The following is a 70,374-nucleotide window of genomic DNA, read 5'->3' as shown; positions in this document are numbered from 1 at the left end:
TCCTTTTCTCACTGAATGTCTGTTTCCTCTGTGTTCCTGCTCTCCCTGTGACCCTTTATTCTCTGGTGTTCTTCTTCTCTCTGTGTTGCTGTTCGCAATGTTCATCTGTTCTCTCTCTGTTCTTGTTCTGTCTCTGTTCCTGTTTTCTATGTGTTCCTCATCTCTGTGTTTTCCTGTTCTCTCTGTGCTCCTATTCTCTCTGTGAACTTGTTCTCTCTGGCTTCCTGTTCTCTCTGTGTTCCTGTTCTCACTGTGCACCTGATCTTTCTGTGTTCCTGTTCTCTCTGTGCTCCTCTACTCATGTAACTGTTTTCTTTGTGTTCCTTTTCTGTCTGTGCTTCTGTTCTCCCTGTGAACATCCTCTCTGTGCTACTGCTATCTCTGTGCTCCTTTATCTCTCAGGGTTACTTTTTTTCTCTGTGTACCCCTCTCCCATCTTCCTGCTCTCTCTGTGCTACTGCTGTCACTGTGCCCCTGCACTCTCTGGCTTTTTGTTATCTCTCTCCTCCTGATCACTCTGTGCTCCTGTTCTCTCAGGGTTCAAATTTTCTCTGTTCCTGTTCTCTCTGTGCTCCTGTTTTCTCTGTGTTCCTCTTCTCTGTGTGTTCCTGTTCTCCCTGTACTCCAGTTCTCTCTGTGGCCTTGATCTCTCTGGGTTCCTCTTCTCTCTGTGCCCTTGTTTTCTCTGTTTTCTTGTTTTACCTGGGTTCTGGTTTGCACTTTGTCCCTGTTCTCACTGTGCGCCTGATCTCTCTGTGTTTCTGTGTTTTCTATGTTCCTCTTCTCTCTGGGTTCCTGTTCTCATTGTGCACCTGATCTTTCTGTGTTCTTTTTCTCTGTCTTCCTGTTATCTCTGCGTTCCTGTTCTTTCTGTGAACCTGTTCTCTCTGTGACCTTGTTCTCTCTGGCTTCCTGTTCTCTCTGTGCTCCAATTCTCAGGGTTCCTGTTTTCTCGGTGTTCCTTCTCTTTCTGTGCTCCTGCTCTCCCTGTGAACAATTCTCTGTGCTCCTGTTGTCTCTGTGCTCCTGTTATGTTCTCTCTGTGTTCCTCTTCTCTGTGCGTTACTGTTCTCCCTGTGCTCCTGTTGTCTCTGTGTCCTCTATCTCTCTGGGTTCCTCTTCTCTCCATGCCCTTCTTGTCTCTGTGTTCTTGTTCCACCTGTGTTCTGGTACCCTCTGTGTCCCTGCTCTCACTGTGCACCTGATCTCTGTGTGTTCCTGTGATCCCTGTGGTCCGGTTCTCTCTGTGCTCCTGTTCTCATGCTTCCTGTTTTCTCTGTGTTCCTGTTCTCTCTGTGCTCCTGTTCTTTCTGCGAACCTCTTCTCTCTATGTTCTCATTTTTTTTTTTTTCCTGTTGTCTCTGGGCTCCTGTTCTTTCTGTGACCTTGTTCTCTCTGGCTTCCTATTCTCACTGTGTTCCTGTTCTCACTGTGCATCTGATCACTCTGTGTTCCTGTTTTCTCTGTGTTCCTGTTCTCTCTGTGCTCATGTTCTCTGGTTCCTGTTTTCTCAGTGTATCTGTTCTCTCTGTTCTCCTGTTCTCTCTGTGAACCTCTTATCCATGTGTTCCTGTTCTCCCTGTGCTCCTGTTCTCTCTGTGACATTGTTCTCTCTGGCTTCCTGTTCTCCCTGTGTTCCTGTTCTCACTCTGCAACTGATCTTTCAGTGTTCATGTTCTCTCTGTGCTCCAGTTCTCAGGGTTCCTGTATTCTCTGTGTTCCTTCTCTCTCTGTGCTCCTGCTCTCCCTGTGAACAATTCTCTGTGCTCCTGTTGTCTCTGTTCTCCTGTTCTCTCAGGGTTCCTTTTTTTTCCTCTGTGTTGCCCTCTCTCAGTGTTCGTGCTCTCTGTGCTACTGCTGTCAGTGTGTCCCTGCTCTCCCTGTGTTCCTGTGACCTCTGTGCTCCTGTTCCCTCTGGCTCCTGTTCTCTCTTGGTTCATTTATTTCCTCTGTATTGCTCTTTCTCAGTGTTCCTGCTCTCTCTGTGCTGCTGCTGTCACTGTGCCCCTGTTCGCTCTGGGTTTCTGTGATCTCTGTGTTCCTTTTCTCTCTGTGCTCCTGTTCTCGCTGTCATCTTGTTCTCTCTGGCTTCCTGTTCTCTCTGTGTTCCTTTTCTCACTGTGCGTCTGTTTTCTATGTGTTCCTCGTCTCCCTGAGTCCCTGTTTTCTCTGGTGTTCTTCTCTCTGTGTTCCTGTTCTCACTGTTCATCTGTTCTCTCTGTGTTCTTGTTCTGTCTCTGTTCCTGTTTTCTGTGTTCCTCATCTCTGTCTTTTCCTGTTCTCTCTGTCTCTCTGTGCTCCTGTTCTCTCTGTGTTCCTGTTCTCACTGTGCACCTGTTCTTTATGTGTTCCTGTTCTCTCTGTGCTTATCTACTCAGGGTTCCTGTTGTCTATGTGTTCCTTTTCTCTCTGTGCCCCTTTTTTCTGTGTACGTGTTCTCTTTGCATTCCTGTTCTCTCTATGTTCCTGGTCTCTATGGGTTCCTGGTGTCCCTGTGCTCCTGTTTTCACTGTGCACCTGATCTCTCTGTGTTCCTGTGTTCTCTGGGTTCCTGCTCTCTCAGTGCCCTTGTTCTCTCTGTGAAGCTCTTCTCTCTATGTTCCCATTGTCTCTGTGTTCCCGTTGTCTCTGTGCTCCTGTTCTCTCTGTGATCTTGTTCTCTCTGGCTTCCTATTCTCTCTGTGTTCCTGTTGTCAATGTTCGCCCGATCTCTATGTGTTCCTGTTCTCTCCATGTTCCCCTTCTCATTGTGCATCCATTTCCTCTGCGTACCTGTTCTCTCTGTCTCCCTGTTTTCTGTGTTCCGGATCTCTCTGATCTCCTCTGTTCGCTGTGAACCTCTTATCTGTGTGTTCCTGTTTTCACTGTGCTCCTGTTCTCTCTGTGACCTTGTTCTCTCTGGCTTCCTGTTGTCTCTGTGTTCCTGTTCTCACTGTGCACCTGATGTTTCTGTGTTCCTGTTCTCTCTGTGCTGCAATTCTCAGGGTTCCTGTTTTCTCTGTGTTCCTTCTCTCTCTGTGCTCATGTTCGCCCTGTGAACAATTCTCTATGCTCCTGTTTTCTCTGTGCTCCTGTTCTCTCCGGGTTCCTTTTCTTCCTCTGTGTTGCCCACTCTCAGTGTTCCTGCTCTCTCTGTGCTACTGCTGTCACTGTACCCCTGCTCTCTCTGGTTTCCTTGATCTCTGTGCTCCTGTTCCCTCTGTGCTCCTGTTCTCTCTGAGTTTAAATTTTCTCTGTGTTCCTCTTCTCTGTGCATTCCTATTCTCTCTGTGTTCCTGTTGTCAATGTTCGCAAGATCTCTATGTGTTCCTGAACTCTGCATGTTCTCCTTCTCATTGTGCTTCCATTTCCTCTGCGATCCTGTTCTCTCTGTGATATTGTTTTCTGTGTTCCTGTTCTCTCTGTGCTCCTGTTCCCAGGGTTCTTGTTTTCTCTGTGTTCCTGTTCTCTCGGTTTGCCTGTTGTCACTGTACTCCTGTTCTCTCTGTGATCTTGTTCTCGCTGGCTTCCTATTCTCCTTGTGTTCCTGCTCTCACTGTGCCCCTCCTCCCTATGTGTTCCTGTTCTCTCTGTGACCTTGTTCTCTCTGGCTTCCTGTTGTCACTTTGTTCCTGTTCTCTCTCTGTTCCTGTTTTCTCTGTGTTGCTGCTTTCTCCGTGCTCCTGTTGTCTCTGTGGTCCTGTTCTTTCTGTGCTCCTGATCTCTCTGTGACCTTGTCTTCTCTGGCTTCCTGTTCTCTCTGTGCTTGTGTTATCTCAGTGATCCTATTCTCTCTATGACCTTGTTCTCTCTGGCTTCCTGTTATCTCTGTGTTCCTGTTTTCTCTGTGTTCCTGTTTTCTCTGGGCTCCTATTCTCCCTATAAATGTCTTCTCTCTGTGTTCCTTTACTCTCTGTGCTCCTGTGCTCCCTGTGAAACTCTTCTCTCTGTGTTCCTCCTCTCTCTGTGTTCCTTTTCTCTCTGTGCTCCTGTTCTTTCTGTGATCTTGTTTTCTCTGGCTTCCTGTTCTTTCTGTGTTCCTTTTCTCACTGAGTGTCTGTTCTCTGTGTGTTCCTCTTCTCCCTATGTCCCTGTTTTCTGTGGTGTTCTTCTTCTCTCCATGTTCCTGTTCTCACTGTTCATCTGTTCTCTCTGTGTTCTTGTTCTGTCTCTGTTCCTGTTTTCTCTGCGTTCCTCATGTCTGTGTTTTCCTGTTCTCTCTGTGCTCCTGTTCTCTCTGTGAACTTGTTCTCTCTGGCTTTCTGTTCTCCCTGTGTTCCTGTTCTCATTGTGCACTTGTTCTTTATGTGTTCCTGTTCTCTCTGTGCTCCTCTATTCAGGGTTCCTGTTGTCTCTGTGTTCCTTTTCTCTCTTTGCTCCTGTTCTCCGGTGAACATCCTCTCTGGGCTAATGCTGTCACGGTGCTCCCTTTCTCTCAGGGTTACTTTTTTTCTCTATGTACCCCTCCCTCAGTTTTCCAGCTCGCTCTGTGCTACTGCTCTCTCTGTGCCTTGCACTCTCTGGGTTTGTGTTCTCTCTGTGCCCTTGTTTTCTCTGTTTCCTTGTTTTACTTGGGTTCTGGTTAGCTCTTTATCCCTGTTCTCACTGTGAGCCTGATCTCTCTGTGTTTCTGTGTTCTCTGTCTTCCTCATCTCTCTGTGCTCCTGTTCTCCGGGTTCCTGTTTTCTCAGTTTTCCTGTTCTCACTGTGCACCTGATCTCTCTGTGTTCTTTTTCTCTGTGTTCCTGTGTTCTCTGTGCTCATGTTCTCTCTGTGACCTTCTTCTCTCTGGCTTCCTGTTCTCTGTGTTTTCCTGTTCACACTGTGCGCCTGATCTCTCTCTGTTCCTGTGTTCTCTGTGTTCCTGTTCTCTCTGTGCTCCTGTTCTCAGGTTCCTGTTTTCTCTGTGTTCCTGTTCTCTTTGTGCTCCTGTTCTCAGGATCCTGTTTTCCTTGTGTTCCTGTTCTCTCTGTTCACCTGTTCTCTCTGTGGACCACTTATCTGTGTGTTCCTGTTCTCCTGTTCTCTCTGTGACCTTGTTCTCTCTGGCTTCCTGTTCTCTGTGTGTTCATGCTCTCACTGCACTCCTGATGTTTCTGTGTTCCTGTTCTCTCTGTGCTCCAATTCTCAATGTTCCTGTTTTCTCTGTGTTCCTGTTGTCTCTGGGTTCCTTTTCTCTCTGTGCTCCTTTTTTCTGTGAACCTGTTCTCTTTGCATTCCTGTTCTCTCTATGTTCCTGGTCTCTGTGGGTTCCTGTTGTCCCTGTGCTCCTGTTCTCACTGTGCACCTGATCTCTCTGTGTTCCTGTATTCTCTGGGTTCCTGTTCTCTCTGTTCCCCTGTTCTCTCTGAGAAGCTCTTCTCTTTATGTTCCCATTGTCTCTGTGTTCCTGTTGTCTCTGTGCTCCTGTTCTCTCTGTGATCTTGTTCTCTCTAGCTTCCTATTCTCTCTCTGATCCTGTTGTCAATGTTCGCCTGATCTCAATGTGTTCCTGTTCTCTCCATGTTCTCCTTCTCATTTGCATCCATTTTCTCTGCGTTGCTGTTCTCTCTGTGCCCCTGTTTTCTCTGATCCTGTTCTCTCTGTATTCCTGATGTCTCTGTGACCTTGTTCTCTCTGGCTTCCTGTTCTCTCTGTGTTCATGCTCTCACTGTGCTCCTGATGTTTCTGTGTTCCTGTTCTCTCTGTGCTCCAATTCTCAAGGTTCCTGTTTTCTCTGTGTTCCTTCTCTCTCCGTGCTCCTCTTCTCAGGGTTCCTGTTTTCTCTGTGTTCCTTTTCTGTCTGTTCTCCTGTTCTCCCTGTGAACATCCTCTCTGTGCTACTGCTGTCTCTGTACTCCTTTTTCTCTCAGGATTACTGTTTTTCTCTGTGTACCCCTCTCTCATGTTCCTGATCACTCTGTGCTCCCGTTCTCTCAAGGTTCGAATTTTCTCTGTTCCTGTTCTCTCTGTGCTCCTGTTTTCTCTGTGTTCCTCTTCTCTGTGTGTTCCTGTTCTCCCTGTGCTCCAGTTCTCTCTGGGTTCACTCTGGGTTCCCCTTCTCTCTGTGCCCTTGTTTTCTCTGTTTTCTTGTCTTACATGGGTTCTGGTTCGCTCTTTGACCCTGTTCTCACTGTGCGCCTGATCTCTCTGTGTTGCTGTGTTTTCTGTGTTCCTCTTCTCTCTGTGCTCCTGTTCTCAGGGTTCCTGTTTTCTCTGTGTTCCTGTTCCCGTTGTGCACCTGATCTTTTTGTGTTCTTTTTCTCTGTGTTCCTGTTTTCTCTGTGTTCCTGTTCTCTCTGTGCTCTTGTTCTCAGGTTCCTGTTTTCTCTGTGTTCCAGATCTCTCTGTTCTCTTGTGTTCTCTGTGAACCTCTTACCTGTCTGTTCCTGTTCTCCCTGTGTTCCTGTTCTCTCTGTGACCTTTTTCTCTCTGACTTCCTGTTCTCTCTGTGTTCCTGTTCTCACTGTGCACCTGATGTTTCTGTGTTCCTGTTCTCTCTGTGCTCCAGTTCGCCCTGTGAACAATTCTCTGTGCTCCTGTTGTCTCTGTGCTCCTGTTCTCTCCAGGTTTCTTTTCTTCCTCTGTGTTGCCCTCTCTCAGTGTTCCTGCTCTCTGTGCTACTGCTGTCACTGTGCCCCTGCTCCCTCTGGTTTCCTGTTCCCTCTGTGCTCCTGTACTCTCAGGGTTTAAATTTTCTCTGTGTTCCCCTTCTCTGTGCATTCCTGTTCTCTCTGTGCTCCTGTTGTTCTGTGTCCTTGATATCTCTGGGTTCCTCTTCTTCCATTCCCTTCTTGTCTCTGTGTTCTTGTTCTACCTGGGTTCTGGTACCCTCTGTGTCCCTGTTCTCACTGTGTGCCTGATCTCTGTGTGTTTCTGTGTTCCCTGTGGTCCGGTTCTCTCTGTGCTCCTGTTCTCATGCTTCCTGTTTTCTCTGTGTTCCTGTTCTCTCTGTAATCCTGTTCTCTCTGTGAACCTCTTCTCTCTGTGTTCTCGTTCTTTTTTTTTTCCTGCAGTCTCTGTGCTCCTGTTCTTTCTGTGACCTTGTTCTCTCTGGCTTCCTATTCTCTCTGTGTTCCTGTTCTCACTGTGCGTCTGATCACTCTGTGTTCCTGTGTTCTCTGTGCTCCTGTTCTCAGGGTTTCTGTTCTCGCTGTGCTTCTGTTCTCTCTGTGATCCTCTACTCTCTGTGTTCCTGTTGTCCCTGTGCTCCTGTTCTCACTGTGCACCTGATCTCTCTGTGTTCCCGTATTCTCTGGGTTCCTGTTCTCTCTGTGCACTTGTTCTCTCTGTGAAGCTCTTCTCTTTATGTTCCCATTGTCTCTGTGTTCCTGTTGTCTCTGTGCTCCTGTTCTCTCTGTGATCTTGTTCTCTCTGGCTTCCTATTCTCTCTCTGTTCCTGTTGTCACTGTTTGCCTGATCTCTATGTGTTCCTGTTCTCTCCATGTTCCCCTTCTCATTTGCATCCATTTTCCCTGCGTTCCTGTTCTCTCTGTGCCCCTGTTTTCTGTGATCCTGTTCTCTCTGTATTCCTGATGTCTCTGTGACCTTGTTCTCTCTGGCTTCCTGTTGTCTCTGTGTTCCTGTTCTCTCTGAGCTCCTGTCCCCAGGGTTCTTGTTTTCTCTGTGTTCCTGTTCTCTCAGTTTTCCTGTTGTCTCTGTGCTCCTGTTCTCTCTGTGATCTTGTTCTCACTGGCTTCCTATTCTCCTTGTGTTCCTGTTCTCACTGTACCCCTGATCTCTATGTGTTCCTGTTCTCTCTGTGACCTTGTTCTCTCTGGCTTCCTGTTGTCACTGTGTTCCTGTTCTCTCTCTGTTGCTGTTTTCTCTGTGTTGCTGCTTTCTCCGTGCTTCTGTTGTCTCTGTGCTCCTGTTCTTTCTGTGCTCCTGATCTCTCTGTGACCTTATCCCCTCTGGCTTCCTGTTCTCTTTGGCTTCCTGATCTCTCTGTGCTTGTATAATCTCTATGCTCCTGATCTCTCTTTGACCATGTCCTCCCTGGCTTGCTATTCTCTTTGGCTTCCTGTTCTCTCTGTGCTTATGTTATCTCTGTGCTCCTGTTCTCTCTATGACCTTGTTCTCTTTGGCTTCCTGTTTTCTCTGGCTTCCTGGTATCTCTGTGTTCCTGTTTTCTCTGGTCTCCTATTTTACCTATAAACGTCTTCTCTCTGTGTTCCTTTTCTCTCTGTGCTCCTGTGATCCCTGTGAACCACTTCTCTCTGTGTTTCTTTTGTGTATTACCCTCTCTCAGTGTTCCTGCTCTCTCTGTGCTACTGCTGTCACTGTGCCCCTGTTCTCTCTGTGTTCCTGTTCTCTCTGTGTTCCTCTTCTCTGTGCGTTACTGTTCTCTCTGTGCTCCTGTTGTCTCTGTGTCCTTGATCCCTCTGGGTTCCTCTTCTCTCCATGCCCTTCTTGTCTCTGTGTTCTTGTTCTACCTGTGTTCTGGTACCCTCTGTGTCCCTGTTCGCACTGTGCGCCTGATCTCTGTGTGTTCCTGTGTTCCCTGTGGTCTGGGTCTCTATATGCTCCTGTTCTCATGCTTCCTGTTTTCTCTGGTTCCTTTTCTCTCTGTGCTCCTGTTCTCTCTGCGAACCTCGTCTCTCTATGCTCTCGTTCTCTTTTTTTCCTGTTGTCTCTGTGCTCTTCTTCTTTCTGTGACCTTGTTCTCTCGGGCTTCCTATTCTCTCTGTGTTCCTGTTCTCACTGTGCATCTGATCACTCTGTATTCCTGTGTTTTCTGTGTTCCTGTTCTCTCTGTGCTCCTGTTCTCAGGGTTTCTGTTCTCTCTGTGCCCCTGTTGTCTTTGTGATCCTCTTCTCTCTGTGTTCCTGTTGTCTATGTGTTCCTTTTCTCTCTGTGCTCCTTTTTTCTGTGTACCTGTTCTCTTTGCATTCCTGTTCTCTCGATGTTCCTGCTCTCTGTGGGTTCATGTTGTCCCTGTGCTCCTGTTTTCACTGTGCGTCTGTTCTCTCTGTGTTCCTGTATTCTCTGGTTTCATGTTCTCTCTGTGCGCCGATTCTCTTTGTGAAGCCCTTCTCTCTTGGTTCCCATTGTCTCTGTGTTCCTGTTTTCTCTGTGCTCCTGTTCTCTCTGTGATCTTGTTCTCTCTGGCTTCCATTTCTCTCTGTGTTCCTGTTGTCAATGTTCGCCTGATCTCTATGTGTTCCTGTTCTCTCCATGTTCCCCTTCTCATTGAGCATCCAATTTCCCTGCGTTCCTGTTCTCTCTGTGTCTCTGTTTTCTGTGTTCCTGTTCTCTCTGTGTTCCTGATGTCTCTGTGATGTTGTTCCCTCTGGCTTCCTGTTCTCTTTGTGTTCCTGTTCTCTCAGAGAGAACCCTTGTTCTCAGGGTTCCTGTTTTCTCTGTGTTCCTGTTCTCACTGTACACCTGATCTCTATGTGTTCCTGTTTTCTCTGTGACCTTGTTCTCTCTGGCTTCCTGCTGTCACTGTGTTCCTGTTCTCTCTCTGTTCCTGTTTTCCCTGTGTTGCTGCTTTCTCCATGCTCCTGTTCTCCCTGTGCTCCTGTTCTTTCTGTGGCCTTGATCTCTCTGTGTTTCTCTTCTCTCTGTGCCCTTGTTTTCTCTGTTTCCTTGTTTTACTTGGGTTCTGGTTCGCTATTCGTCCCTGTTCTCACTGTGCGCCTGATCTCTCTGAGTTCCTGTGTTCTCTGTGTTCCTCTTCTCTCTTTGCACCTGTTCTCTCAGGGTTACTTTTTTTCCTCTTTGTTGCCCTCTCTGTGTGCCCCTGCTCTCTCTGGGTTCCTGAGATCTCTGTGCTCCTGTTCCCTCTGCGCTCCTGTTCTCTCAGGGTTCCTTTTTTGCCTCTGTGTTGCCCTTTCTCAGTGCTCCTGCTCTCTGTGCTTCTGCTGTCACTGTGCCCATGCTCACTCTGTGCTCCTGTTCCCTCTGTGCTCCTGTTATCTCAGGGTGTAAATTTTCTCTCTGTTCCTGTTCTCTCTGTGTTCCTCTTCTCTGTGCGTTACTGTTCTCCCTGTGCTACTGTTATCTCTGTGTCCTTGATATCTCTGGGTTCCTCTTCTCTCCACGCCCTTCTCGTCTCTGTGTTCTTGTTCCAACTGTGTTCTGGTACCCTCTGTGTCCCTGTTCTCACTGTGCACCTGATCTCTGTGTGTTCCTGTGATCCCTGTGGTCCGGTTCTCTCTGTGCTCCTGTTCTCATGCTTCCTGTTTTCTCTGTGTTCCTGTTCTCTCTGTGCACCTGATCTTTCTGGGTTCTTTTTCTCTGTGTTCCTGTGTTCTCTGTGCTCATGTTCTCTCTGTGACCTTCTTCTCTCTGGCTTCCTATTCTCTGTGTGTTCCTGTTCTCACTGTGCTTCTGATCCCTCTGTGTTCCTGTGTTCCTTGTGTTCCTGTTCTCTCTGTGCTCCTGTTCTCAGGTTCCTGTTTTCTCTATGTTCCTGTTCTCTCTGTTCTCATGTTCTCTCTGTGAACCTCTTATCCATGTGTTCCTGTTCTCCCTGTGCTCCTGTTCTCTCTGTGACCTTGTTCTCTCTGGTTTCCTGTTCTCTCTGTGTTCCTGTTCACACTGTGCACCTGATCTTTCTGTGTTTCTGTTCTCTCTGTGCTACAATTCTCAGGGTTCCTGTTTTCTCTGTCTTCCTTCTGTCTCCGTGCTCCTCTACTCAGGGTTTCTGTTTTCTCTGTGTTCCTTTTCTGTCTGTGCTCCTGGTCTCCCTGTGAACATCCTCCCTGTGCTACTGCTGTCTCTGTGCTTCTTTTTCTCTCAGGGTTATTTTTATTCTCTTTGTACCCCTCTCTCATGTTCCTGCTCTCTCTGTGCTACTGCTGTCGCTGTGCCCCTAAACTCTTTGGGTTTTTGTTATCTCTGTCCTCCTGATCACTCTGTGCTTCTGTCTCTCAGGGTTCAAATTTTCTCTGTTCGTGTTCTCTCTGTGCTCCTGTTCTCTCTGTGTTCCTCTACTCTATGTGTTCCTGTTCTCCCTGTGCTCCAGTTCTCTCTGTGGCCTTGATCTCTCTGGGCTCCTCTTCTCTCTGTGGCCTTGTTTTCTCTATTTCCTTGTTTTACTTGGGTGCTGGTTCGCTCTTTGTCACTGTTCTCCCTGTGCACCTGATCTCTCTGTGTTCCTGTGTTCTCTGTGTTCCTCTTCCCTCTGTGCTCCTGTTCTCAGGGTTCCTGTTTTCTCATTGTTCCTGTTCTCACTGTGCACCTGATCTTTCAGGGTTCTTTTTCTCTGTGTTCCTGTGTTCTCTGTGCTCATGTTCTCTCTGTGACCTTCTTCTCTCTGGCTTCCTATTCTCTGCGTGTTCCTGTTCTCACTGTGCACCTGATTCCTCTGTGTTCCGGTGTTCTTTGTGTTCCTGTTCTCTCTGTGCTCCTGTTCTCAGGTTCCGGTTTTCTCTGTATTCCTGTTCTCTCTGTTCTCCTGTTCTCACTGTGAAGATCTTATCCATGTGTTCCTGTTCTCTCTGTGACCTTGTTCTCTCTGGCTTCCTATTCTCTCTGTGTTCCTGTTGTCAATGTTCTCCTGATCTCTATGTGTTCCTGTTGTCTACATGTTCTCATTTTCATTGTGCATCCATTTTCTCTGCACTCCTGTTCTCTCTGTGTCCCTGTTTTCTGTATTCCTCTTCCCTCTGTGTTCCTGTGATCTCTGTGTTCCTTTTTTCTTTGTGCTCCTGTTCTCTCTGTCATCTTGTTCGCTCCGGCTTCCTGTTCTCTCTGTGTTCCTTTTCTCACTGTGCGTCTGTTCTCTATGTGTTCCTCTTCTCCCTGTGTCCCTGTTTTCTCTGATGTTCTTCTTCTCTCTGTGTTCCTGTTCTCACTGTTCATCTGTTCTCTCTGTGTTCTTAATCTGTCTCTGTTCCTGTTTTCTGTGTTCCTCATCTCTGTCTTTTCCTGTTCTCTCTGTGCTCCTGTTCTCTCTGTGTTCCTGTTCTCACTGTGCACCTGTTCTTTATGTGTTCCTGTTCTCTCTGTGCTCATCTACTCAGGGTTCCTGTTGTCTCTGTGTTCCTTTTCCCTCTGTGTTCCTGTTCTCCCTGTGAACATTCTCTCTGTGCTAATGCTGTCTCTGTGCTCCCTTTAACTCAGGGTTACTTTTTTTCTCTGTGTACCCCTCCCTCAGTATTCCAGCTCTCTCTGTGCTACTGCTGTCACTGTGCCCCTGCACTCTCTGGCTTTTTGTTATCTCTGTCCTCCTGATCACTCTGTGCTTCTGTTCTCTCAGGGTTCAAATTTTCTCTGTTCCTGTTCTCTCTGTACTCCTGTTCTCTCTATGTTCCTCTTCTCTGTGTGTTCCTGTTCTCCCTGTGCTCCAGTTCTCTCTGTGGCCTTGATCTCTCTGGGTTCCTCTTCTCTCTCTGCCCTTATTTTCTCTGTTTCCTTATTTTACTTGGGTTCTGGATCATTCTTTGTCCCTGTGCTCACTGTGCGCCTGCTCCCTCTGTGTTCCTGTGTTCTCTGTGTTCCTCTTCTCTCTGTGCTCCTGTTCTCAGGGTTCCTGTTTTCTCACTGTTCCTGTTCTCACTGTGCACCTGATCTTTCAGGGCTCTTTTTCTCTGTGTTCCTGTGTTCTCTGTGCTCATGTTCTCTCTGTGACCTTCTTCTCTCTGGCTTCCTATTCTCTGCGTGTTCCTGTTCTCACTGTGCACCTGATTCCTCTGTGTTCCAGTGTTCTTTGTGTTCCTGTTCTCTCTGTGCTCCTGTTCTCAGGTTCCGGTTTTCTCTGTATTCCTGTTCTCTCTGTTCTCCTGTTCTCACTGTGAAGATCTTATCCATGTGTTCCTGTTCTCTCTGTGACCTTGTTCTCTCTGGCTTCCTATTCTCTCTGTGTTCCTGTTGTCAATGTTCTCCTGATCTCTATGTGTTCCTGTTGTCTACATGTTCTCATTTTCATTGTGCATCCATTTTCTCTGCACTCCTGTTCTCTCTGTGTCCCTGTTTTCTGTATTCCTCTTCTCTCTGTGTTCCTGTGATCTCTGTGTTCCTTTTTTCTTTGTGCTCCTGTTCTCTCTGTCATCTTGTTCGCTCCAGCTTCCTGTTCTCTCTGTGTTCCTTTTCTCACTGTGCGTCTGTTCTCTATGTGTTCCTCTTCTCCCTGTGTCCCTGTTTTCTCTGATGTTCTTCTTCTCTCTGTGTTCCTGTTCTCACTGTTCATCTGTTCTCTCTGTGTTCTTAATCTGTCTCTGTTCCTGTTTTCTGTGTTCCTCATCTCTGTCTTTTCCTGTTCTCTCTGTGCTCCTGTTGTCTCTGTGGTCCTGTTCTTTCTGTGCTCCTGATCTCTCTGTGACCTTGCCTTCTCTGGATTCCTGTTCTCTTTGGCTTCCTTTTCCCTCTGTGCTTGTGTTATCTCTGTGCTCCTGTTCTCTCTGTGCTCCTGTTCTCTCTTTGACCTTGTTCTCTCTGGCTTCCTGTGCTTTTTGGCTTCCTGTTCTCTCTGTGCTTGTGTTATCTCTGTGCACCTATTCTTTATGTGCTCCTGTTCTCCCTGTGAACATCCTCTCTGTGCTACTGCTGTCTCTGTGCTCCCTTTCTCTCAGAGTTACTTTTTTTCTCTGTGTACCCCTCTCTCAGTATTCCTGCTCTCTCTGTGCTACTGCTGTCACTGTGTCCCTGCACTCTCTGGGTTTTTGTTATCTCTGTCCTCCTGATTACTCTGTGCTCCTGTTCTCTCAGCGTTCAAATTTTCTCTCTTCCTGTTCTCTCTGTGCTCCTGTTCTCACTGTGTTCCAGTTCTCTTTGTGGCCTTGATCTCTCTGGGTTCCTCTTCTCTCTGTGCCCTTGTTTTCTCTGTTTCCTTGTGTTACTTGGGTTCTGGTTCGCTCTTTGTCCCTGTTCTCACTTTGCGCCTGATCTCGCTGTGTTCCTGTGTTCTCTGTGTTCCTCTTCTTTCTGTGCTCCTGTTTCAGGGTTCCTGTTTTCTCAGTGTTCCTGTTCTCACTGTCAACCTGATCTTTCTGTGTTCTTTTTCTCTGTGTTCCTGTGTTCTCTGTTCTCATGTTCTCTCTGTGACCTTCTTCTCTCTGGCTTCCTATTCTGTGTGTTCCTGTTCTCACTGTGCGCCTGATCTCTCTGTGTTCCTGTGTTCTCTGTGTTCCCGTTCTCTCTGTGCTCCTGTTCTCAGGTTCCTGTTTTCTCTGTATTCCTGTTCTCTCTGTGAAACACTTATCCGCGTGCTCCTGTTCTCCCTGTGCTCTGGTTCTCTCTGTGTTTCTGTTCTCACTGTGCACCTGATCTTTTTGTGTTCTTGTTCTCTCTGTGATCCAGTTCTCAGGATTCCTGTTTTCTCTGTGTTCCTTCTCTCTCTGTGCTCCTATTATGCCTGTGATCAATTCTCTGTGCTCCTGCTGTCTCTGTTCTGCTGTTCTCTCAGGGTTCCTTTTTTTCCTCTGTGTTGCCCTCTCTCTGTGTTCCTGCTCTCTGTGCTACTTCTTTCTCTGTGCCCCTGCTCTCTCTGGGTTCCTGTGATCTCTGTGCTCCTGTTCCCTCTGTGCTCCTGTTCTCTCTGGGATCCTTTTTTTTTCCTCTGTGTTGCCCTTTCTCAGTGCTACTGCTGTCACTGTGCTCCTGCTCTCTCTGGGTTCCTGTTCCCTCTGTGCTCAAGTTCTCTCAAAGTTTAAATTTTCTCTGTGTCCTTGATCTCTCTGGGTTCCTCTTCTCTCCATGCCCTTCTTGTCTCTGTGTTCTTGTTCTACCTGTGTTCTGGTACCCTCTGTGTCCCTGTTCTCACTGTACGCCTGATCTCTGTGTGTCCCTGTGTTCCCTGTGTTCCTGATCGCCCTGTGCTCCTGTTCTCTTTGTGAACCTCTTCTCTCTATGTTCCTGATCTCCTTTTTTTTCTTATTGTCTCTGTGCTCCTGTTCTTTCTGTGACCTTGTTCTCTCTGGCCTCCTATTCTCTCTGTGTTCCTGTTCTCACAGTGTGTCTGATCACTCTGTGTTCCTGTGTTCTCTGTGTTCCTGTTCTCTCTGTGCTCCTGTACTCAGGGTTTCTCTTCTCTCTGTGCTCCTGTTCTCTCTGTGATCCTCTTCTCTCTGTGTTCCTGTTGTTTCTGTGTTCCTTTTCTCTCTGTGCTCCTTTTTTCTGTGTACCTGTTCTCTTTGCATTCCTGTTCTCTCGATGTTCCTTGTCTCTGTGGTTTCCGGTTGTCCCTGTGCTCCTGTTCTCACTGTATGCCTGATCTCTCTGTGTTCCTGTTATCTCTGGGTTCCTGTTTTCTCTGTGCCCCTGTTCTCTCTGTGAAGCTCTTCTCTGAATGTTCCCATGGTCGCTGTGTTCCTGTTTTCTCTGTGCTCCTGTTCTCTCTGTGATCTTGTTCTCTCTGGCTTCCTATTCTCTCTCTGTTCCTGTTGTCAATGTTCTCCTGATCTCTATGTGTTCCTGTTGTCTCCATGTTCCATTTCTCATGGTGCAACCATCTTCTCTGTGTTCCTGTTCTCTCTGTGTCCCTGTTTTCTGTGTTCCTGTTCTCTCTGTGTTCCTGTTCTCTCTGTGCTCCTCTTCTCAGGGTTCTTGTTTTCTCTGTGTTCCTGTTCTCTTGGTTTTCCTGTTGCCTCTGTGCTCCTGTTCCCTCAGTGACCTTGTTCTCGCTGGCTTCCTATTCTCCTTGTGTTCCAGTTCTCACTGCACCCCTGATCTCTATGTGTTCCTGTTCTCTCTGTGACCTTGTTCTCTCTGGCTTCCTGTTGTCACTGTGTTCCTGTTCTCTCTCCATTCCTATTTTCTCTGTGTTGCTGCTTTCTCTGTACTTCTGTTGTCTCTGTGGTCCTGTTCTTTCTGTGCTCCTGATCTCTCTGTGACCTTGCCTTCTCTGGATTCCTGTTCTCTTTGGCTTCCTTTTCCCTCTGTGCTTGTGTTATCTCTGTGCTCCTGTTCTCTCTGTGCTCCTGTTCTCTCTTTGACCTTGTTCTCTCTGGCTTCCTGTGCTTTTTGGCTTCCTGTTCTCTCTGTGCTTGTGTTATCTCTGTGCACCTATTCTTTATGTGCTCCTGTTCTCCCTGTGAACATCCTCTCTGTGCTACTGCTGTCTCTGTGCTCCCTTTCTCTCAGAGTTACTTTTTTTCTCTGTGTACCCCTCTCTCAGTATTCCTGCTCTCTCTGTGCTACTGCTGTCACTGTGTCCCTGCACTCTCTGGGTTTTTGTTATCTCTGTCCTCCTGATTACTCTGTGCTCCTGTTCTCTCAGCGTTCAAATTTTCTCTGTTCCTGATCTCTCTGTGCTCCTGTTCTCTCTGTGTTCCTCTTCTCTGTGTGTTCCTGTTCTCCCTGTGCTCCAGTTCCTTCTGTGGCCTTGATCTCTCTGGGTTCCTCTTCTCTCTGTGCACTTGTTTTCTCTGTTTCCTTGTTTTACTTGGGTTCTGGTTCGCTCTTTGTCCCTGTTCTCACTTTGCACCTGATCTCTCTGTGTTCCTGTGTTCTCTGTGTTCCTCTTCTCTCTGTGCTCCTGTTATCAGGGTTGCTGTTTTCTCAGTGTTCCTGTTCTCACTGTGCACCTGATTTTCCTGTGTTCTTTTTCTCTGTGTTCCTGTGTTCTCTGTGCTCATGTTCTCTGCAACCTTCTTCTCTCTGGCTTCCTATTCTCTGTGTGATCCTGTTCTCACTGTGTGCCTGTTCTCTCTGCATTCCTGTGTTCTCTGTGTTCCTGTTCTCTCTGTGCTCCTGTTCTCAGGTTCCTGTTTGCTCTGTGTTCCTGTTCTCTCTGTTCTCCTGTTCTCTCTGTGAACCTCTTATCCATGTGTTCCTGTTCTCCCTCTGCTCCTGTTCTCTCTGTGGCCTTGTTCTCTCTGGCTGCCTGTTCTCTCTTGTGTTTCTGTTCTCTCTGTGCTCCAATTCTCAGTGTTCCTGCTCTCTCTGTGCTCCTATTCTCCCTGTGAACAGTTCTCTGTGCTCCTATTCTCTCTGTGCTCCTGTCGTCAATACTCGCCTGATCTCTATGTGTTCCTGTTCTCTCCGTGTTCCCCTTCTCATTGTGCATTCGTTTTCTCTGCCTTCCCGTTCTCTCTGTGTTCCTAATGGTCTCTGTGATCTTGTTCTCTCTGGCTTTCTGTTCTCTCTGTGTTCCTGTTCTCTCTGTGCTCCTGTTCTCAGGGTTCTTGTTTTCTCAGTGTTCCTGTTCTCGCGGTTTTCTTGTTGTCTCTGTGCTCCTGTTCTCTCAGTGATCTTGTTATCGCTGGCTTCCTATTCTCCTTGTGTTCCCATTCTCACTGCTACCCTGATCTCTATGTGTTACTGTTCTCCCTGTGACCTTGTTCTCTCTGGCTTCCTGTTGTCACTGTGTTCCTGTTCTCTCTCTGTTCCTATTTTCTCTGTGTTGCTGCTCTCTCCATGCTCCTGTTGTCTCTGTGGTCCTGTACTTTCTGTGCTCCTGATCTCTCTGTGACCTTGTGCTCTCTGGATTTCTGTACTCTTTGGCTTCCTGTTCACTCGGTGCTTGTGTTATCTCTGTGTTCCTGTTCTCTCTGTGCTCCTGTTCTCTCTTTGACCTTGTTCTCTCTGGCTTCCTGTTCTCTTTGGCTTCCTGTTCTGTCTGTGCTTGTGTTATCTCTGTGCTCCTGTTCTCTCTATGACCTTGTTCTCACTGGCTTCCTGTTATCTCTGTATTCCTGTTTTCTCTGCGTCCCTATTTTCTTCGGGCTCCTATTCTCCCAATAAACGTCTTCTGTCTGTGTTCCTTTTCTCTCTGTGCTCCTGTGCTCCCTGTGAACCTCTTCTCTCTGTGTTCCGCTTCTCTCTTTGTTCCTTTTCTCTCTGTGCTCCTGTTCTCTCTGTGATCTTGTTCTCTCTGGCTTCCCGTTCTCACTGTGTTCATTTTCTCACTATGCATCTGTTCTCTATGTGTTCCTCTTCTCCCTGTGTCCGTGTTTTCTCTGGTGTTATTCTTCCCTCTGTGTTCTTGTTCTGTCTCAGTTCCTGTTTTCTCTGTGTCCTTCATCTCGGTGTTTTCCTGTTCGCTCTGTGCTCCTGTTCTCTCTGTGAACTTGTTCACTCTGTCTTCCTGTTCTTTCTGTGTTCCTGTTCTCACTATGCACCTGATCTCTCTGTGTTCCTGTTGTCTCTGTGTTCCTGTTCTCTCTGTGCTCCTGTTCTCAGGTTCCTCTTTTCTCTGTGTTCCTGTTCTCTCTGTGAACCGCTTAACCGTGTGTTCCTGTTCTCCCTGTGCTGCTGTTCTCTCTGTGACCTTGTTCTCTCTGACTTCCTGTTCTCTCTGTGTTCCTGTTCTCACTGTACACCTGATCTTTCTGTGTTCCTGTTCTCTCTGTGCTCCAGTTCTCAGGGTTCCTGTTTTCTCTGTGTTCCTTCTCTCTCTGTGCTCCTGCTCTCCCTGTGAACAATTCTCTGTGCTCCTGTTGTCTCTGCGCATCTGTTCTCTCCGGGTTCCATTTTTTCCTCTGTGTTGCCCTTTCTCAGTGTTCCTACTCTATCTGCGCTACTGCTGTCACTGTGCCCCTGCTCTCTCTGGGTTTCTGTTCCCTCTGTGCTCCTGTTCTCTCAGGGTTTAAATTTTCTCTGTGTTCCTGTTCTCTCTGTGTTCCTCTTCTCTGTATGTTCCTGTTCTCTCTGTGCTCCTGTTGTCTCTGTGTCCTTGATCTCTCTGGGTTCCTCTTCTCTCCATGCCCTTCTTGTCTCTGTCTTCTTGTTCTACCTGTGTTCTGGTATCCTCTGTGTCCCTGTTCTCACTGTGCGCCTGATCTCTGTGTGTTCCTGTGTTCCCTGTGCTCCTGTTCTCTCTGTGAACCTCTTTTCTCTATGTTCTCGTTCTCTTTTTTTCCTGTTGTCTCTGTGCTCCTGTTCTTTCTGTGACCTTGTTCTTTCTGGCTTCCTATTCTCTCTGTGTTCCTGTTCTCACTGTGTGTCTGATCACTCTGTGTTCCTGTGTTTTCTGTGTTCCTGTTCTCTCTGTGCTCCTGTTCTCAGGGTTTCTGTTCTCTCTGTGCTCCTCTTCTCTCTGTGATCCTCTTCTCTCTGTGTTCCTCTTCTCTCTGTGTTCCTGTTCTCTCTGTGTTCCTTTTCTCTCTGTGCTCCTTTTTTCTGTGTACCTGTTCTCTTTGCCTTCCTGTTCTCTCTATGTTCCTGGTCTCTGTGGGTTCCTGTTGTCCCTGTGCTCCTGTTCTCACTGTGCACCTGATCTCTCTGTGTTCCTGTTCTCACTGTGTGTCTGATCACTCTGTGTTCCTGTGTTTTCTGTGTTCCTGTTCTCTCTGTGCTCCTGTTCTCAGGGTTTCTGTTCTCTCTGTGCTCCTCTTCTCTCTGTGATCCTCTTCTCTCTGTGTTCCTCTTCTCTCTGTGTTCCTGTTCTCTCTGTGTTCCTTTTCTCTCTGTGCTCCTTTTTTCTGTGTACCTGTTCTCTTTGCCTTCCTGTTCTCTCTATGTTCCTGGTCTCTGTGGGTTCCTGTTGTCCCTGTGCTCCTGTTCTCACTGTGCACCTGATCTCTCTGTGTTCCTGTGTTCTCTGGGTTCCTCCTCTCTCTGTGCCCCTGTTCTCTCTGTGAACCTCTTCTATCTATGTTCCCATTGTCTCTGTGTTCCTGTTGTCTCTGTGCTCCTGTTCTCTCTGTGATCTTGTTCTCTCTGGCTTCCTATTCTCTCTGTGTTCCTGTTGTCAATATTTGCCTGATGTCTATGTGTTTCTATTCTCTCCATGTTCCCCATCTCATTGTGCATCCATTTTCTCTGTCTTCCTGTTCTCTCTTTGTCCCTGTTTTCTGTGTTCCTGTTGTCTCCATGCTCCTGTTCTCTCTGTGATCTTGTTCTCGCTGGCTTCCTATTCTCCTTGTGTTCCTGTTCTCACTGTACCCCTGATCTCTATGTGTTCCTGTTCTCTCTGTGACCTTGTTCTCTTTGGCTTCCTGTTGTCACTGTGTTCCTGTTCTCTCTCTGTTCCTGTTTTCTCTGTGTTGCTGCTTTCTCCGTGCTTCTGTTGTCTCTGTGGTCCTGTTCTTTCTGTGCTCCTGATCTCTCTGTGATCTTGTTCTCGCTGTCTTTCTATTCTCCTTGTGTTCCTGTTCTCACTGTACCCCTGATCTCTAAATGTTCCTGATCTCTTTGTGACCTTGTCTTCTCTGGATTCCTGTTCTCTTTGGCTTCCTTTTCTCTCTGTGCTTGTGTTATCTCTGCGCTCCTGGTCTCTCTGTGCTCCTGTTCTCTCTTTGACCTTGTTCTCTCTGGCTTCCTGTGCTTTTTGGCTTCCTGTTCTCTCTGTGCTTGTGTTATCTCTGTGCTGCTGTCCTCTCTATGACCTTGTTCTCTCTCGCTTCCTGTTATCTCTGTATTCCTGTTTTCTCTGTGGTCCTATTTTATTTGGGCTCCTATTCTCCCAATAAACGTCTTCTCTCTGTGTTCATTTTCTCTCTGTGCTCCTGTGCTCCCTGTGAACATCTCTCTGTGTTCCGCTTCTCTCTTTGTTCCTTTTCTCTCTGTGCTCCTGCTCTCTCTGTGATCTTGTTCGCTCTGGCTTCCCGTTCTCACTGTGTTCCTTTTCTCACTGTGCGTCTGTTCTCTATGTGTCCCTCTTCTCCCTGTGTCCCTGTTTTCTCAGGTGTTCTTCTTCTCTCTGTGTTCTTGTTCTGTCTCTGTTCCTGTTTTCTCTGTGTTCCTCATCCTGTATTTTCCTGTTCTCTCTGGCTTCCTGTTCTCTCTGTGTTCCTGTTCTCACTCTGCACCTGTTCTTTATGTGTTCCTGTTCTCTCTGTGCTCCTCTACTCAGGGTTCCTGTTGTCTCTGTGTTCCTTTTCTCTCTGTGCTCCTGTTCTCCCTGTGAACATCCTCCCTGTGCTACTGCTGTCTCTGTGCTCCCTTTCTCTCAGGGTTACTTTTTTTCTCTTTGTACCCCTCTCTCAGTATTCCTGCTCACTCTGTGCTATTGCTGTCACTGTGCCACTGCATTCTCTGGGTTTTTGTTATCTCTGTGCTCCTGACCACTCTGTGCTCCTGTTCTCTCAGCTTTCAAATTTTCTCTGTTCCTGTTCTCTCTGTACTCCTGTTCTCTCTGTGTTCCTCTTCTCTGTGTGTTCCTGTTCTCCCTGTGCTCCAGTTCTCTCTGTGGCCTTGATCTCTCTGGTTTACTCTTCTCTCTGTTGCCCTTGTTTTCTCTGATTCCTTGTTTTACTTGGGTTCTGGTTCGCTCTTTGTCCCTGTTCTCACTGTGTGCCTGATCTCTCTGTGTCCCTGTGTTCTCTGTGTTCCTCTTCTCTCTCTGCTCCTGTTCTCAGGGTTCCTGTTTTCTCTGTGTTCCTGTTCTCACTGTGCACCTGATCTTTCTGTGTTCTCTTTCTCTATGTTCCTGTGTTCGCTGTGCTCATGTTCTCTCCATGACCTTCTTCTCTCTGGCTTCCTCTTCGCTGTGTGTTCCTGTTCTCTCTGTGCTCCTTTTCTCAGGTTCCTGTTTTCTCTGTGTTCCTGTTCTCTCTGTTCTCCTGGTCTCTCTGTGAACCTCTTATCCATGTGTTCCTGTTCTCCCTGTGCCCCTGTTCTCTCTGTGATCTTGTTCTCTCTGTGTTCCTATTCTCTCTGTGTTCCTGTTCTCACTGTGCACCTGATCTTTCTGTGTTCCTGTTCTCTCTGTGATCCAGTTCTCATGGTTCCTGTTTTGTCTGTGTTCCTTCTCTCTCTGTGCTGTTGCTCTTCCTGTGAACAATTCTCTGTGCTCCTGTTGTCTCTGTGCATCTGTTCTCTCCGGGTTCCTTTTTTCCCTCTGTGTTGCCCTTTCTCAGTGTTCCTGCTCTCTGTGCTACTGCTGTCACTGTGCCCCTGCTCTCTCTGGATTCCTGTGATCGATGTGCTCCTGTTCGCTCTGTGCTCCTGTTCTCTCTGGGTTCCTTTTTTCCCTCCGTGTTGCTCTTTCTCAGTGTTCCTACTCTATCTGTGCTACTGCTGTCACTGTACCCCTGCTCTCTCTGGGTTTCTGTTCCCTCTGTGATCCTGTTCTTCCAGGGTTTAAATTTTCTCTGTGTTCCTGTTCTCTCTGTGTTCCTCTTCTCTGTATGTTCCTGTTCTCTCTGTGCTCCTGTTGTCTCTGTGTCCTTGATCTCTCTGGGTTCCTCTTCTCTCCATGCCCTTCTTGTCTCTGTCTTCTTGTTCTACCTGTGTTCTGGTACCCTCTGTGTTCCTGTTCTCACTGTGAGCCTGATCTCTGTGTGTTCCTGTGTTCCCTGTGCTCCTGTTCTCTCTGTGAACCTCTTCTCTCTATGTTCTCATTCTCTTTTTTTTTCCCGTTGTCTCTGTGCTCCTGTTCTTTCTGTGACCTTGTTCTCTCTGGCTTCCTATTCTCTCTGTGTACCTGTTCTCACTGTGCGTCTGATCACTCTGTGTTCCTGTGTTCTCTGTGTTCCTGTTCTCTCTGTGCTCCTGTTCTCAGGGTTTCTGTTCTCTCTGTGCTCCTGTTCTCTCTGGATCCTCTTCTCTCTGTGTTCCTGTCCTCTCTGTGTTCCTTTTCTCTCTGTGTTACTTCTTTCTGTGTACCTGTTCTCTTTGCATTCCTGTTCTCTCTATGTTCCTGGTCTCTGTGGGTTCCTGTTGTCCCTGTACTCCTGTTCTCACTGTGCGCCTGATCTCTCTGTGTTCCTGTGTTCTCTGGGTTCCTGTTGTCTCTGTGCTCCTGTTCTCTCTGTGAACTTCTTCTCTTTTTGTTCCCATTGTCTCTGTGTTCCTGTTGTTTCTGTGCTCCTGTTCTCTCTGTGATCTTGTTCTCTCTGGCTTCCTATTCTCTCTGTGTTCCTGTTGTCAATGTTTGCCTGATCTCTATGGGTTCCTATTCTCTCCATGTTCCCCTTCTCATTGTGCATCCATTTTCTCTGCGTTCCTGTTCTCTCTGTGTCCCTGTTTTCTGTGTTCCTGTTCCCTCTGTATTCCTGATGTCTCTGTGAGCTTGCTCTCTCTGGCTTCCTGTTGTCTCTGTGTTCCTCTTCTCTCTGTGCTCCTGTTCTCAGGGTTCTTGTTTTCTCTGTGTTCCTGTTCTCTAGGTTTTCCTGTTGTCTCTGTGCTCCTGTTCTCTCTGTGATCTTGTTCTCGCTGGCTTCCTATTCTCCATGTGTTCCTGTTCTCACTGTACCCCTGATCTCTATGTGTTCCTGTTCTCTCTGTGACCTTGTTCTCTCTGGCTTCTGGTTGTCACTGTGTTCCTGTTCTCTCTCTGTTCCTGTTTTCTCTGTGCTGCTGCTTTCTCCATGTTTCTGTTGTCTCTGTGCTCCTGTTCCTTTTGTGCTCCTGATCTTTCTGTGACCTTGTCCTCACTGGCTTACGGTTCTCTTTGGCTTCCTGTTCTCTCTGTGCTTGTGTTATTTCTGTGTTCCTGTTCTCTCTATGTTTGTGCTATCTCTGTGCTCCTGTTCTCTCTATGGCCTTGTTCTCTCTGGCTTCCTGTTATCTCTGTGTTCCTTTTCCCTCTGTGCTCCTATGCTCCCTGTGAACCTCTTCTCCCTATGTTCCTCTTCTCTCTGTGTTCATTTTCTCTCTGTGCTCCTGTGATCCCTGTGAACCTCTTCTCTCTGTGTTCCTCTTCTCTCTGTTTTCCTTTTCTCTCTGTGCTCCTGTTCTCCCTGTGATCTTTTTCTCTCTGGTTTCTTGTTCTCTCTGTGTTCCTTTTCTCACTGTGCATCTGTTCTCTATGTGTTCCTCTTCTCCCTGTGTCCCTGTTTTCTCTGGTGTTCTTCTTCCCTCTGTGTTCCTGTTCTCACTGTTCATCTGTTCTCTCTGTGCTCCTGTTCTCTCTGTGAACTTGTTCTCTCTGGCTTCCTGTTCTCTCTGTGTTCCTGTTCTCACTGTGCACCTGTTCTTTATGTGTTCCTGTTCTCTCTGTGCTCCTCTATTCAGGGTTCCTGCTTTCTCTGTGTTCCTTTTCTGTCTGTGCTCCTGTTCTCCCTGTGGACATCCTCTCTATGCTACTGCTATCTCTGTGCTACTTTTCTCTCAGGGTTCCTTTTTTTCTCTGTGTACCCCTCTCTCAGTGTTCCTGCTCCCTCTGTGCTACTGCTGTCACTCTGCCCCTGCACTCTCTGGGGTTTTGTTATCTCTGTCCTCCTGATCACTCTGTGCTCTTGTTCTCTCTGTGTTCCTCTTCTCTCTGTGCTGCTGTTCTCATCGTTCCTGTTTTCTCAGTATTCCTGTTCTCACTGTGCACCTGATCTTTCTATGTTCTTTTGCTCTGTGTTCCTGTGTTCTCTGTGCTCATGTTCTCTCTGTGACCTTCTTCTCTCTGGCTTCCTATTTTCTGTGTGTTACTGTTCTCACTGTGCACCTGGTCTCTCTGTGTTCCTGTGTTCTCTGTGTTCCTGTTCTCTCTGTGCTCCTGTTCTCTCAGGGTTCCTTTTTTGCCTCTGCGTTGCCCTCGCTCAGTGTTCCTGCTCTCTGTGTTTTCCTGTTCTCACTGTGCCCCTGCTCTCTTTGGTTTCCTGTGATCTCTGTGCTCCTGTTCCCTCTGTGCTCCTGATATCTCAGGGTGTAAATTTTCTCTGTGTTCCTGTTCTCTCTGTGTTCCTCTTCTCTGTGCGTTCCTGTTCTCTCTGTGCTCCTGTTGTCTCTGTGTCCTTGATCTCTCTGGGTTACTCTTCTCTCCATTCCCTTCTTGTCTCTGTGTTCTTGTTCTACCTGTGTTCTGGTACCCTCTGTGTCCCTGTTCTCACTGTGTGCTTGATCTCTCTGTGTTCCTGTGTTCCCTGTGGTCCGGTTCTCTCTGTGCTCCTGTTCTCATTCTTCCTGTTTTCTCTCTGTTCCTTTTCTCTCTGTGCTCCTGTTCTCTCTGTGCACCTCTTCTCTCTATGTTCTCGTTCTCTTTTTTTCCTGTTGTCTCTGTGCTCCTGTTCTTTCTGTGACCTTGTTCTTTCTGGCTTCCTATTCTCTCTGTGTTCCTGTTCTCACTGTGTGTCTGATCACTCTGTGTTCCTGTTCTCTCTATGCTCCTGTTCTCTAGGTTTCTGTTCTCTCTGTGCTCCTGTTCTCTCAATTATCCTCTTCTCTGTGTGTTCCTGTTGTCCCTGTGTTCCTTTTCTCTCTGTGCTTCTTTTTTCTGTGTACCTGTTCTCTTTGCATTCCTGTTCTCTCTATGTTCCTGGTCTCTGTGGGTTTCCGTTCTCACTGTGCCCATGTTCTCTCTCGGTTCCTCTTCTCTTTGTGCTCATGTTCTCTCTGTGTTCCTGTTTTTTTCTACGATCATGTTCTCTCCGTGCTCCTGTTCTCCCTTTACTCCTGCTATCTCTAGATTAATGTTCTCTCTGGATTCCTACTTTCCCAATGCTGCTGCTGTCTCTGGTTTCCTGGTGAATCCAGTCTCGATCTGTCTGTGGGTATGTGCTTTCTCCATTCTCTGCTCTTTGCATGCTTATGTTATCAGCAGGTTGGGCTTCTCCATTGCTCCGGCTCCCACCCTGTTTCCTAGCAATTTCTCCTTTCACTGGGTTTCCATTCTCCCGGGTTCCTGCTCTCTCCCTATTCTTGCCAACGATAGATGGTCTCTGCAGTGCAAGGAGGCACACCCATCTAACAGATATCTGTAGGTAAATACCCATTTTTTTTAACAGCATTATTGAAACACTGTTTCCATAAACATTGTATTGTTGCAATGTAGCTGGGGTGTCCTTGATTACCAATCCATTGGAAAGGGTCCTTTAACCAAAAAAGTTTGAGAATCGCTGTGAAGTAAGATGGGCCCAATGGCCATGCTTATCTGCAATTATCCTGCAAGCGTGTCACTACAGTCTTTCAAATGCTTTAGTAGTTGAAAGACATAGCTAAGCATGTCTTACTGGTTGATTAACGCAAAACAGAAATCTGCTCAAGTCCTTTGTTAATTTAGGGCTTTGCTGTACTCCTTCTCGTTCACTGTCAGTGATTATACTAGGAAAATAAAGCATTTCACCACATCAATCATATGTGATTTCAAATCAAACAGAAAAAAGCTAAAAGGCACAGCACCCTTTTAATAGAAAGATTAATCTTTTAGGGTGTAGGCCCTTAGTTAGAACTGAAGCCTGAAATCTGAAAGTATTATGTAATACAATTTTTGTTACTGAAGAACAGTTAACCCTTATGTTTTGTATGTTTGCCAATGAGCAGTTATCTCCTAAAACAGTTGTAATTGCTAAAGGAAATGGTCTATAATGGCACTTGTATTCGCCGTAGACCAAATTGAGCATGCGTTATTTCAATTGGTATAAAAAAGTAAAATGCTCCTGTTCTTTATAACATATTACAACAATTAATGGCTAATGATGCATAGAAACAGTGTTGTATTTTCTGCAGAAGTTATTCATTGATAGACCGTTTAATAAGTGTCTTCTTTTATCTCATATGTGCTTAATAATATATGTGCTTGCTTTGACGGAATTTCCAACTTATTAGTCCTAATAAACACACTTAAACTCTGACACGTTACTTAGTGTTTATTTAAAATAGGCAGGGGCGGCAGAATGTCCAGGAAAGTTGTCTTCAAATCCCTTGGCATCTTCGGCGGATGATCGACGCAAATCCTGGAGGTTTGTTTAAAGCAAAGTTACGGCATGAGATCAGGGCATCCCCCGGGAAATTCTAATGGTCAAATGTTTAGAATCCTTTAATGCACAGCTACATTGCAATTGTCAAATTGACGTTGCTTCCAGTATATTCAGTGAGCCATTACAGCGATTACACCCTGGATCCCGAATCAGGTAAATACCGTTATTCTACCCAGAGCAGAAATGGGAGGAGTAACTGTATATTGCCAATAAAACCTATGGCTTTAGTTTAGGAATTCGAACTGCTGCCAATTATGCATTAATAAGAACTGCACCAGTTGTCCACACGCGAAAAAAGGTGACCTTTAAACTAAATAAACGTGCACTTAAGATTGTCCGATGGGAAGATAAATGGTACATATATAGCTATCATTTTGAGTAGCTTGCTTACACTTATCTGACACTATTTTTCTACAGAGCGTGCATCTACCTGGGTATTAGTATTGTCTTTCAAGTAACGGCCAGCCAACATCCATCTCCAGGTAATGGAAGAATGGTCAAAAAGTATGAAAATTCAGACTCAGATTGTATAGAGCCAATCTTCGGGTACTTGGTGCAGTGTATTATGGCCAATATTTCAGTTACAGTGTCATAACACTTTCTGCTTGAATGATTATTTCACGTTATATTAGCTCTTACTGTGGTTCTATTTATATGACTTGATGTTTTATAAGTCTTTATTCAGTGTAGTTTTAGTTTAGAATTAACTGGTGTTCTTGATAGGGCGTTGTAATGTTAAAAGTGCGATATCATTTTTGTTATCATTGCTCCAAATTAACAATTAGAACCCCAATGGGCAAGGGGACCGGGACCACCAAAAAAAAAAACCCGCCAAAGCAATTTTCATCTCAATTCAATCGTCAAGACACATAGCATGGCAAATTAAATGTAAATGTTGCAGTTCACAGCAACTGTTTCCCGCAACTTTGTTACCTGCCGGCAAGCATAACCCTGGACAACCAGAAGATTTGTCAGTTAACTTTAGTATTACACTTCCGTTATATTTTTGCCTTGGCTTTTACGTGCTTCCGTTGAAATCTATCAGCACGTTTTTGATTTCTGCCATTTCATTAGTCATCTCTGAAGATATAGTATACTCAAAAATACATTGAAGCAGAATGCACATTTAGGAAACCGCTGTCTAAAAGTATCGCAGCCTACAGTGACGACGGTGCTTTGTTAATAGTAGATTTTGCTGACAGATTATTGCCATTTTTCATTTAATGAGCCAGTTATGTAAAGTTTTTATATCATATCACACTTTCCAACGCAATGTTAATGCTAAATAAAAGCACAGTCAAGATGATCAAGATGGTCCAGTTCAGTCCGTATTTCTAATGCTGTCGGGATTAAAGATTCTGTTCTGATTTTAAAGGGACTGCGTATAATAATATCAGGGTTAAATTGTTTGAAGAGTCACGCAGACTCGAAACGTTAACTGTTCTCTCCACCGGCACTGTCAGATCTGCTGAGTCTTTCCAGCATTTTTTTTGTTTGTTTTTATTTTAAATTGTTTGCGAGATTACTTTTTTTTCACATAAGTTTATTCGGCTCGCAGGGAAACGTGTCAAACTGCCCTCTATTTGTGCTGCCTCAAAAAGATCACGCAATGAAAATGCGAGATTTACGGGTTAGGCGTAAGCGTGCTTTGCCACCCCCACCCCCCCGATTCTGCCTCAGGATCTGCTTCGGGATTCCGGAAAGGGCGGGTGTGTCTGCTTTTCACACACTCTCTCTGCTGCGATTAGCTTCCAGTATGAGGCGGAGCCTCGTTCTCTTCGGCTCTTCGTCGGTGACGATAATGGGAGCCACGTTAAAAAAAAAAGTTCATTTTCACAGGATGAATTCGCAATTGCTCCTATTCCTGCTGGTCGTGTTTCTTCTGGATGAAAGCACCTGCGCGGCTGAGAAAAAGCGAGGCCCGAAGGTAACAGCGAAGGTAGGTTTTGCTGGCGGGACAGGAAGGGGAGACCAGCAAGCAAACATAACATTGCTGTTCCACTCAGCCGAAACTGACACCGGCTGCATTGACTCCTCTTCTGCCCAATAGCGGAGCTCGCTGAAGGGGGCCCCCGTTCCAGGATCCAATCAGCATGGGCGGAAGGCGGCTCCTCAGGTGTCAGCCTGTTGATTCGACGTTACATTTTTACACTCGAGACACGAGTTTAGTTATCGAGGACAGGTGGCGACAGTAGTGCCGATTCCGTCCCTCCCAGGTTTTGAATACAATAATTGAAGTCAAACGCTTGGAACTTGGGGAATGAGGCATTTGGAAGAGGGGAAACTTGGAAATGGAAAGTGCCTCAACAGAAGCGGTGGATGACATAGACACTTGCCACGTAACACAGGCGTCAGACCAAACACCCTGCGACTTTTTTTTTAAAAAACTGACGTTTAAAGCATAGTAGTTAAAGCAAAGTAGGATTAATTTGGTTAAGGAGTTCGCCGCTGTGCTGAGATGGCTGTTGCTTTGAAACCCCAGCTCCTGTAATCTGTAAACGTGAAATTGACTGGTTTGGGCCGTTTTCAAAACAATACCACTTTAATTTTTTTTTTTAAAAAAAGAAACAGGCTCGAGAAATAGGAGCAGGAGTAGGCCATTCGGCCCTCTCAGCATTTGGCTAATCAAATTATATTCAACCATACCATTGCATCAAGTGTGTGATAAATACTGCAACCTTGAGTTTTCCTTTTCAAATATATACCAAGTCTGCACTTATTAGTTAAAAACAAAAAAACTGCGGATGCTGGAAATCCAAAACAAAAACAGAATTACCTGGAAAAACTCAGCAGGTCTGGCAGCATCGGCGGAGAAGAAAAGAGTTGACGTTTCGAGTCCTCATGACCCTTCGACAGAACTTGAGTTCGAGTCCAGGAAAGAGCTGAAATATAAGCTGGTTTAAGGTGTGTGTGTGGGGGGCGGAGAGTGTGCAGGACTTCTGCCAAAAGACGGGTTTGGAGATGAATGCTGGAAAGACCAAAGGCTTTCACTTCACCCACAAACGGAAGACGTTCCTGTATAATACAAAACCGAACTGGCAGCTGAAAGGAGGTCCGATCTCTTACATACCACCAGGAGAGACGGAGAAATACCTGGGTGCCAGAATCGACCCATGGGCAGGAGTCACCGAGGAGCAATGGGGATCCAGAATCGATTCGTGGATAGAGAACCTGAAGAAGGCAGCTCTTCGGCCTATCCAGAGGATTGAAATCCTCAAAACTCACATGATACCTCGAATATATTTCCACCTGATCCTCGCAGAGGTCTCACAGAATACTCTAGTCAAACTAGACCAATCTATCAAGAACGGTACAAAAGAAATACTACACCTTCCGCCACACACGACGGATGGTCTACTATACAGCAGTAACAGGAATGGAGGTCTGGGCATGCCGAGGCTCGAAGTGCAGATTCCGTCCGCCATAATCCGAAAGCTGGAGGCGCTAGAGAGCTCACCGGACGTGGTGATAGAGGCCTCTTTCGAATTCAGCGGAATTGACAACAAAAAAACAATCGAATCCCTGAGGAACCTCAAAGTACTCAGAGAGATCGAAGAAGCCCTCAAGGATAGTGGAGGTCCAAGAGGTGCTGATGCTGGAATTGAAGCGGACGAGATCGGTATCGCAATGGGATGGACGGATATCACCCAAACGTCCAGGCCCAAACCCATCAACAGATACGCGGCTTGGAGGGAGGTGGAATACCGGAAGTGGACCAAACTCCAATGCCAAGGAATCGGCATCGAGTATTCTCCGCCCCCCACACACACACCTTAAACCAGCTTATATTTCAGCTCTTTCCTGGACTCGAACTCAAGTTCTGTCGAAGGGTCATGAGGACTCGAAACGTCAACTCTTTTCTTCTCCGCCGATGCTGCCAGACCTGCTGAGTTTTTCCAGGTAATTCTGTTTTTGTTCTGCACTTATTAGTGTCTTATTTGACTCCAATGCGCGCTTCCAACCACATACTAACAACATCACTAGGAAAGCCTATTTTCACTTCCATAACATTGCTTGACTACATCAGCTTATCTGAATAACCTCATCCATGCCTTTGTTACTTTTAATCTTGGCTATTCCAACGCACTCGTGCCTGGTCTCCCATATTCTACCCACTGTAAACTTGAAGTAATCCAAAACTCCGTGGCCTGTACCCTAACTCACAGCCAGTCCCATTCACCTATCACCCCCGTGCTCAGTAGCCAACTCTAGTTCTTGATTAAGCAATGACTCGATTTTAAAATTCTTATCCTTGTTTACAAATTCTCCCATGGCTTTGCTCCTCCCTTTTTCTCTAATCTCCTCCAGCACAACAACCTTCTGAGATATCTGAGCCCCTCAAATTTTAACCTTTTAAGTATCTCTGATTCTAATCATTCCACCAATGTTTTTAGTACCATAGGTCTTCAGCACTGAACCTTTCCACCTCTATACCTCATTTTCCTTCTTTACACCACATCTTACAACCTACCTCTTTGTCTAAGCTTTTGGTCATCTTCACTAAAGAAGCTGGGGTTGTTCTCCTTAGAGAAGAGGAAGTTGAGAGGAGATTTGATAGAGGTGTTTAAAATCATGACGGTTCTAAATAGAGTACATAGAGAAGAATTGTTCCCATTGGTGGAAGGGTCGAGAACCAGAGGACACAGGGTTAAGGTGACTGGCAAAACAAAAAAAAATCATTGGTCACATCAGGAAAGCTTTTTTTTTAACGAAGCAAGTAGTTAGGAGCTGGAATGCACTGCCTGAGAAGGTGGTAGAGGCAGGGACAATCAGAGCTTTCAAAAGGGAATTGCACAATTGCCTGAAGAGAGAAAGGATGCAGGGCTAAGGGTAGGAGAGTGGGATTAGCTGAGTTCCTCTTGCAGAGAGCCCGCACAGAAACAACTGGCTGAATGGAATCCTTCTGTGATGGAACCATTTTACGATTCCGTGATAATATCTCCTTTTGTGCTTGGTGTCAAATTTTGTTTTGCTATGTCTCTGTGAGCCACTTTATGATGTTTTAATATTTTTAAGGTGTTATTTAAACACACGTTGTTATTAGGCAAGTTCTCACATCAGCAATTCTTGGTCTTCAGGGTGCTGCTGTGAGCAATCCAGGGCAATAGTCACAAAGGCATTATAGTTTCATGGCCACCATTACTGAGACTGGCTATATATTCTAGATTTTATTAATTGAATTTAAATTCCACCAGTTGTCACAGTGGGATTTGAACCCATGTCCCCAAATGGAGTGCAGCTGCGGAAATTGAATGAAGACTCGGACTTTGGTGAGAGGGGGAGTTCCATGAAGGAGGGAAGAAGGTGCTCGTTCCCTTTCTCTATCATTCTCACCATGTAGGAGATAGATCTTGCTCTACCACAGGGAAAGGAGCTAGCTGTTTGGTGGGTATCTAGAAAGTGGGTAAGTTCTATTTTATTTTAGAAATAAGAAATAGCAAAGGAAAGAAGTCCCTGGTGGGAGTAATCTATATGTCCCCAAACAGTAGGTAAGCAGTAGGGCACAGTATAAACCAGGAAATACTGGGAGCATGTAAGAAAGGCCCTGCAATAATCATGGGTGATTTTTGTATGCATATAGACTGGACTAATCAAATTGGCAAGGGTAGCCTCAAGGGAGAGTTCATAGAGTACTAGAGATTATTTCTTGGAGCAATATATTGTGGAACCAACCAGGGAGCAGGCTATTCTGGATTTGGTTTTGTGTAATGAGATGGGATTAATTAATTATCTCATAGTAAAGGATCCTCTAGGGAAGAGTGATCATAGCATGCTAGAATTTCAAGTTCAGTTTGAGAGCGAGAAACTTGAGTCCCACACTAGTGTTCTGGAGTTAAACAAAGGTAATTACATAGGCATGAGGGCAGATTTAGCCCTAGTGGACTGGGCAGGAAGACTACAAGGTGGGACAGCTGATGAACAGTGGCAGATATTTAAGGAGATATTCAAATCCTTCCAAGTAAAATATATTCCAAAGAGGAAGAACGATGGTAAGAGGGGGGAAAAGCAACCATGGCTAAGCAAGGAAGTTAAAGATAACATAAAGGCAAAAACTAAGACATACCAAATTGCAAAGGTCAGTGGCAGACTGGAAGATTGGGAAACTTTTAAAGATCAACAAAGGGTCACTAAAAAAAATAATAAAAGAGCAAAAGTTAATTATGAAAGAAAACTAGCACAAAATATAAAACTGATAGCAAAAGCTTCTTCAAGTATATAAAAGGAAAGGTAGTAGCTAAAGTGAATGTTGGTTCCTTGGAGGATGAGACAGGGGAGTTAATAATGGGGAACGCAGAAATGGCAGACATGGTTAATCAATATTTTGCCTCAGTTTTCACAGTGGAGTACTACTCCAATAGTAACAGGTTGGGCAGAGGGTGTAGAGAAGGAGGAGCTTAGAACAATCACCATCATTAGAGGAAAAGTACTGAGCAAACTATTGGGATTAAAGGGTGACAAGTCCCCAAGACCTGATGGCCTACATCCCAGGATCTTAAAGGAAGTAACAGCAGAGATAGTGGATGCATTGGCTATAATATTCCAAAGTTCCCTGGATTCTGGAAAAATGCTAAAAGGGAGGGAGGCAGAAAGTAGGAAGCTATAGACCAGTTAGTCTGTTGTTGGGAAATTGTTGGAATCCATTATTAAGGAAGTAGTAATGGGGCATTTGGAAAGTCAAAATGCAATCCATCAAAGTCAGCATGGTTTTATCAAGAGTAACTCGTGTTTGACAAATTTGCTGGAGTTCTTTGAAGAAAGTGGATAATGGGGATCCTGTAGATGTAGTATATCTGGACTTCCAGAAGGCCTTTGATAAGATGCCGCACAAAAGATTAATATACAAGATAAGATCACACGGAGTTAGGGGTAATATATTAGCTTGGATAGAGGATTGGCTAACCAACAGAAAGCAGAGAGTTGGGATAAATTTGTCTTTTTCTGGATGGCAAGCTGTAACTAGTGGGGAGCTACAGGGTTCGGTCCTTGGACCCCAACTATTTACAATCTATATTAATGACTTGGATTCAGGGATAGAAAGTACTATAGCTAAATTTGCAGATGTCACCAAAATAGGTGGGAAGGTAAGTTGCAATGAAGAAATAAGAAATTTACAAATGGATATGGACAGGTTAGGTGAATGGGCCAAAATTTGGCAGATGGAGTTTAACGTGGTTAAGTGTGAGGTTATCCATTTTGGTCAGAAAAATAAAAAGGCGACTTATTATTTAATTGGAGAGAAACTTCAGAATGTTTCAGTGCAGAGGGATCTGGGTGTCCTTGTGCATGAATCGTTGAAAGCTAGGATGCAGGTACAGCAGGTAATAAGAAAGACAAATGGAATTTTGGCATTTATTGCTAAAGGAATAGAGTATAAAAATAGGGAAGTGTTGTTGCAACTGTACAAGACATTGGTGAGACCGCACCTGGGGTACCGTGCACAGGTTTGGTCCCCTTACTTGAGGAAGGATGTAGTTGCATTGGAGGCGGTTCAGAGGAGGTTCATTAGAATGATTCCAGAGATGAGGGGCTTGTCTTATGAGGAGAGATTGAGCAGTTTAGGCTTATACTCGCTATAGTTTAGAAGGATGAGAGGACATCTAATTGATGTGTATATGATGCTAAAGGGGATAGGCAAAGTAGACTTGGAATGGATGTTTGCCCTTCTGGGACATTCTAAAATGAGAGGCCATAGTTTTAGGCTAAGGGCTGGTAGATTTAAATCAGAGATGAGGATCTCTGCGGAATTCACTACCTCAGAGTGCAGTGGATGCAGGTACGCTGAATAAGTTTAAGGAGGAGATAGATAGATTTTTAATTAGTAACGGGCTGAAAGGTTATGGGACGAGGGTTGGAAATTGGAGTTGAGGCTGAAATAAGATCAGCCATGATCGTATTGAATGGCGGGGCAGGCTTGAGGGGCTGAATTGCCTACTCCTGCTCCTGGTTCTTATGTTCTTATGTCCTAAGGTTTAAAATGGTACATAATTTGGCAGTAAAGTTAATAAAAAATATAAAAAAGCAACATAAATAAGTGATTAATATAATTAAGTCATTATTTAAAACACATTAAGGGTGGCAGGATAGGAGATGTGCCAAGGCTGCAGCATGTGGGAGCTGCTGGCAACATTGTGATCCAGGAGTAAGTGCTTGCAGCTTGAGGAACTTCAGCTCAGAGTCATTAACTTGAGGCTGAGCTGCAGACTCTGCGACATATCACTGAGGGGGCAAGTTACCTGGATGCTTTGTACTAGGAGGCAGTCACACCACTTAGGATAGGGTCTTCTGCTTTGGCCAGCGTTCAGGGACAGGAGGGTCACTGTGAGTGAGGCAGGTAAGGGTACCCAGAGGGCAGGAGTGTACGAGTGTCAGCCTCTGCAATTGTCCACTAGGTTTAAGGTTCTCTCAGCTTGTTTGGATGACAGTGGGGGCTGCCGGGGGGACGAGCAAACTGACCATGGCACTGTGGTACAGGTAGTGGAGGGAGCAAAAAGGAACGTAGTGGTAATAGGGGAAGTTTAGTGAGGGGGATTGACACTGTTCTCTGTAGCAAATAGCGAGAGTTGAGATGGCAGTGTTGCCTGCCCAGTGCCAGGATTGGGATATCTGCACAGAGCTTGAGAGGAACTTGCAGTGAGAGGGGGAAGATTCAGTTGTCATGGGCCATGTAGGTGCCAATGACATAGGTAGAACTAGGAAAGAGGTTCTGCATAGAGAGTATGAGGAGCTAGGCACTAAATTTAGGGGAGCCGATGGCATAGTGTAATCCAGAGACCCAGAGTAATGCTCTGGGGACCTGGTTTCAAATCCTGCCACAGCAGATGGTGGAATTTGAATTAAATGAATCTGTAAAATCTGGAATTAAAAGTCTAATGATGACCATGGAACCATTGTCGATTGTTGTAAAACCAACAATCCTCTAGGGAAGGAAATCTGCCGTCCTTACCTGGTCTGACCTAAAAGTGACCGCAGACCCACAAGAATGTGGTTGACTCTTAAATGCCCTCTGAAATGGCCTAGCAAGCCACTCAGTTGTAACAAACCGCTACAGAGTCACAAAAAAGGAATGAAACTGGATGGACCACCTGGCATTGACCTAGGCACCAGAAACGATAATGACAATCGCAGCCCTGTCAATCCTGCAAAGTCTTCCTTACTAACATCTGGGAGCTAGTGCTAAAATTGGGAGAGCTGTCTCACAGACGAGTCAAGCAACAGCCTGACATAGTCATTCTCACGGAATAATACCTTACAAATCCCTGGGTATGGCCTGTCCCATCAGCAGTGGCAGCAGCACAGTGGTCTGCAGTCAGGTGGGAGTCCTCAATATTGATTCTGAACCCCAGGATGTCTCATGCCATCAGGTCAAACAAGGGCAAGGAAACCTCCTATTGATTACCATGTACTGCCCTCCCTCAGCTGATGAATGAGTGCTTCTCCATGTTGAACACCACTTGGAGGAAGCACTGAGGGTGGCAAGAATGTACTCTGGGTGGAGGACTTCAATGTCGATCACCAAGAGTGGCTCAGTAGCACCACTACTGGCCGGGCTGGCCGAATCCTAAACGACATAGCTGGTAGACTGGGCCTGCGGCAAGTGGTGAGGGGATCAACAAGAGAGAAAAACATACTTGACCTCATCCTCACAAACCTTCCTGCCATAGATGCATCTGTCCATGATAGTATCGGCACAAGTGACCACCACACAGTCATTGTGGAGACAATGTCCCACCTTCACATTGATGGTACCCTCCATCATGTTGTGTGGCACTACCATTGTGCTAAATGGGATAGATTTTGATCTGATCTAGCAACTCAAGTCTGGGCATCCATCAGGCACTGTGGACCATCAGCAGCAGCAGAATTGTACTCGAACACAATCTGTAACCTCATGGCCTGGCATATCCCCCACTCTGCCATTACTATCAAGCCAGGGGATCAATCCTACTTCAATGAAGAGTGCAGGAGGGCATGCCAGGAGCAGCACCTGGCATACTTAAACATGAGGTGTCAACCTGGTGAAGCTATAACACAGGACTACTTGCGTGCCAAACAGCATAAGCAGAAAGTGATAGACAGCTAAGTGATCCCACAACCAACAAATTAGATCAAAGCTCTGCAGTCCTGCCACATCCAGTCCTGAATGGTGGTGGACAATTAAACAACTCACTGGAGGAAGAGGCTCCACAAATATCCCCATCCTCAATGATGGAGGAGCCCAGCACATCAGTGCAAAAGGTAAGGCTGAAGCATTTGCTACAATCTTCAGCCAGAAGTGCCGAGTGGATGATCCATCTCAGCCTCCTCCGGAGGTCCCCAGCATCACAGATGCCAGTCATCAGCCAATTCGACTCACTCCACGTGATATCAAGAAATGGCAGAAGGCATTAGCTACTGCAAAGGCTATGGACCCTAACAATATTCTGACAATAGCATTGAAGACTTGTGCTCCAGAACTTGATGTGCCCCTAGACAAGCTGTTCTAGTACAGCTGAAACGCTGGCATTTACCCGGCTATGTGGAAAGTTTCCCAGATGTGTCCTGTACACAAAAAGCAGGACAAATCCAACCTGGCCAATTACCGCCCATCAGTCTACTCTCAATCATTAGTAAACTAATGGAAGGGGTCATCAACAGTGCTATCAGTCAGCACTTGCTTGGCAATAACCTTCTCATTGACACCCAGTTTGGGTACTGCCAGCGCCACTCAGCTCCTAAGCTCATTACAGCCTTGGTTCAAACATAGATAAAAGAGCTGAACTCCCGAGGTGAGGTGAGAGTGACTGCCCTTGACATCAAGGCAGCATTTGACCGACTGTGGCATTGAGGAGCCCTAGCAAAACTGGAGTCAATGGGAATCAGGGGGAAAACTCACCACTAGTTGGAGTCATACCTAGCACAAAGGAAGAAGGTTGTGGTTGTTGGAGGTCAGTCATCTCACTGCAGAAGTTCCTCAGGGTAGTGTCCTAGGCCAAACCATCTTCAGCTGCTTCACCAATGACATTCCTTCCATCATAAGGTCAGAAATGGCGATGTGCAATCATCAATGAACAATGTTCAGCACCATTCATGACTCCTCAGACGCTGAAGCAGTCTATGTCCAAATGCAGGATGACCTAGACAATATCCAAGCTTGGGCTGACAACTAGTGTCAGGCAATAACCAGCTCCAACAAGAGACATCCTAACCATTGCTCCCTTATGTTCAATGGCATTACTATCACTGAATTCCCCACTATCAACATCCTGGGGGTTACCATTGACCAGAAACTGAACTGGACCAGCCATATAAATACTGTGGCTACAAGAGCACGTCAGAGGCTAGGAATCGTGCAACAAGTAACTCACCTCCTGCCTCTCCAAAGCCTGTCCACCATCTACAATGCACAAGTCAGGAGTGTGATGGAATACTCCCCACTTGCCTGGATGAGTGCAGTTCTTTCAACACTCAAGAAGCTTGACACCATCCAGGACAAAGCAGTCCATATGATTGGCACCACTTCCACCACATTCATTCCCCCACCACCGACGCACAGTAGCAGCAGTGTGCACCATCTACAAGATGCACTGCAGGAATTCACCAAGGCTCCTTCGAGAGCAACTTCCAAACATACGACCACTACTGTCTAGAAGGACAAGGGCAGCAGATAGATGGAAGTCTCCGTCCAAGTCACTCACCATCCCGACTTAGAAATATATTGTGTTTCCTTCACTGTCGCTGGGTGAAAATCCTGGAGCTCCCTCCCTAACAGCACTGTGGATGTATCTACACCACATGGACTGCACCAGATCAAGATTGCAGCTCACCACCACCTTCTCAAGGGCAATTAGGGATGGGCAATAAATGCTGACCTAGCCAGCAAAGCCCACATCCCATGAATGAATAAAAAAAAGGGTACAACATGTAACCAAGAAGGCAAATGGAATGCTATCCTTTATTAAGTGAGGAATTGAACATAAAAGTAAGGGTAAAAACAAAAAAACTGTGGATGCTGGAAATCCAAAACAAAAACAGAATTACCTGGAAAAACTCAGCTGGTCTGGCAGCATCAGCGGAGAAGAAAAGAGTTGACGTTTCGAGTCCTCATGACCCTTCGACAGAACTTGAGTGAGTCCAAGAAAGGGGTGAAATATAAGCTGATTTAAGGTGTGTGTGTGTGTGGGGTGGGGGGGGGGGCGGTATTTCACCCCTTTCTTGGACTCACTCAAGTTCTGTCGAAGGGTCATGAGGACTCGAAACGTCAACTCTTTTCTTCTCTGCCGATGCTGCCAGACCTGCTGAGTTTTTCCAGGTAATTCTGTTTTTATAAAAGTAAGGATGTTATGCATCATTTATACAGGGCACTGATGAGACTGCACCTCGAATACTGTGTGCAGCTTTGGTCTCCTTATTTAAGAAAAGGTGTAAATGCGTTGGAGGCAGCTCAGAGAAGGTTTACTAGATTGATACCTGGAATGAGTGGGTTGACTTATGAGGAAAGGTTGGACAGACTGGGCTTGTTTCCACTGGAGCTTAGAAGAGTGAGGGAGTGACTTGATTGAAGTATAAAAGATCCTGAACAGTCTTGACAAGATGGACGTGGAACGGATGTTTCCTCTTGTGGGTGAGTCCTGAACTAGGGGGCACTGTTTTAAAATTAGAGGTCGCCCTTATAGGACAGGGATGAGGAGAATTTTTTTCTCTGAGGGTTGTGCGTCTTTGGAACTCTGCCTCAGAAGGCGGGGTCACTGAATATTTTTGAGGCAGAGGTGGATAGATTCTTGTTCAGCATGGGAATCAAACGTTATTGGTGGTTGGTGGGAATATAGAACTTGCATCACAAACAGATCAGCCAGGATCTTATTGAATGGTGGAGCAGGCCCAAGAGGCCTAATGGTCTACTTCTGCTCCTATTTCAAATGTTTGTATGTTTCATATGTAAAGCATGAAGCCGGGCTTCTGGATTACAAGCTCAGTGACATTACCACTATACCAGCATCTCCCTGTCTGGTGAGTGTACTCTGAATCATCTTTTGGAAGCTGGAAATTGAGTGAGCATTTTAGCTATTTTTGTAAGGTCTGAGACTGGAATAGCAAAATTCCAACTGAACAGTTAATTCAGTGAGTTTCTACAAAATCTAAATATAGGCATGGGCAATGTTATGGAGCAACTAATGGATCACAGATGATATTCTGTTTGACTTTGGCTGTGACTGTAGCTTACTATCATTCCTTATCCACCACAGCCTTGATTTGGCCTCTTGGACTTAATTTTTTGTTAACCACTCCAGCCTCCTGCAATGACTCTCTTCAGCAGTATTTGTTCATGGTGTGACTGTTTCATGCTTCAGTTCATTCTTGTTGCAATGCAGGCATTGCAATGTCTCCACCAGCTTGTCTCTGACCAGGCAGCGTCTCTGATGTATCCTAGTGGTCCATCCATGATCATATTCATAACTTAAATGCTGCCAATAGGAAATAGCTGGAAGCATTAAGTCAACTTCCAAAAATACACAGACAATATTCAGACTTCTTCAGCTCCTCTGCAGTTCCAAAGCATGTTGTTAACACTACAGCCACCTGCCTGACATAAAGGATGCATAAGCCAAAATGATCCTTTTCAGTAACAGTCACTGGCTTTAATTCTTCAAGATCCTGAGGCTGAGTAATGAGTTGCTGGACCAGCAGTTACTTGTTTAGCCCCATCCCAAACATAACCTCAGTTTGTTCAATCAACTTTGATTTGCAATTGCAATCTTTGGCCATTGTGTACCTCTTTGCTGTACGTTTCTAAAGTTTGTTTCCTAACCAATTTGCTGTCTTGTTTTTCCACTTCCAGCTACATTGTGTAAAGTTTTTCTTAACTGAAAAACATTATTTATTTTTTTTTAAACTTACTGCCCTCTTAGCCACGGTTCATCTCTCCATCACTCACCTACCTGCCTGCTTCCATCCAGCTACCTGGTCTTTACCTCAAGGAACATTCCAAACCTGCGCTCTAGCCCCAGTACTGCCTATAACATTTCTACTATAAGTTATGCCTCTTTTTTATTCATTCACAGGATAGGGGCAACGCTGGCTAAGCCAGTATTTATTGCCCATCCCTAATTGCCCTTAAGAAGGTGGTGGTGAGCTGCCTTCTTGAACCGCTGCAGTCCATGTAGTGTAGGTACACCCACAGTGCTGTTAGGGAAGGAGTTCCAGGATTTGACCCAGTGACAGTGAAGGAACGGCGATATATTTCCAAGTCAGGACAGTGAGTGGCTTGGAGGGGAACATCACCAACTGGAAGTTCCCCTCCAATGTGTCTGCTGCCCTTGTCCTTCAAAATGGTAATGGTCATGGGTTTGGAAGATGCTGTCTAAGGAACCTTGCTGATTTGCTGCAGTGTATCTTGCTGCAGTGCTGCTACTGTGCTTCAGTGCTGGGGGAGCTGAATGGCACCCCATTCACAAACAATCAAACAGCCTGCTTTGTCCTGGTTGGTGTCTAGCTTCTTGAGTGTTGTTGGAGCTCCACTCATCCAGGCAAGTGGGAAGTATTCCATCACACTCCTGACTTGTGCCTTGTAGATGGTGGACAAGCTTTGGAGAGTCTAGAGGTGAGTTACTCTCCACAGAATTTCCAGCCTCTGACCTGCTCACAGTATTTATATAGCCAGTCCAGTTCAGTTTCTGGTCAATGGTAACGCCCAGGATGTTGATAGTGGGGGACTCGCTAGATCTGATACATTCGTTGTGCTCTATCACTTGCTGCTTATGCTGTTTAGCATGCCCTCCTTCACCAGGTTGACACATAATTTTTATATATGCATACTCCTGGCATGCCCTCCTACGCTTTTCTTTGAACCAGGGTTGATCCCCTGGCTTGGTGGTAATTGGTAGAGTGGGGGATATGCTGGACCATGAAGTTACAGATTGCTGTTGAGCACAATTCTGCTGCTGCTGATGGCCCACAGCACCTCATGGTTGCCCAGTCTTGAGTTGCTAGATCTATTCGAAGTCTATCCCATTTAGCACACTGTTGGTGCCACACAACACGGTGGAGGGTATCCTCAATGTGAAGATGTTTCTTCATGAGATTAAAGTCATAACTGTGTCCCATCTCAGAAATATTATCCCAGTCAATTGTTTCAGTTCCAGCCTGAACTCTGCCTTCTGCCTTGTTATGTCCCTGTACATCTCTCCTTCACATATTATTCATTATTATTATTCTGGCTATGCTCCCTGTTTTCTCTGCTATTTAGAAATCTCTTTCACTCCTTATGGCACATACTCTTCCCTTCATGCATTCAGCTGGCTTCACTTTAAATACAATCTCAGGAACTCCCCCCATCTCTGCAAATTGCTCCAGCACCAGTTGGACTCCATCTGCCAGTTTGCTACCTCTTTTCTGCTTTTCATTTTCTCCATCCACTCTTATCAGTCTGCTTCTGTGCACCAATAGTGCAGGGAGTGAATGTTTCAGATGTTGGTTGGTGTATGGCCTGCTTTGTCCTGGATAATGTTGAGCTTCCTGAGAGTTGTTGGAGCTGCACTCATCCAGGCAAGTGAGAGTATTCCATCACAATCCTGGCTAGTGCCTAGTGGATGATGGACAGGCTTTGGGGAGTCAAGAGATGAGTTACCCACTGCTGAATTCCCAGCCTCTGACCTGCTCTTGCAGCCACACTTGTAGCCAGAGTATTTATGTGGCTGGTGCAGTTAATTTTCTGGTCTATGGTAACCCCCAGGACATTGATGGTGGGGGATTTAATGATGCTAATGCCACTGAATGTAAAGGGGAAATGGTTGGATTCTCTCGTGTTGGAAATGGTCATTGCCTGGTACTTGTATGGCAGGACTGTTACTTGACATTTATCATAATAATAATGATGTTTTTTTCATTAACTATATTCGCAGGCCAAAGTTTGAATTGCGTTGGAAAATTCATATGTAAACTAAGTGTTCTAATTAAAAACCTGGAAACACGTGACAATCATATAGTAAAAAAATAGACAAACAAATTCAACAGGTAACAGAGAAATGATGGACTGGATGTTAAGGGAAGGAACATCGAATTAAAATTATATTAACATTACAAAACAATAAACATTCCTTACATTACAAGCACTGAAGCACATATAGATTTCATAAGTACTTCATTGAGGACAAGAACCATGTAAGAAATAGGACTACATCAGTACTTTTCCATCCTACGTCTTTTGCAGTTGAGTTTAGTCAAACCTCCTGAGTTGCCTTGATTGCTCTGGACATGGTGGTAGTAACCAGTTCTGAAATTGGGTAGATTGCATAAGGGATTTTCTGAATTTAGTATAAATATTAACTCTTCTTGTTTGTAGGGTTTTGAGCTTTGTGACATGAAGGGCACTGTCATATGACAGGTACTGAGAGCCTAAGATCAATATCAGTGAATGCTTCTGTATCCTTTTCATATGAATGGTTTACAGATGTGTGAGGCCAGGGTGCCACACAGGCACAGCATATTCAACCACCAACAGGTAATGGACAGGGAGTCTGAAAGGGATGAGGGATCTGAGAGTAAAGATCCATTTATTTGTTTCTTTTATTCAGCATACTGTCCACTTGGCCATCCCACTTCCAAGTTGGCTTGAATGTGCACATCCAAGATTTTCAAAGCTTTCACCTCTGCGAGGGTGTAATTACCTCTGGGTGCTGCACTTTAGGAAGGATGTGAAACCTTTGAGAGGGTGCAGAAATGATTCACGAGAATGGTTCCAGGCATGAGGAACTTTAGTTATGAAGATAGGTGGGAGAAGTTAGGACTGTTTTCCTTTGAGAAAAGAAGGTTGAGAAGAGATTTGATAGAGGTATTCAAAATCATGAGGGGTCTAGACAGAGTAGATAGGGAAAAATTATTCCTACTCATGAAAGGCTTGAGAAGGAGAGTGCACAGGTTTAAAGTAATTAGTAAAAGAAGCAAAAGTGATAGGAAGAGAAACTGTTTTATGCAGTGAGTAGTCAGGGTTTGGAATGCACTGCCTGAGAGTGTGGTGGAACCAGGTTCCATTGAAACATTCAAAAGGGAATTAGACTTATCTGAAAAGGAAGAGTATGCAGGGTTATGGGGAAGAAGGCAGGGGAATGGTACTAAGTGAATTGCTCATTTGGAGAGTCAATGAAGACACGATGGGGCCAAATGGCCTCCTTCTGTGCTGTAACAATTCTGTGATTCTGTGAACTTTATGTCAAGGGGCATGTGCTATTATTTACTAGTCTGCTCACATGGCCTTACAATTAATAGCATTTAACTGCCTATTGTTTTCCTCAGACAATTCATTGAGAGCTTTGAGCTTCCTGAACCCCGCTAGCTGCATCCCAAGGTCTAGGCTTCACAACTGCCATATTATCCATATATTTCCAGTATTTGAGGCCAGAAGAAGATGATAGAGCATCGTGATTGCAGATTAGTAAAAGAATTGGCCCCTAGCCAAGTGCCAAGGCACATCTGCTGTTAATTGAACACTTCCAAATAGGCAACCATGACACATCGAGTGCAGTCAGTGAAGAAGTCAGCAATCCATTGGACAAGAATATCATTTACGTTTAATGTTAACAATTTATTAGCCACAACCCTGTCAAATGCCTTTGAAAAATCTGTTGTAATAATGGTTGAGGTTGTTCCCAACTTATTAGCCCTCTTACAAAGGAAGTTCAATGTCAACCAGATAATGAGTTGTTGATCTTCCAGCCCGGCTCCCAAACTGATGACAGTCAAGTAGAGGATCAATATCTAATAGTAACCATTTAGTCACGAACTGCTCTGCAATCTTAGAGAAATGACCTGTCAAGACTATGGCGCATAGTTTGTCCAGTGTTTCTTCTTGTTTCTTTGGCACTGGAACACTGATTGTTTGCTTCCATTTACGGGGAACTACTCCCTCTGCGAAGGAAGCATTTAAGACATTGCATAATGGAGCACTAAACACATAGGCAAAGACTCAGATAAGCTTGGCTCTTGGAACTCTGTCTAGACTATCCAAGTTCAACTCAAGAATTCTCAGAAGATTTCCCATGGTTGGACCACAGAAAGTTTCCTTGCCAGCAAAGATGCTGATAGCTGTCAAAAGTCCAGTGATGTCATTTCACCAGCAAAGTTTGTCATTTATTAATGAGATTAGTGATGGAGAGTTGCTAGGAGTGACCTCCATTAGGAACTGCAATGATATGAGAGAATTGGGAGGATGACATCATCAAGTTAATGTTGATAACACAAGATGATGGATTATCCTTCTTCAGTTGCATTACTCAGTCACAAAAGAAGTTTGCTTTCTCATTTGCAATGGCATGTTGGACCTTGTTCTGGTACTCCTTCCACTGCAGGGAGTCCCTGCTGTGGAAAATGTCTTGCTGCATGTGGGCATGGACTGCTTCATTATCCGTGGAGCTACAAATGGGGTTGAACATTGTAAAGTCATCAACAAAGATCCCCATTTCTGATCTTATAATGGAGGGAAGATCATTGAAGCAGCTGAAGATGTTTGGGGTTGGGACACTACCTGGAGGGACTCCTGCAGTGATATCCTGGGACTGAGATGATTGTCTTACAACAAACACAACCATCTACCTCCGTGCGAGGTATGACTCAGACCAGTGATGAGCCTTACCCCTGATCCCAGTGACCTCAATTTGACTAGGGCCCTTTAATACCACACTTGGTCAAATGTTGTCTTGATGTTAAGGGCAGTCATTGTCACTTCACTCTGGAATTCAGCTCTTTTCTCCATGTTTCGACCAAGCCTATCATGAGGCCTGAAGCCAAGTGATCCTGGCAGAACCCAAACTGCGCATCAATGAACAGGTTAATGCTGTGTAAGATCCTCTTGATAGCACTGTTGATGACCCCTTCTATCACTTTGCTGATGATTGGAAGTAGGCTTATGAGGTAATTGACTGGATTGGATTTGTCCTGCCATTTCTGGACAGGACATACCTGGGCAATTTTTCACATTGTCAAGTGTTGAGGCTGTACTTGAACAGCTTTGCTAGGAGCATTAGTCTTTGGGACCGGTAACCTCAGCTGTATACGTGCCATCAGCCGTTTCTTGATATTGCATGGAGTGAATTGAATTAGCTGAAGACTGGCATCTATAACGATAGGGACATCAGGAGGACGCTGACAGGGATCATCTACTCAGCACTTCTGACTAATAATGGTTGAAAATGCTTCAGCTTGCCTGATATGCTGAGCTCTGTCATTGTTCAGGATGGGGGTGCTTGTTGAGCACTCTCCTCTCGTTAGACGTTTTATTTCCCACCACCATATTTGACTGGATGTGGCAGGACTGCAGAGCTCTTATCTGATCCGTTGGTTGTGGGATCGCTATTCTCTATCTGTAGCTGCTGCTTCCACAGTTCAGCATGTTTGTAGTCTGTGTTGCAGCTCCACTGCATTGATACCTTATTTTGAGGTATGCCTGGTGCTGCTCCTGGCATGCTCTCCTACACCCCTCATTGAACTAGGTTTGTTCTACTGGTTTAATGGTAATGATGAAGGGCATCGCGACTCGAAACGTTAACTTTGTTAATTTCCACAATGCTGCCTAACCTGCTGAGTATTTCCAGCATTTTCTGTTTTTATTCCAGGTTTCCAGCATCTGCAGTATTTTGCTTTTGTGTTGATGATGCTGGTGGAGTGAGGGATATGCTGGGTCATGAAGCTACAGATTACATAACAGAGTATAATTCTGCTGCAACTGATGGTCCATAGTGTCTCATGGATGCCCTTTTTGATTTGCTAGTCTGAGCTGGATCCATCCCGTTTAGCATGGCAGTAGTTCTACACAACATGATGAAGGGTGTCCACAGTGTGAAGATGGGATTTCATCTCCACTAGGACTGTGTGGTGGTCACTCCTACTAATACTGTCATGGTCAAATGCATCTGCAACAGGTGGATTGGTGAGGACAAAGTCAAGTTGGTTCTTCCGTCGTGTTGGTTCTCTCACCACCTGCTGCTGGCCCAGTCTGGCAGCTATATCCTTCAGGACTCAGCCAGCTTGGTCAGTAATGGTACTACTGAGCCACCCTTATTGATGGACATTGACATTCGCACCTAGAGTACATTCTGTGCCCTGGCCACCCTTGGTGTTTTTCCAAGTGGTGTTCAGCATAGTGGATTACTATTTCATCTGTTGAGGGAGAGCATTAGGTAGTAATCTGCATGAGGTTTCCTTGCCCAATTTTTGGATGTCATAAGATTTCATGGGGTCTGGAGTCCAATGTTGAAGGCTCCCATAGGTATACTCCTGACTGTATACCATTGTGCTGCAACTCTGGTAGGTCTGTCCTGCTGGTGGGACAGGTAGTACCCAGCTATGGTAAGGGAGGATTCTGGGATATTGGCCAAAAGGTATGATTTGGTGAGGATGACTATGTCAGGCTGTTGTTTGACTAGTCTGTGAGACAGCTCTCCTAATTTTGAAACAAGTCCCCAGATATTAGTGAGAAGAACTTTACAGAATCAACGAGTTGAATGTGTGTTGTGTGTTTGTTATATCTGATGCCTAGTTTGATGCTAGGTAGTTGGTTCTGCTTTATTCTTATTTGACTTTTCCTTAGTAGTTTGATATAACTGAGTGGCTTCCTAGGCCATTTCCAAGAGCAGTTAAGATTCAGCTCCACTGATACAGGCCTTATTTCTAGGTGGAACCATTGACATTTAGGAGGAGTACTTCCCAGCTTGCCTTAACTGTGATAGAAAGAGGAAACCACAAATCATCAATTTTGATATATCTCTCCATATAAAATTCTTCGTTTTCAGTTTTTATGGATTTTTACCTATAAGTTGTTTAAAAAAAAATGCCCTATTAATATACTTGACTCCTCTTAATTCAAAGTTGCTTTATTTGAATTATCTGTTAATTATGCAAAAAAGCCATCTGTGCTCTTTTATTACAATTGTTTAATTCATACGACTGGATAATTTGAGCAAATATAAGTTCAAATTAATAGATGTATTTGTATGCCCAGTATTTTTGAAGGATATTTCAAGCAGATGGAAATATTGTAATTCAGACCAAACTCATCGCATTAGTTTATATTGTAAAACTCTAATGAAGGTTTTCTACAACTGTAGGTATTCCTCGATATTCAAATTGGTGATAAAGATGCTGGAAGGATTGTCATTGGTTTATTTGGTAAAGTTGTTCCGTTGACAGTTGAAAACTTTATCATTCTTGCGACAGGTGAGGTAAGATACTCTTATGTTAACTCATGAAGATCCAACTAGTTATGGCACAAAATAGAAATCCAATTTATTTTATTACATATTCATCACCTTTCCCACTCTATATACACATATTCCTGAGCCAGTCTGATATTTCACCTCCCAATTTTGTCCAAAGATTGGTAATGGTGTATGCGTTGTGATGATTTTTAAATGCACTCAACTTTATATCCCATGCAATCTTTGCGTCAATTTGAAGCAATTTTAATTTTGCTGAATCTGTAGTATCACTGTAGTTAATATGAACCAAGAGTTCATTCACTGACACAAGACTATCTTCAGCAGATATTCTTACACTGTTACTGCTTCATGCAAGCTAAGTATAATTAATATTTAAACAGCATCCAGGTAATCACATGCACAGCCTCAAGCATCTAATGTTAGAAAAGAGTGATTAATGTCACACTTGGACCAGAATTTTTACGATGGCTGGGTTTCCCTTTCAGCCATCCAAGGAGTCGGTATTGAACACATGGGCGCTGATACTGGCTGCCCCGCCAGCCATTTAATACTCCAACGAGTGTTAATTGATTGCAGATAGGACTTCCGCCCCTCACTTGGGAGGAAGTCCCGCCTCGTGGAGCTGCCAGACAATCTGACTGGCCAGCTGCCCTCAAGTCCCAGCAACGCCAGAAGCTGCAATAGTGGACAGGACTGGGACTGCAACCAGTCCCCACAGTCTAAGTCCTGGAAGTCCAAGACTAGGTAAGTGTGGGGTTCTCAGGACGGGGCTGGGTGTGAGGGACCATCTGCAGGGGCCAGACCTTTCCCGGAGCAACAGATGATGTTGAAAGGAAGCTGTTCATAGAGGCACCCACCCTTCCCACCCGAGATCTGAGCAATGTCACTTTTCAGGCTTTTCCCCCCCACTGCCCCTGAACTCCTCCTACCAGCCTGAAAATTGCGGCTGGCTGGGAAATGCCCCATTTGAGGCCCTTAAGTGGCCAATCAATGACCAGTTAAGGGCCAAGGGCAGGCAAGCCAAACCTAGGCTTCACAATCCCATTCCACCGCAAAATTGTCGAGAGGTTGGGCGGGCAAGAGCCCAGTGGGAAGGCCACCCAAAGAATTTTACAGCCAACCCCCCACCGACAATCCTGCTGGCGAGGTAACATAAAATTCTGCCCTTGTTGTCAAACCGCAACTTAAAATTTTACCTGCCCACACACAGTAATGGACTGTACTTCAGATATATGGGCTGTACTCGATGCACATGCAAAAAAAAAAGTTTGGAGTAAATTGTTACCTTAAGCTTCTGCAATTCTTTTCACTATTTGAATGTACTGAATTTTCATATATTTCTCATAGAATGTATAATTCCACCCCCGGGAACAGACTGCTCCCATTCTTCTATCATTCTATCAAAGCATTAGAAAAGACACCAGAGTCACTGGGATGTTTGGCCCTCCTGTTGTTCCTCCCTCTCACCTTGCGATGACATTTCTGGCTGTTCCTTTGCTTTCCCATAATGACACAACTGAGACTGATGAGGAAACAGTATAAGAAATTGAGAAAACCTGTACCCTATCACTCTGACTTTATGCCAGCTTAATTTCCTTTACTTTTTAATTCTTTCCTTCGTTTAAATCCGCCTTCACAACATACTAGCTCATTGCTTTCAGAATGAGCGAGCATCCTTTTCCCTGGTCTCTGAGTGATGTTCAGGAACTGATTGCCAGATGATTTGCACTAATGTGGTGGGTAGATCTCCCTGATATATTATTTTCTCTCATTGCTTCAGCTCCCTCCAGTTAGAGGGAAACCTGGAAATTCTCTATGGAGAGGCGTATCTGCTCTCATTCTCAGGAATGCGCAATAAAATAGTTCCTTTAACTGTTTAACTTGTAGAATTGAGTCCAGATAAACTAATGCAAATTGCCAAGAAATTGTTATGTTTGGATCAGTTACATATTTATTCAGACCTTAACGTATATGCTAAAAATCAAAAACCTGACTCTAATCTTGATGATACGCTTAGTTCAGTGCAAATTGCCAATGTTGGTATTGTATTTGAAAAAGAATTGTGAACATTTAATAAAGGTACTTAATATATAAAGATGACAGGAGATTGATGAACAGGAAATATGCATTTTCTACCTATTAAAGCACATAGACAGGCCAATTTTTGTTTTCTCTTCCAGTGTAATTTAGTTTTATGTGGTTACGGCAGGACTCCTTAGAAAGCTTAGTAACAATTGAAATCTCAACATCTGAAGAATTTTACCACAAATATACATTATGAAACATCCCATTAGTCTTTCTAAACTGAAAAAAATAAACAAGCATCCTTCAATAGCCCACCTCTCCCCCATCAGCCCTTTTGGTTTGGGCTCCTAATTTTATATCTTCTTTTATATATCCAGTTTATTTTGATATTTATAACTTCCAATTTAATTTACTTTTTTGCAGTAATTTAACACTTCTTGTAGATCTAACCATGCATGCACGTGCATGATTCCAACCTGGACAATTTTTTGATGTAAAAATAAAGCTTAGTACAATTGTACCGATGTTGTACAATTGGTTGTTACTTGTACCTGTTAAAAATTACCATATTTATAAAGGATTCCTGAGATATTTGGAGCAGGTTGTTGCACAGTCTTACTCCTCCCCTGTCCCAACGTACTCTTCAGTCATTGAAGTGCTTCCGAAAAGCAACACTTTTGTAATGTATGGGAATAGTTTGCACGCAACAAGTTCGTGCTAACGGCAATGAAACAAATGCCCAGATGATCTGTTCTGGTTGAGTTAAAAATGTTAGCCGGGCTCCGTGAGAACAACTCCGATCATCTTCAGATCGTGCCATGAGACCTTTTACGTACACTTGAGAGGGCTGATGGTATCTCTGGCATCTTATAGGATATCATAATCCAATTTTTTTTTTAAAGCGATATTTTCATGGCTTTTTTTTTTTCTAAAATGGAATCCCTAGCCTAAGGTTCTGAACCACATTCTGCTAGAAAGAAACCGAGCTTGTAATTTTGTATGTGGGCAACTGTATCCTACTTCCCACAGTTAATGACTGACTGACTATATTTAGTGCTTTGATTTTCCATGGAGTCTTTACTCCTAAAGAGAAAATATGTATGGTAGTGTTTTATAAAATTAATACTCATTATCTTCATTGATGTGTAAATTTCATATATTGATCAGAGTTTTCATTAAGTTTTCTACGCAAGCACACAAATTAACTGATTAAAATGTTCCGTAATATTTCATTAATTTTCTTTCCAGAGAGGCTATGGCTACAAAGGCAGCACATTTCATCGTGTTATCAAGGATTTCTTGATACAGGGTGGAGATATTACTTCAGGAGATGGAAATGGAGGTAAGGATTTCCTTTGAATTTTATTTTTCTTTATAAAATACTTTCCTTCGGTTTCTTTCATAATTTTTTAAATGTTTACGGTAATGTTTTGCATTAGAAGCTGGTTTTACTTTAACTGAAAAACAATTGTTGGGCTTGTGATTTTGTTTGGTCTGCAGTGTTGTAAATGTTCTTAAAATCAAATCAAGTACCATGTTTAATTTGCTGCTATTTTAACTGTTCTTATCCTTTCCAATTACTAGAGGTACTAATCATTTATTTTGTCTTACATAGTGACATTCTAAGAATAAAAGACTCACGGGTAGAGCAAGAAACTAGAGACCTCTAGATAAATATTTCCATATGGTAATATTCTGTAAATCCTTGGTATTGAAATATCAGATTAATGTACTATGTATTGCACTATACTCTGCTTTTTGATGTTCTAGGAATAAGCATCTATGGAGAGAATTTTCCAGATGAAAACTTCAAGCTGAAACACTATGGAATTGGATGGGTCAGCATGGCCAATGCAGGACCAGATACTAACAGCTCCCAGTTTTTTATTTCATTGACAAAACCAAAGTGGCTAGATGGAAAACATGTGGTGTTTGGCAAAGTCATATCTGGAATGGTAAATAACTGCTTTCTTCTCTGGGTGCCCAATTATTATATTCCATATAATCGTTTCCTGAAAGCTTTTCTTCCAGTAACAGTGGCTACATGTATTAGTAGAAACTATCCCACTAAACTGAGGATAGGCTAGCCATCTAAGCAGCAAGACAAAGGGTGAAGTTCACAAACTTTCTTGATATCTTCGGTATGGGGACGAGCAGATCCACTGCCAATTACTATTCCCCAGTCAGAGTTTTGAGATCTTTTAATTCCATTTTATTTTTAAATAGATAAAGTGCATTATTTTTTACAGTGACCTAATAATTAAATCATTAAATCAAGTTATCTTGAATGAAGTTTAACTATCTTTTGTTGAAAAATAAGGACACCGTGTACACACATACTCAGGTATTTTCTGTTTTCATAGTAAAGTTACATCCAGTCGGCTTTTTGTTGGCCTGCACATGAAAATGAAATGGAGGATTATCTATATGTCCTTAAATGTGCTGGTGGCTAAAATGGATAGGCCCTGAAAATGGGTGTGGGGCCTATGCAGCATGAATAAACTATTGGATACAATACAGGCAGGGTGCCATCTCCATGCTGCCTGCTCATTTACATGAATACTGCGTGCACTAAACGTGCTATTTATGGGTTACACAAATCAGCAGGGGCCCAAAATAGATAGTAAAAGCAGAAAATACTGGATATATTCAGCAGACAGTATCTTTGGAGAGAGTAACAGATTGATGTTTGGGCAGAATTTACTGAGTGCGCTGGGGTTCTTGCGCGCCAGTGGAGAACAGGTGGGAGACCCGTGTTACTTCTCTCTGGTAGACCTGACACAATTGCCAGATAATCAGGCACTTGCCAGGACAGCGTGGGCCTCCTACTCGATTAAACCCCCAGTAGGGTAGAAATCCTACTCTTGAGTACTGCTGTCCAATCAGAGGCTGGCAGCTCTCCAGTGTCGGCAGTGTCACTGGGAGCAGCGGCCACTGCGAGTACTACATTCAATCCTGCGGGAGGGATTGACGATGGATCCCTAGGTAGAAGTGAATGAGGGCAGAATGGGAGTTACAGGAAGTGGGTTGGGGGGTTGGAAGTAAGGGCAGAGGGGTGGCTTTCAGCAGGGGCCCCCTTCCCAATACTAGGTTCCGCAATCAAGCACAGAGTACCTGTGAACAAGGGTCCATTCCTGATAGGCCGCTTGCAAACCAACAGCCTCCCTAGATTGTGAGTTCCCTGCCACCACTGGTAGTGGATAAGGCCATAAGTAGCTAATTAAGGGTCTCAATTGGCGCCCAGGCAAAAAGTTCCTTCTCCACTCTTCCCATTCTGAGTTTGATCCAGGGGAGTCAGGGATGCGACAGGGTCCCCATCTTGAACCCTCCTGCCCAATCTAACAGCACTCCCTCTACCTCCAAATTGACCTCAAGGGCACTAAACTCCACCCATTAACTTTGTTTCTCTGCCCACAGGTTCTCTGACCTGCTGAGTATTTCTGGCATTTTCTGTTTAAATTTCAGATTTACAACATCCACAGTATTTTGCTTTTATGTTGGCCCAAAATAGAAACTAGCTTGTCCTGCTTAAACCAAGCCTGCACCTATTTAAAGCAGAGGTGCATTGTGGCTGGAGACCTTTGGGAGTTGAACCTGACTTGGAAATGGCTGAACAAGAATACCAAGGTTTTCCAGTGCTGCACTACATGTCTTTGTGGAGGAGGTGAAATGATGCAGGTATGTCCTGTATCCACAGGTCACCGGGAGGCCCTCCAGATGCACAGTGAGGTACCAGTGGGAGCAGATAGCTGAAGAGGTCAGCTTCAGGAGTCAAGCCCCCAAGTACCTGGTTGCAATGCTACAAGGAGTTCAGTGACCTCACATGATTAGTGAAGGTCATTGAATGCATCTTCAAATGCCATATCCTATGAACTGTACAACCAGTTCAGTCACTGCTCAATTCACCACCCTCCCATCACTCGCCTACCAAAAATCTCAGTCGATCAAGACTCATTTTTAACATGCATATGCTTCACCTCACACTCAGTAACTTAGCACTGTTACAAGGCACAAATTTGGAGTGTGATGGGATATTCTCCACCTGCCTGGATGAGTGCAGCCCCAGTAACAATCAAGAAACTTGATACCACCAAGGACAAAGCTACCTGCTTAATTAGCACCCCATTCCCCACCTTAAGCATTCACTTCCACCAACACCAATGCACCGCAGCTGCATTGTATACCATTTACAAGATACACTGCAGCAACTTGCCAAGGCTCCCTTCCAAACCCACGACTTCTACTACCTAGAAGAAGAAAGGCAGCAAATGCATAGAAACACCATCACCTGCAAGTTCCCCTCTAACTGATACACCATCTTGACCTGGAACTATATCGCTGTTCCTTCACTCGATCAAAATCCTGGCACTCCCTCCCTAATGGCCACATGGACTGCAGCGGTTCAAGAAGCTGGCTCACCACCACCTTCTCAAGGGCAGTTAGGGATAGGCAATAAATGCTGGCCTAGCCAGCGACGTCCACATCCCCATGAACAAATTAAAAGATACTCTCGCCCCCATCTCCCAATACCACTGCTGGTATTCATCAGTGACAGCCATATCACCTAAACATATTGCACAACAATGACTAACCCTCTCTTTTGCAGGAAGAGGTGGCACACAACAGCAGGAATTAACTGCAGAGGGAGAGCCATGGTTGCATATCTTGACTCCCATGGATGAGACAGTGCCGCCTATTTTTTGAACAGCCATTGCTGAGGCCTTGGGCAGTGGTGGGGAAAGTGCTGATAACGATGGTATCCTTATTCTCCTTCTTTCGTCCCATATCTTCCTTATCCTGCAATCTCTTGGAATGAGTGGGTTGTCTTATGAGGAAAGGTTGGACAGACTGGAGTTTAGAAGAGTGAGGGGTGATTTGATTGAAGTATACAAGATCCTGAATGGCCTTGACAAGGTGGACGTCAAAAGGATGTTTCCTCTTGTGGGTGAGTCCAGAACTAGGGGACACTAATTTAAAATTAGGGGTCGCCCTTTTAGGACAGAGGTGAGGAGAATTTTTTTCTCTCAGAGGGTTGTGCGACTTTGAAACTCTCTGCCTCAGAAGGTCATTGGACATTTTTAAGACAGGTAGATAGATTCTTGTTAGGCCAGGGAATCAAAGGTTATTGAAGTTAGATGGGAATGTGGAATTCAAAACACAAGCAGATCAGCCATGATCTTATTGAATGGCAGAGCAGGCTCGAGGGGCCGAATGGTCTTCTCCTGTTCCTATTTCTTATGTTCTTCTGACTTACAATTTGCAGATGGTGTTAAGTATACAGTTCTTACTTTCCCCTTGCTCCCCACCTCCACCACCACAACCTTAGTCTTGTGCTTTTTTCCTTTCATATACCCAAGAAGTGCAGCCTGGCCAAGCAAGTGGTGGGAAAAGCAAGTAGTGAGTGATGGTGAAGATGCACCATCATTTGATTTCATCCTCACAGTCACCAGTTCAGACACTGACACGGAACATATCTCAGAGGATGTTTCAGAGGCAGGATCTGCACATGTTAGACAGGGAGCTGCAACCAGGGCAGGTGGCAAAGATTGTACAGGTACCAGCTTGCCAGAGGGCAAGGCCACACACAAGTTCTGCAGAGAATGCAAATGAGGAGTTTGATGAGCCAGAAATAGGCTGATGGCGAAACAAAAGCCAAACAAAATACTTTTATAAGCTGATGGCTAAACAAAAAAAAATGTTTGGTGCATTGGGAAGCCTGTTAGAAAGTCTGTGTTTACTGCCAAGGAGCATGATGGAGTCCGACACCAATTTGACACAGGGCTTTGAGCAGAGTTTGAATCCCATTCTTTCCAGCATGGAAATGGTGTCCAACTCCATTAACACATTTGTGGACACAATCATCATGCAGCATCTGATAACTGATGTCTCAGCTTCCATTGCAGAATGAGCAGCCTCCATCAAAAGTCTGAGTACTCCAGTAGAATCTCAGACTAGAGTGATGCTAGCTCAGCTTATTGCCATGCCAGCTCGGACTGTTGCCACTGTGGCTTCAGATATCAATGCTCAAAGGGGCTTTCAGGATATCACAGCAGTCCAGCAATCTGTCCTTCAATGGATTACTAGGATTGCTCAGACATTGCCCTGGGGTAGTAGCAGTGGCTCCATGGAGCAGGAGCTTCATCCTCTCTCAGGTTGACAGCATTCATCCTCCAACTCCTGCATATCCGCCTGTTCGCCAATCAGCCCAGATGCTGCTGACCCTGTCAAGTTGGTGAAGTTTGAAGCTGGGCCTCCTAGACTCAGAGCTGCTTGAGCTCATTCTCCAAGACCACCTGCAGTCTCCCCCACTGAAAGTCAGCAGCCTTCTACCAGCCATGCTGCAGGCACTGGGGTAGCACTGCATCTAGAACAGGCAAAGGCACATGAAAGACAGGCACTAAAGGAAACCACAAGGATGATTAGTATCTTCTCCTTCTTCTTAGGGAGATCTCGGGATTGAAGATGACTTGAGTCCTTTACAGTTTGATGAGTTCTAAGATGGCTGATAAGTCCAGTGCATGATCTGCAGACTCTGTCACGTGGGGCAGGTGATGCTTGAAAGGTTGGTTAGATGATTTATTTGGAAGTTAGTGCGCTCTCTCTCACTTAACCTCTGCATGTTCCGACAAAGTCTGTCGATGTGTTTGGTGCCTTCACAAATGAGCCTTCTCCAAGCCTCTTACAAGCCAGGGTTTCCCATGAGTCACCAGGCATGTTTGACCTCTTCAGGGATGTTTTGAGGGCATGCCCAAAGTTCACCAGGCATGTTTGACCTCCTTCAGGGATGTTTTGAGGGCATGCCCAAAGTATTTCTGCTGTCCTCCTGGGAGTATCCTGCCACGACTGATTCCGAGTAGAGCAGTTACTTTGGAATTTGGTGTCAGGCATACAAACTACTTGTCTTGCCCAGCAGAGCTGGTTTTGAATGATTAGCACCTCGATGCTAGGCAAGTTGGCTTGGGAGAGGATGATGTTGCTGGATGTGGAGGCTCTTGTGAAGGTACCACTGGTGGTACTTCTCCGGTGCTTAGAGGTGATGCTGTAGGTTGTTCAAGCCTCTGAAGCAGGAGCACAGGGATCACTGCTGCTTGGTAAGCCATGACTTTAGTCTCAGGATTGAGATCCTGATCCTCAAATCCTCTTTTCCTCAGTCAGCTGTAGGCTGAGCTGGCACATTGGAGGCAATGATGAATTTTGTTGTCTATATCTGCCTTCATTGAGAGACTCCCGCGATACAGAAACTTTGTTCACATTTTCCAGGATCTCGCCATCGACCTTAATTGAAGGAGGAGGTATTTTACTGTGGAAGCTGGTTGGAAGAGAACCTTAGTTTTCCATGTGTTAAATATCACAATGTGGATTGAGACATGACCCTTACTGCACGGAAAATTCAAGAAAAGTGCAAAGACCAGCTCCAACCATGGTACATGGCCTTTTTCAACCTCACAAAAGCTTTTGACTCTGTCAACTGCTAAGACTTATGGTGTATCTTCCTCAATTTTGGTTGCCCTCAGAAATGTCATCATCCTCTGCCTACTCCACTATGAGAAGCAAGCCATGATCCTCACCAATAGAACCACCACAAACCCTTTCCATGAAAACTGGGGTCAAACAAGGCTGTGTCATTGCTCCAACTCTCTTCTCCATTTTCCTTGCTGTGATAATGCACCTCACCTCCAGCAAATTACCCACAGATGTGGAGATAATCTACATACGAGACAGGAAACTGTTCAACCTACACCTCCTTCAATCAAAAATCATATCCACGACAATCTCAATCATTGACCTTCAGTATGCAGATGACACTTGTGTGTGCGCTCACTCAAAATCTGAGCTCCAGATCATTGTCAACTTCTTCTCCAAACCATACGAGAAAATGATTAGTATAAGGTTGTATGCAATGTGACCTGATTTCATTTAGAAATTCTGTTTGGAAAGTTTATTTTGTGATGGCTTTTACTTGTGCATTGTGGTCAAGAGGCCAATGTGATAGTGACAGAAGGAAGGTAAGGAGCATGGGATTGTTGGTGGGTGGGGAATTGGGGTTACAGTCATTGGTATTGAACTTGAGTGAGTTTCTTCACTTACAACCTGGGCAGAAAGTGGCTCCCTGGGTTGCCTCCTCCCTTCTTCCTCCTCCTCTTGCTCGAGCTCCTGCTCCTTGCATGATAGCTGGTGGCAATATGCTGTCTCCTCATGCTGCTGGTAATGTTATGCAGCATGCAGCAGGACTGCAATGAGTTTTTAGGTTGGCTCAGGCGAGTACTGTGGAGTTTGTCCAGGGCGGTCCAGGCAACAGAATGGTTTTTTCAGCACCCCAATGGTCTGCTGTATCACATTTCATGTGGCTGCGCAGCTTTCATTGCACTCTTGCTGCACGTGTGTGTGTGTGTGTGTGTGAATTATGAACTGGATTCATGAGCCATATGGTCAGTGGATAGCCCTTGTGACCCAGTAGCCACACTTGAGTTTGACATGGTGTCTCAAGTCAGCAGACTGCCACAGATTGAAGACATCATGACTGTTGCCAGGATATTGACCTGAATTGTGCTCCGTCTATGGTTACACATCAGCCAGACCTTGAGGCAGTGAAATCCTTTTTGGTTCCAGTATATGGTACAGTTAACATGTGGTGCCTGTAAGGCAATGCACACACAGTTAATGGCACCTTGCACCATGGGGAAGCCTGCAAGCCTAGCAAACTCTTATCCTCGCTCTGTCTGCTTGTTTCGAGCAAGAGAGAATGAAATTAAGTTAGTTCTCTTTTAATAGAGGTCCTCAGGGACAATCCTTGTAGGAGAGCACATTGAAAGATGTTTCTAAAATCTCCAACTCCTGCCCAGAAGGAGCTAGACGCATTGAAGTTCGTTGCCACTATCACTTTCACAGCCACTGGCATTCAGCCCCTGCTCTAAGGTTACAATAGTCACTGCAGAAGTTGTAGATTTTAGTGACAACCTCCTTAGTGAAGTGCAGATGTCTTTGCTGAGGTTCTTGTCAGCAAATTGTTTCCTGAAACCCCTAGGCAGATGTGGTCTCCTGCTGAAAGCCCTTTTCCCCTTACTCCTCCCTCTTCCTGCAGTTTGTCCTGCTCTATATGGTCTCTCCTCAATCACCCAGTCATACAGAGGAAAGCATACTAGTGCATCCATGCCTGTGAGCAACTGATTTGCACAGAAGCCTTGAAGTCAGAAAAAAGATACTTCAACACTTGTCACCTTTCTCCCTGTTGACTTTACAAACTTGGAACAACCATAGAAATACTAATAAGATGTAAAATCATAGCAACAGCTAGAAGAAATCAACTAGCAATGAACCTGTAAGTAGCTGATATTCCTTTAAAATAGCACTGCTGAACACATGTTCAACTGTGCAAGATTAAGAGATGGTGTTGGCTGGAACACTGAGGTGCAAAATGGCAGTGTTGGCATCAAATCAGCGTTATATGTTGATTAATGTCATGATCTGCCTACCCTGAGCACTTCTGACAGGGCTAACTGATGTGCACTTTGCCTCAGATGCCATTTTGGAACCCAAGTGACACTTATAATGTCCCCAAAATTGTATTATTCACCTGCTGTACTTAATGTGCATGAATGATTATTCGGTGTCTTTAATCTTTATTTTTTGCACTGATTTCCACTTGTGCCTGATTTTACATTTTGGCCTATGCTCGTAAGATTGTCGGGAAATTTGTGCTTGAACAGAGATCAACAAAATGGGCACACAAATTAGCATAATTTGGGGTGTAACGTCCCCTTGCAAAATTCCAATTACAGTACCTGCTATGATAAAGATAAAGATTGAGACATAAAGGACTATAATCAAGTGAAACATTAGTCCTGATAATATGGGAGCTGTTTGGGACTGTGGAACATGAACATTTAATAAATTCTTGGAATATTACTAACAGTTTTTCTTATTATGTTTCTAGTCTGTGGTACACATGATAGAACTCCAGGAAACAAACAATGAAAATCAACCTTACCAAAACTGTGTGATAGTAAATAGCGGCAAGATAGATGTTCAAGAACCTTTTGTGGTTGAAATAAATGAAGACGAGTAACTGGATAGCACACCAGTGTCTCTCAGGTATAAGGATGGCAGTTTCTAGTTATATTTTTTATGTTAGTGAAATACCAAAGCATTATTCTACTCTTCTCTCTGCCTTCTTGATCAAAAAATGACTTGTACATTTAGAAAGTTATCGTACAATACAGCAGTTCAGAAATAGTTCTGCGGAGCATCTCTTCCTCTGTAAGTAACTTATCTACCTGAGTGTGGAGTTGGGAGGAGAAAAAGTGCTCCTTTGACAATATGTTAAAGGAATCATTTGGCTCCACTCTTCCTGCAACCCCCTCCCTAATCGCCACCACTCTCTGACCTGAACCCTGGTCCCAGTCCACTTAACTGAGGGATGATGCAGTACCAGCAGTGGAACAACCATTGATTCCTCTTCCCCTGTGGGTATTCATCACCTCTTGGCTCCATTAAAATTAGGTCTGAGGCCCAATATCAGGGCAATCTTGACCTCACCCTTCAGATGCAGGAAACGCATAAATGGGGACTGCCCAAATTTCTAGGCCTATGCTTTTAGTACAACTATGAAACCGCTGAAATATTCGCTATTGTTAGCAGTTTTATGCAATGCTATTCACTTTGTTCCAGTTAAACTTTTATGAAAATATGTTTCACAAAACCAAGTGTGCCTCTTGTAAAGCATCAAGTTTGTTAAAGTTACATTTGCAACACATCAGATCATTTATAATGATAAAATGTTTGTTCTCAGCCAACATTGCAATATTTACTTAACTGTTTTACTCAAAACTATCATTTGAGTGGAAACATCCATGGTGCATTTGACCTGAGATAAACCTAACACTGAGGAAATTAAACATTTGTCATCAATGTTAAACGTTTCAATTTGTTAATGTCTGAAAACATGCATGTGTAAGCATGAGTTTCAAAGTGTAATGTTAGTCAAGTGTAAATAACTTTTCCATCTTTGATTTGTGATGAATTACTTGCTGAAGTTGGATTGAATTTTGTTGTCCATGTTAGCTCTTTGCTGTGATGATTCCTGACAAAAACTGATGTATCATTTTCTGAATGATAACAGAAGCCTATTTTGAATAAAGAATATGCAGTTGTGATTCTAATTGTTTAATATTTCAGGAAAAGCAAACTCAAGAGGAAACCACTAAGTTTTGAGTCAATGGGCTGCATTTTGTAGTCAGGGATGAAGCAACAATCTTCACTGCTGACCTCGTAGAAAGCTGCCCACAATCTCTATGGTGCAGTTTTTCACTTTCCCAATGTCACTTTAAAACTGGGGCTAGGTCAAGAGATTGCATGTCTTCAGCAGCACTGCTATCAGCAAGCTGGACAAGCAGCCAATCACATTGAAGCATTCTCAACACAATCAAACCAGGAAGTTAAAAGCACTTTATCCTTCGGTTTTAATTTAAATACCTTAGGTAATGAAATAAATGATTATGATTAAACAAGAACAGAAGAATTAGGAGCAGGGGTAATTAAGAAGCTAACATGTAAACAATTTTTAAAAAAACTAGAACTTTTGTATCCTAATGGAGAAATTTGACACCGCAAACAATAAGATTAGCTTTTTAGGGCCTATGAGGGTGTTCAATTGTAATTATGAACTTGCACTGTTAAAAATCTAGTTACACTTCAGCAAGGTGTAACTTTTTCAAAAGTTTTTATAGTGCAACTAAGAGTATAAGAGTGGAAGCTCTTGCCAGTTCAATAATTTACAATTTGCAGACTGTGGTGGGGGTTGGTGAGGGTGTTTGGGGGGGGTGGGGGGGTGCAGGGGGGTAGTGGTCCTCAATACCTCATTCTGTGGAGGAAGGGAGACTCACTGATAGCAACTTCTGGATTTCCACATTATTCTGTGCATGTTTTTAGTTGTTGGCAAAGCCAGCATTTATCACTCATTTCTAATTGACCTTGCAAAGGCAATGGTGAACCATCTTGTTGAGCTGCTGCAGTCTGTGTGTTGTTGGCACACCATAGGACTGTTGGATAGGGAGGTCCAGGATTTGGAAACCACTGTTCCTTTACTATCACTGGGTCAAAATCAGAATGGTGCTTGACTTCAAGGGCAACTTACAGGTACTGGTGTTCCCATAAACTTGCTGTCCTGCTTCTAATTGGTAGAGGTCCCAGGTTTAGAAGGTGCTGGTGAAGAAGCCTTGGTGAGTTGCTGCTGTGCATCTTGTAGTTCATACACAGTGCAGCCAAAATGCGCTGCTGATAGACGGAGTGAATGTCTAAGGTGGTGTATGAGATGCCAATTAATTGGCTTGCTTTGTCCTGGATGATGTTCGGCTTCTTGAGTGCTGTTGGAGTTGCAGTCATCCAGGCAAGTGGAGAGTTTTCCAGCACACTTCTGATTTGTGCCCTGTAGATGATGGAGTGGATCTGGGGAGATAGGAAATGAGTCATTTGCCACAGGAAACCCAGCTTCTGACTTGTGCTTGTGGACACTATTTATATGACTGGTCCAATTAAGTTTTGATCAATGGTGATCCCTGGGATGTTAATCGTTAATGCAATTGAAGGGAAGATGGTTAGTTTTGTTTTTGCTGGAAATAGTTATTTTCTGGCACTTGTGTGGTACGAGTATTAGTTGCCATTTATCAGCCCAAGCCCGAATGTCTTGCTGCACGTGGGCATGGACTGCTCCAACGTCTGAGTTGTTACAAATTTACTGAACACTCGACAATTTTCAGTGAACATTCCCACTTCTGACCTTATGATAGAGGGAAGGTCATGGATGAAATAGCTCACAACCACCTTTTGTCCTGTGAATGACTGGAGAGTTTTTCCATTGACTTTGATTTTACTCGGCCTCCTTGGTGCCACCCTTAATCAAATGCTGCCTTGTTATCAAGGGCAGTTACTCTCGCCTCACCTCTGGAGTTCAGTTGTTTTGTTCATTTTGAACCAAGACTTCAATGAGGCCTGGAGCCAAATGGCCCTGAAGAAACCCAAACTGGGCATTGGTGAGCAGGTTATTGATAAGTGCAGCTTGATTGCACTGGTGACAACACTTTGTTGATAAATAATAGTGGACTGATGGGTAATCAGCTGCGTTGGATTCTTCCAGCTTTTTATGGACAGCACATACCTCTGCAATTTTTCACCTTCAGGAAGATGCCAGTATTGTAGCTGTACTGGAAAAGCTAGCCAGAGGCGTGGCAAATTCTGGAGCAGAAGTCATCTGCACTACAGCTGTAATTATAGTTTGGATAAACGTAGGACTCTGCTGTAAGAATAATCCTGTGTAGTGAGATCACATGATCTGTGCAAACCAATGTGTTAGCAGTCCAGTGCAGAGTTCTTCTTTAGTTATGGAGTTTGATGCACTCGAGGGGAGGCAGCACTCAAGGGGAGGTGGTGGCATAGTCACGGGACTGCTAATCCAGAGATCCAGGGTAATGCTCTGGGGACCTGGGTTCAAATCCCACCATGGCAGGTGGTGGAATCTTTTTTCAACAAAAATTTGGAGTTCAAAGTCTGACGATGACCATGAAACCATTGCCGATTGTTGTAAAAACTCATCTGATTCATGAATGTCCCTGCCGTCCTACCTGGTCTGGCTTACATATGATTCCAGACCCACAGAAATGTGGTTGGCTCTCAAATGCCCTCTGAACAAGGGCGATTAGGGATTAGCAATAAATGCTGGCCCAGCCAGCGACACCTACATCCCATGAATGAATATATTAAAAAATGTGTAGTTGCTGCTGCTGTCTTGTAATTAAAGTTAAATGTGTCCACTAAAAATGTTCTCTGGAAGATCAACACTATAACAAACTGGCGACGAGGATAAATCAGATATGGTGCTGTACCTCGCCCAGCTAAGATAGTTAAAAAGAAAGGATATACTCATCCAAGATGCCACAGTTCGCCAGAATCGATCTCTTTAAGCCAGCCACAGATGACTGGTCTCAATATATAGAATGTCTTGTGTTCTTCTTTCAAGCCAATTAAATCAAAAGGGAGGAAAAGAGAGCAATCCTCCTGAGTATCCTACAGTTTAATTTGAAGCTTAAAAACAAAAAAAACTGCGGATGCTGGAAATCCAAAACAAAAACAGAATTACCTGGAAAAACTCAGCAGGTCTGGCAGCATCGGCGGAGAAGAAAAGAGTTGACGTTTCGAAGGGTCATGAGGACTCGAAACGTCAACTCTTTTCTTCTCCGCCAATGCTGCCAGACCTGCTGAGTTTTTCCAGGTAATTCTGTTTTAATTTGAAGCTTGATGGCCCCGAGTGCCCCAGATTCACAGACTTACAGTGAATTAGTGGACCTCATTAAGGGACATTTTCAACCCAAGCCCTCAGTCACAATATAGGGGTTCAGGTTCAACTCATGGCTCAGGGGCAAATGGGCCAATGGCCTCCTGCTTTACTGTATCCTTTTGTTATGAGGTTAGCATTTAGGATCACATGGCACTATCTGAAGAAGAGCAGGGCTCACAAATCCTGGCCGATATTCATTCTTAGTCAACACCACCAAACTGAATTAGATCTCACTTACTGTTTGTGAGGCTTTGCTGCATAAAAACTGTCTACTTTTGTTTGCTTAACTAACAGAGGCTGCAGCTCTACATTAGTTCTTAAGGTATGAAATGCTTTATGATGTGAACAGAGCCATATGAATGCAAGCCCTTTCTTTCCAATCCACATTCATTAAGCTTGTCCTCTTCCAAAAAATGGCATTTCCAAGGTTTCAGCAAGACACACTTCATGTTTCATAACGGGCAGGATTTCCCGGTCGATGTGCGGGGAGCGGGACCCGCACGCCGACATGTGAAATGACAAGGGATGACGTCGGGCGGAACTCCCGACTTCACCCTGCGTCATTTCAATTTTCAGGTTGTTGGGGCCACAACCGGATCAGCTGTGCACCCGCCGACCTGTCAACAGTGAATTGAGGCCATTGAAAAAGTCATTTACATCATTAATGGACCTGCCTGTCCAACCTTAAGGTTGGGGGGCAGGCCAGGAGCCCTGGTGGGCTTCAGAGAAAGCCTGAAACCTCATCCACGGGCGGGGTGAGGTTTCATGAGGGTTTTAAAAAATATAATTAAAGTTTAACTAAAAGTGATGGACATGTCCCAACTCATGTGACAGTGTCACATGAGGGGACATGTCAGGGAAATTTTAGTTTTCTATTTTTAACATTTTTTATTTTGGATCTAATCTCCCTGAGACAGCACTTAGCCTCAGGGAGATGAGTGCACACTCTCGGCTTAGGGAATCCCCCTCTCCCACCCCCCCAGCCCACCCAGCCCACCCAGGGAGTGCATTGTGCTTCTTGGCAGATGTCACGCTGGGCGGGTCTTAATTGGCTTGCCCACGTAAAGTGGCAGCGCGCTCCCAACCGGGGGCACCGATTGGAGGCGCACCTGCACTTGCCCACTCCTGAAATTCTCCCCTCACGGGGGGAAAATTCTGCCCAGCATTTTTTAATACTGTTGACTATAAATAAATCCATAGGGTAGAATTTTACGCTCCCTCTCAGGCGGGTTTTCAGGCAGACTGTTGGGGGGGGGCGGGGGCAGTGTGTATGTGGTGAGGCTATGAAATTGAAGGGACAGGGTTCCGTCTTCAAATTTGTTGGTGCATTATAACCAAATGAAGGAATTGGTGCTAATCTGTGATGTGTCCCCCTATGGAGTGGGAGTGATACTATCTCACAAAATGGACAACGGCTCAGAGAGGCCGATAGGCTATGTATCCAGGGCACTTACCACAGCTGGAAAAGGGATATTCTCAGGTCGAAAAGGAAGGTCTATCGATTATTTTTTGGTGTGAAAATATTCACCAATACGTGCATGGGTGACATTTCACGATAGTATCAGACCACAAACACTCCTGGGTCTGTTTAGGAGGAAAAGGATATTCCTCCCATAGCTTCTGCATGAATACTAAGATGGACCATAATTTTGGCAGCATATGAATACACCTTTGTACATAGACCAGGGATTCATATAGCCAATGCCGATGGCCTAAGTCACCTTGCTTTGCAAGAGAACAATGACCACATCCCAATTCCCTAAGAACTCTTGTTAGCAATGAAATTCCTAGATTCTGCACCAGTCTATGCCAGGCAGATAAGATACTGGACGAATGGAGATCCAGTCCTGTCTTGAATGAGAGACCAAGTCTTACATGGTTGGTCCCAAGAATGATTTTCTGATGAACTGAAGCCATTTTTCAACCGAAGGCAATGAGATGAGCAGTCAAGATGGTACCCTGTTATTGGGTGCACAGATAGTAATTTCTGCACAAGGAAAGGAACGTCTGCGTCCTCACCCGTCCCGACCACACAGCAATTTTATGTTGGGGTGGGCAGGGCCTTGCATGGGAAGCCTGCCCTTGCCCCAATTCAGGCCCTTAAGTGGTCAATTAATGCACTTAAGGGCTGTTTCCTGCCCAGCTACAATTTTTAAGCTGGCGGGAAGATAGAAGGTCCATGGAGGAAGTCCAAAATATAACAAAGTTACATTTTGGGTGGAAAGGGGTGGGTTGCGTCTCCATCAGACTGTCCCCTTCTGAAGTTGGGCACCGCCTCCCACACCCTTTAAGGTCCGGTGGCCTCTGGACCTCCCTCGCCCCCACCGGCCTCCCTTGAGATCGGCCCCCATGTCGTGCTCCCTCAGGCCTTCCCTACCCTCCCCACCCTAGGACCCCTTGAACTTACCTGGGCCTCTGGTTCCCGGAGTTAGGGCAGAATTTTGCCCTTGGTTGGCAGGTGAGCCCCACCGGTTCGGCGCCGGGCGGGCAGCCGAACTCTGCCGCCGAAATGGGGCCCGCTGCCATTTTGAGTGGATGGGACAATTAAGGCCTGCCCAGCGGCCTGCCTGACGGGAAGCGCCATGTGCTTCCTGTGCGGGGGGGGGGAGGGATTCCCCATCAGTGAAAGCGCGCTCTTTCACACATGCGCGTGAAAGAGCACACTCCTCCCTGAGACTAAGTGCTGTCTCAGGGAGATCACTGACATTCTAAAAAACTTTAAAAATAGAAAATATAAAAATTATTAACATGTCCCCCTCACGTGACAATGTCACCCAAGATGGGACGTGTCAATAAGAAGCAAATAAACTTTATTAAAGTTTTTAAAAACAGACATGTAACCTCATCCCGCCAGTGGATGAGGTTTCGTGTATTATCAGAAGCGCGCTGGGGCTCCTGGCCTGCCCACCAACTTTAAGGTTGGACGGGCAGGTCTTTAATTAGCTTAATTATCCTACTAATGGCCTCAATTGGCCATTGACAGGTCAGCGGGGGGACAGCTGATTTCACTGTCCACCCGCCTTCCTCAATATTTAAACGGACCGGGGTGATTTTGGGGGTTCCTCCCAACGTCATCCTGTGTCATTTTCCCGCCGGCAAGCAGGCCCCGCCCCCAAATCGCCGACGGGAAAATTCAGGCCTTAGTCTTCAATGTCTTCTTGAACTTCCTCTTCTGTCTGCTGGAGCCCTGTTGGGACTGGAAAGCTGCCAGCCAATCAAATTGGCTAGCAGCTAAGGCGGGACTTCCTCCCAAGTGAGCGGCGTAGGTCCTGCCTGCAGCCAATTAACGCTGCAGCTCCCTCCCCCAAAAAATTCAGGCCGTAATTTTCGATTCCATTCTTAACCATCTATTGATCAAACTCTTCTTAAAAATTGAAATAGCATTAAGTTTCTCTATTTGGCCTTTGTTCCAATTTATCTGTTAATTGGAGGAGGATAAATTTCTCAAGGTCTCATTTTTTTTATTCATTCATGGGATGTGGGCTTCGCGGGCTGGGCCAGCATTTATTGCCCATCCCTATTTGCCCTTGAGAAGGTGGTGATGAGCTGCCTCCTTGAACCGCTGCAGTTTTGGGATGCTGTTTTGAAATTCTTCCAGTAACCGCTGAAGTCCCTGTGGTGTAGCTTAAGCATTATCACTTTTATGCTCCCATCCCCAAGGACTTCATTTATAGTGCACATTAAATAACTTGTATGGGAAATAGAATAAACATTTATCTCAATATTTATTCCAGTGCAAATAATTTTAGTTTTGCTGGTGTCTAGTCATAACAGAGAGTTTTAAGTCCTTGAGTCATCCTCGATGCTCGTGCCTTTAATGCTTCAATGCCCTTTTGAAGTGACACAATTTCTAAATATGTTGCACAGTTACTATAATGTATTTTGACTTAAAATCAAATGCCTTAGAAATACACTCCAGCATGTGATTAGTCACATTGACAATTTGCTTCACATTCGCTTTCAGTGAACGGTTGATAAAATAAAACAGACAGGTAATTCACATTTTGAGACAAAGTTCAGATTATATTCTTTGATGCTACAGCTGATTGGTTTGCTCAGGTTGTTTTGAAGAGGGTTGGGATGACTTAAATAGCAGGGTCTTCTGTGACTGAGAAATACAATGTGGATATTTTGATTTGATTGGCCCATAATTTACTGCCAAAATAACAAAATGTAGCAAGTTCAAGGTTAGACTTGGAAATCCATAAGTTGCTATCCCTGGTTAGTGCTCTGCTGCTAGCTTTGCAAAAATGGCAACTTGCTATATGAGTCACCACTGACTTTTCATTGAGCTGAGGAGGTGGGACCAGAGGCAGGCATACCATCAATTTTGCGCTACCAGCCAGCATGTCCCTGCCGCTGCTGTATTTATATTGAGGCTGCTTCAGGGGAATGATGGCTACCCGTCTGCCAGAGGGCGTTGGTTAATTAGGCCAATTAAAGTGCCTTTGAGGGCACTCATCAGATGCCACCTGGAATTTTCCAGACAGCAGACGGGTCCCCGCTGAGATTGAAGTCCAGTCAACGGATAGAGGCAGCCTCCTGCTGTCAGGCTGAGAAGCCAGCAATGCTTGATTTAGTTTCCATCACCCCGTAGCTGCAATTGCCAGGGGGCACCGCTGCAGTGGCAGACCATCCTGTGGTGGAGCTCCCCCTCTGGGTAGCCAGCAGCCCCATTGAGACAGCTGAGCATTGCCAATGTAGGTAGGTGAGCAAGAGATGGAGAAACCCCTCTGAAGATTTCAAAAAGTGGCCATGGTTTGGTTTGATTGTTTAGGAAACCACCTATGCCTAATTGAAATGTTGTCACGACACACCAGGGTTGGTTCCTGCTTGCAGCACTCCCCACTTTGGTGGCGGGGCCTGGATTTAATAAGATTGGTCGACTTAATCTCAACATGTTTCTTGCATGGCTTGAGATTCCTCGGGTGGGGCGAGGGGGGAAGCAGATTCAGGAGCTTGCAGCTCTTAAAAAATTGCTGCTCAGAATGAATGCTATATTTGGCTACGGGATTGGATTATAGAGGTTGGGTTTGTGGGGGCAGGAAAGGGCATTCCTCCAGTCCTTGTAAAGACTGAGCTTGTTTTATCAAATATTTGTTAGTCTCTCTAAAGGTCGCAGGGAGGTGGGAGAAGTAGCAGGTGAAAATGAAGGAACTTCTAATGTTGAAATTGGGCTCATGAGCAACATCCTAATTCTACCTGCTACTTGGAGAAATAACATTTTTTTTTGGTGTATAAGGTAGATGTGAGGAGACTTGCTCTGAGTAGCAATCCTGGGCATCCTGCCCAAAGGACAGTAGTACATTATGTTTGGTGATAGGTGTCATAATGTTGAGTGGGAAAAATGTTAAAAATGCAGTTACAAGAGGTGCTTAACATCATAAACCTCTAACAAATAACTTATTACATACTGCACAGGTAACATTTTCATTTTATTCCACAATTACACATATCGTATTATAAAGTTATAAAGGCCTAACCTAAACAAAAGCAAGTACATGTGACAAGTAGGACTATCAGGATTTAAACATCCAAGAACCATCATAACTCAAAGCCTGTGTTCTTTCTTACGTGCATCCTTCAACTCCGCAAAGAATGTTTCAGTTAAGTCCACCGAGCAATTGTCACCCTTTTTATTAGCTGTGGTCGTAATTCTATTTTTAAATTATTTTCCTAAACTCAAACATGGTAAATTCCCACCGAGACAGTAAAGTCAAAATGGCTTCATTGTGTGCCAACAACTCGTTTCTCCTCTGATTAAAACCTCTTTTAGCTGTTTCAAGGATGTTATTGAGATGTTTTTTATGTTCCCACAAAAGAGTTTAATATTCCTGCATGGTTTGACCTTTGAACATTTTAAGATCTTACAGTTTCTCCTGAGCCTATTCCAAACGGGGATTACTTAAATTTTCCCAAATGAGATCAACCACTTCCCATTCTGGACTTTTATTTTTCTTTCCAATGCTGCCAGTCTTCTACGCAAGTTACAAAACACATCGTTCCAATCAGTTTGGGGTTTTAAAAGACCATGGGGAGAATTTTCCGCTGGGCGAGCGGGTGCGGGGCCCACTCACCGACGCGTAAAATGACGCACAGTGATGTCAGGTAGGCGTCCCGATGTCACCGATGGCATCATTTAGATTTTCAGTTCGGCGGGCGCACAGCTGAACTGTCAAAGGCCTATTAAGGCCTGTTTAAAACTAATGAAATCAATTAAATGAGCTGCCTGCCCAACCTTAAGGCTGGCAGGGGTGGGGGGGGTGGGGGGCGGGTGGAGCAGGCAAAGAGCCCAGGCGGCCTTCACATTTTTCATGGAACCTCATCCACAGGCGGGATGAGGTTTCATGAAGTGTTGATAAATTCAATAAATTTTTTAATTAATGTTCCACATGCGCGAAAGAGTGCAGGCCCT

The 70,374-nt window shown here is 44.9% G+C and overlaps 1 protein-coding gene across 1 annotated transcript; it reads left to right on the top strand.

Annotated features, from left to right (window-relative positions):
• Nucleotides 1-28,114: 28,114 nt before the first annotated feature.
• On the top strand, nt 28,115-60,781 carry LOC121277405 (peptidyl-prolyl cis-trans isomerase C-like). Its single transcript, XM_041186833.1, has 5 exons — nt 28,115-28,359; nt 47,495-47,608; nt 50,879-50,972; nt 51,401-51,585; nt 59,565-60,781. Exons 1-5 carry the CDS (start codon nt 28,177-28,179, stop codon nt 59,694-59,696), a joined length of 708 nt encoding a protein of 235 aa, XP_041042767.1. The 5' UTR covers nt 28,115-28,176; the 3' UTR covers nt 59,697-60,781.
• The last annotated feature ends 9,593 nt before the right edge of the window (nt 60,782-70,374 follow it).

The sequence above is a fragment of the Carcharodon carcharias genome, chromosome 4, assembly GCF_017639515.1.
Source record: "Carcharodon carcharias isolate sCarCar2 chromosome 4, sCarCar2.pri, whole genome shotgun sequence".
Classification (NCBI taxonomy): domain Eukaryota; kingdom Metazoa; phylum Chordata; class Chondrichthyes; order Lamniformes; family Lamnidae; genus Carcharodon; species Carcharodon carcharias.
The sequence above is the reverse complement of the archived record's forward strand: the minus strand, read 5'-3'. Positions and strand labels throughout refer to the sequence as shown.

Coding starts and splice junctions, on each gene's coding strand:
- LOC121277405 (XM_041186833.1), top strand. CDS start 28,177: ATGAGGCGGAGCCTCGTTCTCTTCGGCTCTTCGTCGGTGACGATAATG. Junction 28,360..47,494: donor GCCCGAAGGTAACAGCGAAG/GTAGGTTTTGCT, acceptor CTACAACTGTAG/GTATTCCTCGATATTCAAAT. Junction 51,586..59,564: donor GCAAAGTCATATCTGGAATG/GTAAATAACTGC, acceptor TTATGTTTCTAG/TCTGTGGTACACATGATAGA.